At 47.9% G+C, this 71,537-nt stretch overlaps 3 protein-coding genes and 1 pseudogene across 3 annotated transcripts; all 4 read right to left on the bottom strand.

Annotated features, from left to right (window-relative positions):
• Positions 1-12,371: 12,371 nt before the first annotated feature.
• On the bottom strand, positions 12,372-13,328 carry LOC132575825 (olfactory receptor 1468-like). The gene has a single exon (XM_060244514.1). It carries the CDS (start codon positions 13,326-13,328, stop codon positions 12,372-12,374), a length of 957 nt encoding a protein of 318 aa, XP_060100497.1.
• An 8,705-nt stretch (positions 13,329-22,033) lies between these two features.
• On the bottom strand, positions 22,034-22,990 carry LOC132575826 (olfactory receptor 5I1-like). The gene has a single exon (XM_060244515.1). It carries the CDS (start codon positions 22,988-22,990, stop codon positions 22,034-22,036), a length of 957 nt encoding a protein of 318 aa, XP_060100498.1.
• A 20,616-nt stretch (positions 22,991-43,606) lies between these two features.
• LOC132575827 (olfactory receptor 5T7-like) lies at positions 43,607-44,562 on the bottom strand (annotated as a pseudogene).
• A 16,770-nt stretch (positions 44,563-61,332) lies between these two features.
• Positions 61,333-62,286, bottom strand: LOC132575828 (olfactory receptor-like protein DTMT). The gene has a single exon (XM_060244516.1). It carries the CDS (start codon positions 62,284-62,286, stop codon positions 61,333-61,335), a length of 954 nt encoding a protein of 317 aa, XP_060100499.1.
• Between the last annotated feature and the right edge of the window lie 9,251 nt (positions 62,287-71,537).

Here is a 71,537-nt window from a genome sequence, read left to right on the forward strand (position 1 = left end):
TCTGCTCCATATTTTTATCCAGTCCCCTCGTGAATCTGGCTATGCTTGTAACTGCCACCACCTCCTGTGGCAGTGAATTTCACATATTAATCACCCTTTGGGTGAAGAAGGACTTCCTTTTATCAGTTCTAACCCAACTGCTCAGCAATTTCATGGAGCGCCCACGAGTTCTCATATTGTGAGAAAGGGAGAAAATCACTCCTTTCTCTACCTTCTGTATCCTGTGCATAATCTTGTAAACCTCTATCATGTCACCCCGCAGTCAATGTTTCTCCAAGCTAAAGAGCCCCAAGCGTTTTCACCTTTCTTCATAGGGAAACTGTTTGTTGTGGGGAAAAAGATAAAGGAGATTGTGAGCCGCTCTGAGTCTCTGATTCAGAGAAAAGGGCGGGGTATAAATCTGCGATCTTCTTCTCCTTCTTCCTGAGGGCTGGCCCTGCCATGACTAGGCAAACTAGGTGACTGCCTAGTGCAGGGGTGGGGAACAGTGGCTCTCCAGATTTTTTTTTTGCCTACAACTCCCATCAGCCCCAGCCAGCATGGCCAATGGCTGGGGCTGAAGGGAGTTGTAGGCAAAAAGCACCTGGAGAACCACTGTTCCCCACCCCTGGCCTAGTGACTTGGGTATGTTATGTGTGTGTGTGTGGGGAGGGGGGGGGGGTGCCTGAAGTTAAGCCTTGACTAGGGTGCCAGAAATTCTTGGCCCGTCCCTGGGTCTCCCCCTTGCAAAAAGACTGTGTCTTTGTTCTCCCCATCCTGCATCTACCTGCTTCCTTTGAACAAAGTCTGAGTTCAACGGAACCTTTAAGACCAACAACATCTTATTCTGGGGATATGCTTTGTTGTGCATACACAAAAAAGGTTAACCTCAGAATAAAACGTTGTTGGTGTTAAAGGTGCCCCTTGACCCTCACTTTGTTCTGCTGCTTCAGACCAACACGGCAACAAGCAACACAGTACATTGCAGGGAAAAAAGCAACAGACAACTGTGTATATACCCAATAAAGAATTTAGAAACCAATTTAGAAAAGTCTCTGTTTGTTCTTCCATGATACCTCATAGACAGTGCAAAATCTATTTCCAAAGGGGATAGGATCCTCAATAGAAGTGTTTTCATCCAATTCTCTTAAGGTAATCCAATTCCTCTGCAGAAAAGTTTATTTGAGACATGCAGTCACAGTCTTTCACCATTTACTGTGTGGAATCAAAATATCGGCTCCAAAGGATTCTTTCTTCTCCTGATGTGCCAGTCGACTAATGGATCACGTTTCGCACAGAAATCCTTTTTCATAGAGCCATTCTCTTCTGTAATATCAGTCTATTGACATCAAGCTAAGACTTCTTCATGAAATTCATATTAGGCTCAAAGAGCTCTGTCACAGAGCCATGAACATATGAACATATACTGAATCAGACTCTCAGTCCATCCAAGTCAATCTTGTCTACTCAGACTGGCAGTGGCTCTCCAGGGTCTCAAGCTGAGGTTTTTCACACCTATTTGCCTGGACCCTTTTTAGTTGGAGATGCCGGGGATGGAACCTGGGACCTTCTGCTTCCCAAGCAGATGCTCTACCACTGAGCCACCATCCCTCCCCTGCTCTCCAGGGTCTCAAGCTGAGGTTTTTCACTCCTATTTGCCTGGACCCTTTTTAGTTGGAAATGCCGGGGATTGAACCTGGGACCTTCTGCTTACTGAGCAGATGCTCTACCACTGAGCTACCATCCCTCCCTCACTGAGTCAGTTTGGAGTAGTGGTTAAGAGTGCAGACTGTCATCTGGGAGAACCAGGGTTGATTCCCCACTCTTCCACATGCAACTGGCATTCCCTTGATTGCATTAATTTAAGCTGCCAAAGCAGGAAAAACACAATCTGTCATCCTTTGCTCTTGGTGTGTTCTGTAATCTCAGGGGAAACGCTATGTGGACTCCATTCCATTCTACTGAAAGTTTTTTTAAAAAAAAAACCTGAGCAAACCATTGCTCAGTATGACGATGTAGGAGTCAAGAAGTAACTTTAAGACCAACAAAGTTTTCTTCGGATTGTAAGCTTTCGTATGCCTGCACACTTCTTACAGTACAGACTGAGATAGCTCAGTATGGTTCACCTGGAGTGGCTGTTTTGCCAGCCAAGGGGCTCGAGAAGCCCACCCGTTTCTGCCTGCCCTTTGAGAGGAGAACTACTCAGCATCTAGACATACTGTTGGCTGGGGAAAGCTACTACTCACCTTTGCATGTAGATGACAAGTCAAGGTAGGAGTCCTCCTGCTTCTCTTCCGCCTCCTTCTCTGGGCTTTTGGTCCCTGCTCATCCTGTTTGCAAGATCAGTTTAGCCTAAAGTTGTCATGATGTTACTGCATGGTAGCCCCAAGATGTGGAACCTACACAGGGTCTCGAAAGCCTGTCTCCTCTGCCAGTGTGAAGTCTCTGGTGCCCTGGAGCAGTAAGAGGTATACCAAACTGATGCTGCCCAGGAGAGCAGAATTCTGTTCTTGGACGAGGGTCCTTTGGGGATGATCCTGGATTGGAGGCCTTCAGGGAGTGAAGTGCAGCGGCTGGATGCTCAGGGGGATTTATCTGGGTTGTGTCTCACATCGTCAGGGGAGAGAAATATAATTTATACCCAAAGGCACGTCCAGAACTTGTCAGCCTGCTGTGGGCTGGACTAGTTATTTTGTTCTCAGCTTTATCCCCCAATTTACTCCCTGGCCTGAATTTCTGTTCTGTGCCATTTAGCTGATGTGGGTTGTATTCAATGTTCCCTCTAAGTTGCCGAGTCTTGTGAGCAAAAACTCTACTTTGTGAGCTCCTGGCATTAAAGTTGTGAGCTCCTGCATACATTACTGTGCTCTGGGGTCATCCTTCCTGAGCTAAGACAAAAATGTGTGAGCTGGAAGTTAAAAATCTGTGAGGTAGCTCACGCTAACTGAGCTTAGAGGGAACACTGGTTGTATTCTGGACTTCTCAAATCTTGTGGCCAAGAGAACTGCTAACAGGAATTCAGACCTGCAAATGGAGTCTTTTTTTTTTAAAGAATGTTATAGAGGATGTGCCTTTCTCTCCAAGATGGCAGCCACATGGGAAGATGTGCACATTATCGGGCATGTCACTCCTGCCCTGTTAGATTTATTTATTTTTATTTATTTATTTATTTGTAATTTATATCCCGCCCTTCCCACCAGGTGGCTCAGGGCGGCTTACAACATATAAAATCTAACATGAGACATAAAAGTTTAACATTTCATACAATTTACATAATTAAAATTAAACAATTCAAACAATTTACATATAAAAATATTAAAACATTCTACAGTCTTATAAAACTACACTCGATTTCAAATTTCAGTGCCAGTTAGTTGTAAACCTGCCGGAAGAGGGTTGTCTTACAGGCCCTGCGGAATTGAGCATGATCAAGCAGGGCCCTTACCTCTTCTGGCAGCTGGTTCCACCAGGAAGGGGCCATTACAGAGAAGGCCCTATCACTCGTAGATTTCAAACGGGCTTCCTTTGGCCCCGGGACAACAAGGGACAATTTATGCCAGAGAATCCATGGTGTTTCAAAAAAGGACTTATTGTAAACATAAAACAGAACAGCTTTCTCCCTTGGAATTCCCTTTTCCCAGGTTTTTTTGTTGTTGTTGTTGGAAGGAAGAAATGGACAATGCAAGGTGTCCTAAAGCAAGCTTACAGAATTTGGAGGGAGCAATAGAACTAGAAGGTCAGTTTGGTGTAGTGGTTAAGAGCACGGACTCTAATCTGGGACAACTGGGAATCCAAGGCCTGCATAAAGTAACAGGAGTTTCAAGAAAGACATGAGGCCCTTTAAGTTCCACCATGTGGGTTTTAAGGCACAGTTAATACATTATACCATTTGAAATATATGTTAAAAACATTAAGATCATGCCAAAAACAAAAGATCTGTATGTTAACCGGTTTTTAGGAGCGGTGCCCCTATCCAATAACAATTACCAGGCGGAGACTTGTTGTTCAGAGAAAAGCAGCTTTATTTTCGCTTTCTGCAGACAGCGGAGAGAGACAAGCAAAGACAAGGCGTCTCTCTGCCTGATTTGGCCAAGCCCCTTGCCTTTTAAAAGGTTCCCGACGTCACTCCCTCTCTTGCTCTGAGGCTGATTGCCATTGGCGCAGAGCTCACAGTCTGACTTCAACGACCGTTAGGCTAGGGCTTTTAGCCATATAAGGTAAAAGTTACAAATATCCCCACCCAGCAACACTTCCTCTTGTCAGAACTTGTAACTTTATCTATATGCTTAGCTAGAATGGTACTCAGTTAGCACAACCGACTCCATATTGTGAACTTTACTAACCCTGTGATTCTGCATTTCAAACAAACACTAACCACTGAATGGTGACGGATAACCACTCACAAACATCTGCAGGTGCCCTTTGAAGCCGGCAGGCCAGAGAAAGACAGAGGGGCTTCTTCCTCCTTGAGGGGAAATAAGGAGCCTGGGAACAAACAACTGTCTCTCTGGGTGTGAGAAAGGAATAATGCGTTTTCTTTGAAGTTCCCAGTTCTGACACCTCTTATCTATGCAGTAACAGTGTGCATGACTCAACTGAGTATACAGCTCTAAAACTAATTTTGCCCTAGTGGCTAATTGTTTGTACCATATCTTACCCTACTCTTCATGCTAAATATCATAGATTTATAACAGTTTGGCTTGCTTAATTCATGAAAAACATTTCCCCTGAAAAAGGCTACTTATGCTGGCTAGAAAGGCAATGTATAAAAAACAGAAAACAAAAAAGGAAGTTTTAACTATAAACCTAAAACTAAAGGGTTGCTAAGAGACTGCAGTAGGAAATGGCATAAGCACAAAACCACATCAGGAAGCTAGCACACAAAAGTTCAACTGCCAAAAGCTGAGGAAGGGGTGGGGGCCTTCTGGCTTTTATACTTCTTCTTTTCATTGAATTAATGAACATTAACTATTTATTCTATCAACCCCCACTTTTCTTTATACCATATTCATTCATTCACTGTATATATGGTGTCTTGAAATCTACAGATAGTTATCTTTCCAGAACAATGAAATACAGTTTTGTAAATCAATGTTTGCATAATTTGTTGTCCCTTCTTGGTACTGACCAGACAAGGGCATTCATTGTCCTGGGTGACAATGGCATGGATTATGCCCACCAATGTTGAGACCAAGAAATATGTGGTAACCTGTGATTGGGGTCCCAGCATTTTGAAGGGTGTTCCCCACCTGGTCGCCAAACAGTTAGAGATTTACAATCTCTACAAGTATTACACAATCTTTCTCCCCACTGGCCAATATCGAAATATATCCAATTACTCGAGTCTCTACTTTTAGGTGGATTTAGACCTCTTGTGGTCTCCACTTCAGAGTCAAATAACGAGGTGTCTCCTTCGGGGTCCCAGTTACACGCCTCCCACTTTCTCCACTTCTGTGACTCCAAATCTATCTTTCTTTTTGCAAACACAAAAGCTTTCCTGTATATATTAGTAGTGGGGTTCGCACCCACACAGATCCTGATACGAAATTCCCGAGGCCAGGTGCAAAGGGTTCAAAAAATGTTTGTCCTAATAGCAAAAGATCTAAATGGGAGCACCACTTTCCTTTCCACAAAACGATTTCCTTTGTAGTTAAATTATCTGGCAAAGCCCCATGTACAGCCTCTAAACGCTGTAGCAGGGTCCACTCTGAAACATCGGGTTGACTCAAATTCCACATTTAACTATAATATTTTCTTACACAGTATTGATGGTGCCAAAACTCGGGGTCTACCACCTCCTTTCTTGCAGCTTCCCCGTTTCTTGCCCCTTCTGTAGTACTCCTTGTTTCATCCATCTCCCAAAATCGCACTTTTCGACCAAAACTCACAGCTTTAAACCTTAAACCCCAAATGGTTGGTGCAGTATCAATTAAATTTACCCAAACCTCCCACCTTTCCTTTTCACCCTTCTTTTCTGCAGGAAAGTACACAAGTTTAAACTGCCAATGATCTTCCACAGGACCCGGTCCACCCACAGGTTTACAAAACAATACTTGTCCGGGCATTTATTTATCTGCTCGCCGTTTGAAAGTAATTTTTAAGTCTTTTCCAGGTACTGGATTCGATTCCCACTCAGCCTCTGGGGAAACTACGTGCTTTGCCCAGGTGTGATGAGTCCACCCTGCTTCTTTCATCTGGATTGCTGTCTCCGTAGTTAGAAGGATTTGGTAGGGACCCAACCACTTTGGAACCAGGGACTCTGTCTTCCACGCCTTGATGTATGCCCACTGGCCTGGCAGATAAGAATGGACCGGGGTCTCAAGTGGAGTCCTTTGAACAGTCACACCAGCCACCCTATTTTGAGAAAGAATAGAAAACAGTGCCAGCAAATATTTTCTTAAATAGGCATCTTTCAGTAGGTGCAAGTCGGGATTTCCAGAGCCTGGGGTTACGTCCCAAACTCCCATGCCGTACAAGCACTCAAATGGTGAAAGGCCAGTAGACTGATGAGGCCTTGTCTGGATGTCAAATAATACTAAAGGTAACATTTCACACTCTGGTTCATACATTTGGTCTTTCCTGAACTCTGGGGTTGCCAGGGGGTGTGGAGCTTCCATTTTACTCCCAGAGCCTCCATAACCTGGTGCAGAACCTTCTGGGTAAAGTGCCCCTATCAGAGCTTAAACTTTAAAAAAGACCAAAACGTGGGATAATCTGTTCCAATAGTATTCTAAACAACCATATTAGCAGTTGCTCTGGTTGTGGGGAAAGCTTCTACTCACCCAGTCAATTGGTCAGTGAGGACCAGGCAATGTTTAACCCTTCCCACCTGAGGCAAATCAATGAAATCACACTGGATACATTCGAAGGGATGCACTGCCAACGGTCTCCCACCCATCTCGGTTTTCTGAGAGTTGTGTTTTGTTTGCCCGCTGGCAAGGAGTACATCTGGCCACCAGAGCGTTGGCCTGGGACTACACCCGTCGTCCCACAAATTTTTCTAGAAAGGTTTGGACCAATTCAGAATATCCTTCAATCCACTGTCTACAAAAACTCACTGTTCCCAAAAATCCTTTTATTTCCCTTTTTCATTTCTAACTTCTGGATTCCTTCAATCCTCTGGGGGTTTTAAGTCACCACCCACAATCCTCTTTGTCTCAAAAAAAAATTCAATAAGCTTATACTAGCTTTCTCAACCTAATTTTCCACCTCTCCACTTATCAACAAGTCATTTACATTTTCCATTCCTGCAATACAGAAGCCAATGCTTCCCCAAAAATTGTGGGGGATTCTGTGTATCCCTGGGGCAGTACTTTCCATTGAAAACCTGGTCAAATGGCCAGTGTCAGGGTGAGGCCACTGGAAGGCAAAAATAGACCTTGATTCACTGGCCAGGGGAACACAGAAAAAAGGCAGATTTCAAATCAATCACAGTATACACTTTATGACAACAGGGAATGCTCTGCAAAATTTGAGGGGGACAGGTACCATGGGGGCTCATGGAATCACAACCTTGTTTACTTCCTTAAGATCCTTATCTTTACTGGGGGGATCTGTAACAATCCTGGGTTACCCGGGCACGCCCAAATTTTGGGGTCAATTTTTTTTTCCATGCACTTCTTTCAGCGCAGCCATTCTGACTGCACAGACCCAATTTGCACATTAAATCTCTAGCTCCCAACAGGCAAGTGTCTGAAACAGGCATTCAAAAGAACCATGTAGCTCCACACCTGCCCTCCCCTTGCATTGAACTTGAAGGGGTTTTAAAATGGGCACTGAGCCCTCACAATTTTCTATTCCCACAATTTTACAATGCCTTCCCACACTACTTTCCAGAGTTTCAAATTTCCCTGCCCCCAACATTCCTTCTGACACAGCATTTGTATACATTCTCCACTCCTTGCTCCTGAATCCACCAAAAATTCCACATCTATACCTAACTCACCCATCCTTAAAGTTAACAAAGGCTCGGCTAAGGGGGGGCTAAATGCCAGACAGCCCTGACCCCCTATTCCTAATCCTCAGAACACCTTGCCTGCCTCACCAATTTTTCTGTTTCAAACCCCGTCCTTGCTCCCTCTTCACGATTCACCCCCTCTTCTCTGCTCTCGTCCTGTCTCTGCAAACCTGGGTTTTGTGACCCCTGTCTCACGACTACATTCAAAAAACCCTTCATACCAAACTCTGACACATCTTTAAACTATCTCATATCAAAACCCCTTTCAGACACTGAGAGTGTAAGCTCTAGTTTTTAATAACATTATTTCATATTGTGAGGACCTTTTGATACAGTTCTCTTGTACTTCAGAATGACAAAAGAGTTGGTGTACCTGGGCATTTGCTCTCCAGCACTAGTCAAACAGATGCTCCTAATACACAGTAGAAATCTACCTATTAACTAAATCGACCAAACAAAAAAAATTATCCTTCTTAGAATAGTAATCTAATTTACTAAGCATCCCCAACAGACCTTGGCAAACTCAAGTGAGGATGCCACAAGCATGACTCAGTAGCTACTGAGATATTTTAATTTTTTCTCTCCAAAATTTGCCTAATCCTTTTTAAGCATCCACTAATGTCAGTAAAAAATTACCTCTATATCATAAGTTAAATATTATAAAGCAATGTTTCTTGCAGCCTTTTAAAATCGATTTTCAGTCAGATTTTTATGCCTATAACACACTATTATATAATCCTTGCATTTCTGGATGCACTCTCCCAAAATAGCACCCTCACACCCACCGTTTAAGCTGTAAGAGGACTGTCCTCTCCACAAACTTTTATAATAATAATAATAATAATAATAATAATTAACTTTTTATTTGTATACTGCCCTCCCCGCAAGGGCAGACTAAGGCCGGCTTCCATACCCCTGCCATTCTCTCCTGTATTGCACTGCATCTTGCAGGGCAGTCCAATCCATTGCATTTTAAATCTCCTTTCCTTCCTAAATCTGCATGAAAACTTACAAGTATCCTCTCAATCATCTTCCTTTGTTCCAAACCTTGTTCCTTTCTCCTGCTCTTTCTCTCTCCTACTTTCTTTTCACCCCCCCCCCCTTCTCTTCCTCTGGGCTGTTATGGTCTGTTGTGAACCATAAGCCGCATTCCTTTTCTCTAGCCTTTTCCTCGCCCCATTTTCTTTCCTCCAAATTTCCTTTTGCTTTTATGTATGTGATCCCTGCCAGCTAATCTGAGCTGGTTAGTGGGACCTTACCCCAATTGGTCTCCCATAGACACTTACCTAAGGGGGGACATTTTTTAATTTTTCTTTTTCTCTGGCTTCAATAATTTGCCTGGGCTTTCTCTCCTTTTGTAAAAGAATAATTTTCAACTCTTTTCAGTCTCCGCCTCTTTGTAAGAGAGGAGATGACCCTGCCTTTCTCCACTTAAGGCGGCCACTATCTCGCCTACAGGAGAGCGGGGGGGGGCAGCCACAGCCACTTCGTCTCCCCGCCCCCTCCTTTCTCTTTACCTCCTTGAATGGGGAGCAGATGGGCTTATATTCTAAAGGGTCAAATGAAGACATTTTCTGATTGTTTTGTTTAGGCTTCTCCCAGGCCACCTTAAGGAGGCTGGGGAGCAATAGCCGTCTAATGAAGGCTATTCACAGCAAATGTACGGAGCTTCCTTTCCCACTCTGGGACTAGGCTCCTGTTCCAAATATAAACGATGATCTCATATGCCTGTGTTGTTTTACAGGAACCTCATTTGTGGCTACCTAAGTGGTCCAATGTAAAAAAATACAGCCATTCAATAATACACAGTCAGACCATTTACACACCAGGAAGGGGATCTAAACCTCGTGACTAATTTTATCTTTAGGTGCCTCAAACCCCAAATTCCTTTATCCCAATTGGAGAGTAGTCTTCTCAATGAACTATCTCCGGGAATTCCTGACTCTGGCCTCTCCAAAGTCTGGGCGTCCCCAACGGAATTCCCTTCCCCTTTGGCGCCTGTTTTCCTCATCCTTGATGCTCTATTATTAGGGGACTCAAAACCCCAATTCTCATTCCTCTTTACCTTAGACGTCTTATTTTACCGTCCCATTATAAAAAAAAGGACTCGCACACACAGCATTCACACCAACAAACAGACTCAACACCCAAAACTATTTTAGTTTTCCCCCACACTATTTTATATTCTACTCACCGGTTCCACACAGCAGACTCCTCCGGTGGGCTGTTTTCAACTGAATGTCCCCTTGTGGGTTCTTGGGGAGTAAGGTGCCACCCCTCAAACAGCGAGTTGGCAGCTGAACTCAGCTGGGGAGCCCTCCAAAATCGCAGGAGAGGAGCGTTCACGCTGCTCTCCAATGGACCAGGACCAAAGGCCCAACCCCAAAGGGGGCTTCTCTATCCCACTTCTGACACCAGAAATTGTTAACCGGTTTTTAGGAGCGATGCCCCTATCCAATAAAAATTACCAGGCGGAGACTTGTTGTTCAGAGAAAAGCAGCTTTATTTTCGCTTTCTGCAGACAGCGGAGAGAGACAAGCAAAGACTCTCTGCCTGATTTGGCCAAGCCCCTTGCCTTTTAAAAGGTTCCCAACGTCACTCCCTCTCTTGCTCTGAGGCTGATTGCCATTGGCGCAGAGCTTACAGTCTGACTTCAACGACCGTTAGGCTAGGGCTTTTAGCCATATAAGGTAAAAGTTACAAATATCCCCGCCCAGCAACACTTCCTCTTGTCAGAACTTGTAACTTTATCTATATGCTTAGCTAGAATGGTACTCAGTTAGCACAACCGACTCCATATTGTGAACTTTACTAACCCTGTGATTCTGCATTTCAAACAAACACTAACCACTGAAGGGTGACGGATAACCACTCACAAACATCTGCAGGTCCCCTTTGAAGCCGGCAGGCCAGAGAAAGACAGAGGGGCTTCTTCCTCCTTGAGGGGAAATAAGGAGCCTGGGAACAAACAACTGTCTCTCTGGGTGTGAGAAAGGAATAATGCGTTTTCTTTGAAGTTCCCAGTTCTGACACCTCTTATCTATGCAGTAACAGTGTGCATGACTCAACTGAGTATACAGCTCTAAAACTAATTTTGCCCTAGTGGCTAATTGTTTGTACCATATCTTAACCTACTCTTCATGCTAAATATCATAGATTTATAAGTTTGGCTTGCTTAATTCATGAAAAACATTTCCCCAGAAAAAGGTTACTTATGCTGGCTAGAAAGGCAATGTATAAAAAACAGAAAACAAAAAAGGAAGTTTTAACTCTAAACCTAAAACTAAAGGGTTGCTAAGAGACTGCAGTAGGAAATGGCATAAGCACAAAACCACATCAGGAAGCTAGCACACAAAAGTTCAACTGCCAAAAGCTGAGGAAGGGGTGGGGGCCTTCTGGCTTTTATACTTCTTCTTTTCATTGAATTAATGAACATTAACTATTTATTCTATCATGTATGTAAGTATGTATGCATACTAGTATGTATGTATGCATATAAGTATGTATATATGTATGCATGTCTGTAAGTATGTATGTATGTTAGTATGTATTTAAGTATGTATGTAAGTATGCACATAAGTAAGTATCTACCTTGAGCCCATTTATGGGAAAAGACGAAATATAAGCCTACTAAATAAATAAATAAATATGTATGTATGTGTGTGTGTATGTAAGTATGTATATTTGTATGTATGTATATATGTAAGTATATGTATAGCTCTGTTACTTAGTACAGAATTTTATCACATGAACACAAAACTTTGGGCATTTTCCTGGAGAGAGTTGGATTCTCGTCTGAAAAACGTTCCTCCAAGCAGACCTCATCCATGGAAAGTGTTGATCTATCAAAGAGGGAAGAAATATTCTTATCCCATAATTCTTTATAAAAAGGGCAATGGAAAAGACATGTCCCTGTGATTCTGCTTCACATGTAGTGCGGGGGGAAAGTCTTTCTGCATATGGGAGCTTTTTGTATTTCCCTTCTAGTGCAATTGACAGAATAGCCACGCATCTAGTCAGGGTAAATACTCTCCTATGAGAAGAAACATCTAACCAGCTAAGACATTGCGCCATAGTCATAACACATCTAAGCTTCACGGGAGCCAGAAAGTCTGGTAACTGGGAAATGCTTAGAACTAAGCATTTGGAAAATTGAGCATAGGCTGTGCTCTCTACCATGTCCATTTTTTTTCCCCATTCATTCTGTCCTTCTCCTTCCATATCCCCTTAATTCTTGGGCTTAGCTTATTTTGTATAGTGTGTGTTACTCATGTTCTAATACCCTATTTCATATGTTTCAATTCGCCTGTTGAACCTGTGTCTTTCTTACTGCCTCAACATGTCCACTATGGCAAAAACAAACAAACAAACCACCAGAATCCATATTGTCCCACAATTAGTAGCTGAAAAGGGAATACAAAACATCTCTGGTGCCTTAATTCATAGTATTGTGATGTTTCGCCTTTGCCTGGCTTTCTAGAACCTTCCGGAAGGCCTCTCTCATGTCCTTGTTCCGGAGGCTGTAGATGAGGGGGTTGACCATAGGGGGGATTATACAGAACATGATTGAGACCAGAGTGTCAATCTCTAAGGAATAACCAGCGCTTGGACGGTTATAGTTAAGCATTCCGTTTCCAAAATAAATGATGACAACAGTGACGTGAGAAGCACAGGTGGAGAAGGCTTTGCGCTTGGTGTTGGTGGAACGGATCTTCAAGATGGAAGACAGGATGAAGACATAGGAGAGAATGATGAAGAAGAAGGGACCCCCACCCACTAAAAAGCTTGAGATGTGGATTACAGAGTCATTGAAGTGTGCACTGTTGCAAGCAATTTTCAACAGTGGGGGGACATCACACAAGATGTGAGGAATCTGGTTGACTCCACAGAAGGACAACGTGGTGCTGAGCGCTGTATGGAGAGCGGAGTCTATGGTGCCCCAGATCCAAGTGGCCAAGGCTAGGATGGTGCACACCTTGGGGCTCATGAGGTGAGAGTAATGCAAAGGCTTGCAGATGGCAGCATAGCGATCATAGGCCATGACAGCCAACATGGCACCCTCTGTCCCTGAGAAAGTGAGTAAGAAGAATACCTGGGCCAGGCATTGGTTGTAGGTGATGGTTTGTTTCTGGCGCAAGAAGTTCACCAGAATCTTGGGGACTGTGACAGAGGACAGGCAAATGTCTAAGCTGGAGAGATGGCTGAGGAAGTAATACATGGGGGTACGGAGGCTGGGATCCAGTTGAATCAGAGTAAATATCATGAGGTTCCCCAGCACGGTGACCAAGTAAATGGTTAGGAATGGCAGGAAGAGATAGATGTGGCTGTTTGGAATGCCGGAGAAACCCAGGAAGATAAACTCCACCACTCGTGTCCGGTTCTTCTCTCCCATTAAGAGTTGAGGAGTCACCTGTAAGATGGGAGGGGAGAAACAAGTGAAAGAAGACCTCTTGGCATGGCAAGCATATTTGAGATGCCTCTAGGCAGCTTGAAGTTCACAGTAATGTGGAAGATGTAAGCTCCTCGGGAGGGGTCATTTTGTAGAAAAATCGGTGATGGAGCTCATCCAGAGATTGTTATGCAGCTGCGCCTACTATTCAATGGACAAGGAGGTGGAACTCTCAGAAGGAGGAGGTGGAATTCTCAGAAAGGTTCAGGAGCTGTGCTCCTGTTAGCTTCCACTGAATCTGAGGCCTGGTCCTTGGAATAGTGTCCCCCTGTGAGCCAGGAGCCGTGGTCTCCCAAAGATCCCCCATAACTTCCCACTTTGGACTGTCCGCTATGGGTGGTCATCTGCAATGGACTGCATTTCAAGTTCTAGCACTTAGCCAAATATTGCTAGGAATGGGGGCTTTCAGCCCAGAGACTAACACAGAGCCATGCATGAGACTCTGAATGCACATTTGAAATACACAGTAGTAGGCAGGAAGGCTACATTCCCAGTCACCCCCTCCAACTGACTAGGCTTCCCCACACTAAGAGGAAAACCCGGAGGCTGGGGGAAAAACCATTTTCCAAATGGAGGGTGGAAGAAGGACAACACAGTTCCTTCTTGGCCAGCATTACAAGATTCTGCATGGGATAGAAAAGGTAGAGAAAAAAGTACTTTTCTCCCTTTCTCATAATACGAGAACTTGTGGGCACTCCATGAAATTGCTGAGCAGTCGGGTTAGAACGGATAATAGTAAGTCCTTCTTCACTCAAAGGGTGATTAACACATACAATTCGCTGTCACAGGAGGTGGTGGCGGCTTCAAGCATAGACAGCTTCAAGAGAGGATTGGAGAAGCATATGGAGCAGAGGTCCATCAGTGGCTATTAGCCACAGCGTATTGTTGGAACTCTCTGTCTGGGGCAGTGATTCTTGGTGTTTGGGGTGGGGCACAGTGGGAGGGCTTCTAGCCCCACTGGTGGACCTTCTGATGGTGCTTGGGTTTTTTGGCCACGGTGTGACACAGAGTGTTGGACTGGATGGGCCATTGTCCTGATCCAACATGGCTTCTCTTATGCTCTTATGTGACAGAGAGTGTTGGACTGGATGTGCCATTGGACTGATCCAACATGGCTTCTCTGATGTTCTTATGTTCTTAGTACTGCAAAGCAGCCACAACACGTTCGCAGCTGCAACCACGCCTCTGCCTACAGACTACTGCTGGCTCAGATGAAAGGAGGCTGCACCAACGAAGCCAGGGACTCATCAACAAGTCAATACCCAACATCGAGACTAGCTGCCGACTGGCCACACCCATTGTTTTCCCTTCCCTCCTTTTTGTTCTGCTAAAGTTCCCTAGAGGTGTCACAGGCAGTTAGTCTCTGGACTCCAAATTGTCACGTGGTAACAGAATCCCGGCCTTCATTGGTCCTCAGTGGGAACCAATCAACAGGGCTAAGATCAAATGTCCACTCCAATGAGGGCTACTGCCCAGTGGTCACTGCCCCTTTTGACTTCAAGTTCTGAATCTGACTATTTAAGGTCAAGTAAGTGGGTGTTCTGGGCCCCTCCCGGACCCCCTTATTGCCAGCAAAGGTTGCCCCAAGGCCGGTTCTTGCTGCCCCCCTTCCCTCCTGCCATGGCTGTTGAGATCTTCTCTTCTCTTTGGACAGGTAGTCGTATCACCCCGTGATTGATGCCTCAATCCTGCTAATGCAAATGTCCCTATCCAATTTTTCACTGAATATTCCTAATTCTATTACGATGGTGTGAATGCTAGTGTAACTGTATGAGAACTTATTATTACTAAAAACACATTGAATTTTAGCAGCAATTCTCCTCAAATCGTTGGGTCTCTGGAGAATTTTGACACCCGCAGACTTAGGTCATTGATCCTGCTCTGGCTATTTGCCTATTAGTTTAATTCCCCAATTTGATGTCAGAGGCAATTTGGCTAACACCCCCCCTTCCCAAATGGATATTGGATGTGTTACTGATTCATGAGTTCTGGTTCCTCCCTCCCTCCACCAAAGCTTTCCACCTCAGCACCCCTCAATGATCTCTCTCAGCCCCACGCACATAAGAACATAAGAGAAGCCGTGTTGGATCAGGCCAATGGCCCATCCAGTCCAACACTGTGTCACACAGAGGCAAAAAAAAAAAAGTGCCATCTGGAGGTTCACAAGTGGGGCTAGAATCGCTTCCGCTCCTCCCACCCAAAAGCACGAAGAATACAGAGCATCACTGCCCCAGACAGTTCCAACAATATGCTGCGGCTAAGAGCCACTGATGGACCTCTGCTCCATATTTTTATCCAGTCCCCTCGTGAAACTGGCTATGCTTGTAGCTGCCACACCTCCTGTGGCCGTGAATTCCACATGTTAATCACCCTTTGGGTGAAGAAGGACTTTCTTTTATCAGTTCTAACCCGACTGCTCAGCAATTTCATGGAGCGCCCACGAGTTCTCATATTGTGAGAAAGGGAGAAAATCACTCCTTTCTCTACCTTCTGTATCCTGTGCATAATCTTGTAAACCTTTATCATGTCACCCCGCAGTCAACGTTTCTCCAAGCTAAAGAGCCCGAAGCGTTTTCACCTTTCTTCATAGGAAAAGTGTTTGTTGTGGGGAAAAAGATAAAGGAGATTGTAAGCCGCTCTGAGTCTCTGATTCAGATAAAAGGGAGGGGTATAAATCTGCGGTCTTCTTCTCCTTCTTCCTCAGGGCTGGCCCTGCCATGAGTAGGCAAACTAGGTGACTGCCTAGTGCAGGGGTGGGGAACAGTGGCTCTCCAGATTTTTTTTGCCTACAACTCCCATCAGCCCCAGCCAGCATGGCCAATGGCTGGGGCTGACGGGAGTTGTAGGCAAAAAGCACCTGGAGAACCACTATTCCCCACCCATGGGCTAGTGACTTGGTTATGTTATCAGTGTGTGTGTGGGGGGGGGGCGTGCCAGAAGTTAAGCCTTGACTAGGGTGCCAGATATTCTTGGCCCATCCCTGGGTCTCCCCCTTGCAAAAAGACTGTGTCTTTGTTCTCCCCATCCTGCATCTACCTGCTTCCTTTGAACAAAGTCTGAGTTCAGCGGAACCTTTAAGACCAAGAACATCTTATTCTGGGGATATGCTTTGTTGTGCATACACAAAAAAGGTTAACCTCAGAATAAAACGTTGTTGGTCTTAAAGGTGCCCCTCGACCCTCACTTTGTTCTGCTGCTTCAGACCAACACGGCAACAAGCAACACAGTACATTGCAGGGAAAAAAGCAACAGACAACTGTGTATATACCCAATAAAGAATTTAGAAACCAATTTAGAAAAGTCTCTGTTTGTTCTTCCAGGATACCTCATAGACAGTGCAAAATCTATTTCCAAAGGGGATAGGTTCCTCAATAGAAGTGTGTTCATCCAATTCTCTTAAGGTATTCCAATTCCAATTCCTATACAGAAAAGTTCATTTGAGACATGCAGTCACAGTCTTTCAGCATTTACTGTGTGGAATCAAAATATTGGCACCAAAGGATTCTTTCTTCTCCTGATGTGCCAGTCGCCTAATGGATCATGTTTCGCACAGAAATGCTTTTTCATAGAGCCATTCTCTTCTGTAATATCAGTCTATTGACATCAAGCTAAGACTTCTTCATGAAATTCATATTAGGCTCAAAGAGCTCTGTCACAGAGCCATGAACATATGAACATATACTGAATCAGACTCTCAGTCCATCCAAGTCAGTCTTGTCTCCTCAGACTGGCAGTGGCTCTCCAGGGTCTCAAGCTGAGGTTTTTCACTCCTATTTGCCTGGACCCTTTTTAGTTGGAGATGCTGGGGATTGAACCTGGGACCTTCTGCTTACTGAGCAGATGCTCTACCCCTGAGCCACCATCCCTCCCTCACTGAGCCAGTTTGGAGTAGTGGTTAAGTGTGCAGACTCTCATCAGGGAGAACCAGGTTTGATTCCCCACTCTTCCACGTGCAACTTGATTGCATTAATTTAAGCTGCCAAAGCCGCAAAACCACAATCTGTCACCCTTTGCTCTTGGTGTGTTCTGTAATCTCAGGGGAAACGCTATGTGGACTCCATTCCATTCTACTGAATGTTTTTTTAAGAAAAACCTGAACAAACCATTGCTCAGTATGACGAAGTAGGAGTCAAGTAGAACCTTTAAGACCAACAAAGTTTTATTTGGATTTTAAGCTTTCGTATGCCTGCACACTTTTCAGAAAAGGGAATGGGGTACAGACTGAGATAGCTCAGTATGGTTCACCTGGAGTGGCTGTTTTGTCAGCCAAGGGGCTCGAGAAGCCCACCCGTTTCTGCCTGCCCTTTGAGAAGGGAACTACTCAGCATCTAGAAATACTGTTGGCTGGGGAAAGCTGCTACTCACCTTTGCACGCAGACGACAAGTCAAGGTAGGAGTCCTCCTGCTTCTCTTCCGCCTCCTTCTCTGGGCTTTTGGTCCCTGCTTCTCCTGTTTGCAAGATCAGTTTAGCCTAAAGTTGTCATGATGTTACTGCATGGGAGCCCCAAGATGTGGAACCTACACAGGGTCTCGAAAGCCTGTCTCCTCTGCCAGTGTGAAGTCTCTGGTGCTGTGGAGCAGTCAGAGCTATACCAAACTGATGCTGCCCGGGAGAGCAGAATTCTGTTCTTGGACGAGGGTCCTTTGGGGATGATCCTGGATTGGAGGCCTTCAGGGAATGACGTGTAGTGGCTGGGAGCTCAGGGGATTTGCCTGGGTCGTGTCTCACATTGTCAGGGGAGAGAAAGATAATTTATACCCAGAGGCACGTCCAGAACATGGCATCATGCTGTGGGCTGGAGTAGTGATTTTGTCCTCAGCTTTATCACCCAACCTATTCCCTGGTCTGAATTTCTGGTCTGTGCAATTTGCCTGGTCCTAGTAAAATGTATGATATGGGGTTCTATTCTGGGCTTCTGAATTCTTGTGGCCAGGTGAACTGCTAACAGGGATTCAGACCTGCAAATGGAGTCTCTTTTAAAAAGTGTTGCAGGAGATGTGCCTTTCTTTCCAGCCATCCTTGCATGTATCCAAGATGGCAGCCGCATGGGAAGATGTGCACATTTTCTGGCGTGTCACTCCAGGCCCTGTTAGATTTATGCCAGAGAATCCGTGGTGTTTCCAAAAAGGACTTATTTTAAACATAAAGCAGAGCAACTTTCTCCCTTGGAGTTCCCTTTCCCCAGGGATTTTTTTGTTGGATGGAAGGTATGGACAATGCAAGATGTCTTAAAGCAAGCTTGCAGAATTTGGAGGGAGTAATAGAACTAGAAGGTCAGTTTGGTGTAGTGATTAAGAGCATGGACTCTGATCTGGGAGAACTGGGTTTGATTCCCGACTCCTCCACATGCACCTGCTGAGTGACTCTGAGTTAGCCACAGTCCTTGAAAGAGCTCTCTCAGCCTCACAGCGTGTGTGTTGTGGGGAGTGGAAGGGAAAGCAGAGGTGCAGTGAGGTGCAGAGTATAAATCCAATATCCTCCAATCCAATATCCAATATCCTCCAATCCAATATAAATCCAATATCCTCCTCCTCCTCTTCTTCATCAGACTGGTCTTGGCAGTAGGATCTACGGGTCTTAGTGGACCATACGCTGAGCATGAGTCAGCAGTGTGATGCAGTTTGATGGAGTGGCTAAAAAGGCCAGTGCGATTCTGGGCTGTATCGACAGAAGTCTAGTGTCCAGATCACGTGAAGGGATGGTGTCGCTTTACTGGTAAGACCTCAGCTGGAGTCTCATGTTCAGTTTTGGGCACCACATTTTAAGAAGGATCTAGACAAGCTGGAAGGGGTCCAGAGGAGGGCAACGGAGATGGTGAGGGGTCTGGAGACCAAGTCCTATGAGGCAAGGTTGAAGGAGCTGGGCCTGTTTAGCCTGGAGAGGAAGCGGCTGAGAGGTGATAGGATCACCATTTTCAAGGACTTGAAGGGCTGTCATCTAGAGGATGGGGTGGAATTTTCTGCAGCCCCAGAAGGAATTAGGTACTGTGCTAACACGACCCCTCTTCACACAGGCATCTTGTTTAGGAGACGGACTTTGGGGAAAGAAATGCGTCATTTTTCCTCGGATCGCTATGACTTTTCTATTGTAGCGTAGGGGAGCGGGGGTTTATAAGTTTACAAATAAATAGATAATGATAATGGCTGGAAAACCAGTTCTCAGCCAGCCGGGGCATCAATTGGAGCGGCAAAGGCTCTGTTAAAACAGCATCTTTCTGAGACTGTGGGGAGTCCTGCCATACAGGGTGGCCCTCAAAAAATGCTGCCTTTGCCTAGTACAGAAGCTCCTTTGGGATTTCTTCTGCCCCTGGCGATGGGAGATATTCTGTGCCACCTCTTCCAGAGAGAGCGAGCTCTGTGTGTGCGCGAGTCAGTGGAAGCAGAAGCAGACAAGAGTCTCTGAGCGTCCTAAAGACAAGTTTTTATCACACCATCAGCTATTTCATCTCCCTCTGTTGTGTTTCTGGAGCGTATTTACAGCCAATGACTGTTAACAACCCCTTTACATACAGTCCGGGGTCGTTTTGTAGAAAAAGAGGTGGTGGAGCTCATCCAGGGATTGTGATGCAGCTGCACCTCCTATTCAATGGACAAGGTGGGAAGGAGGAGGCGGAAGCCTCAGAAAGGTTCACGAGCTCCGGCGGAACCCAAGGCCTGCATAGAGTAACAGGAGATTCAAGAAAGACGTGAGGCCCTTTCAGTTCCACCATGTGGGTTTTAAGGCACAGTAAATACATTATACCATTTGAAATATATGTTAAACACATTAAGATCATGCCAAAAAGAAAAGATCCGTATGTAAGTATGTATGCATACTAATATATGTATGTATGCATGAAAGTATGTATTTAAGTATGTATATAAGTATGTACATAATAAGTATCTGCCTTGAGCCCATTTATGGGAAAAGGTGAAATATAAGTCTACTAAATAAATAAATATGTATGTGTGTATGTAAGTATATAAGTATGTATGCATGTATGTATGTATAGCTCTGTTACTTAATACATAATTTTATCACATGAACACAAAACTTTGGGAATTTTCCTGGAGAGAGTTGGATTCTCATCTGCAAAAGTTCCTCCAAGCAGACTTTATCCATGGAAAGTGTTGCTCTGTCAGAGAGGGAAGAAGTAATTTTATCCCGTAAATCCTTATAAAAAGGGCAATGGAAAAGACATGTCCCAGTGATTCCGCTTCACATGTAGTGCAGGGGAAAACTTTTTCTGCATTTCGGAGCTTTTTGTATTTCCCTTCCAGTGCCATTGACAGGATAGCCACGCTTCTAGTCAGGGTAAATACTCTCCTATGAGAAGAAACACCTAAACAGCTAAGGCATTGTGCCATAGTCATAACACATCTAAGCTTCACGAGAGCCAGAAAGTCTAGTGATGGGAAGATGCTTAGAAATGGACATTTGGCAAATGATATATAGGCTGTGCTCTCTACCATGTCCATTTTTTTTCACTCTTTCTGTCCTTCGCCTTCCATATCGCCTTCTGTGGAGGAACGCCATCTTTGTTAATGTTGGTGCTTCGTTGGAAGGGAACATTAAACTACTAAGGCAGGCTTTGGCCTGGCCTCCCTTCATCCCTCCTCCCTTCCAGAGTTAAACCAGCGCCTCCAGGGGGAAAGCCTCCTACAGGGGCAGGAAGTTCTTTAGCCTTCCCCTCATTGCCTCCCCCCTTCTGGAGTTAAACCAGCAACTCTAGGGGGAAAACCTCCTAGAGGGGCAGGAAGTTCTTTTGTTTTATTTATTTGAGTTAGGCGGGAAAAGGGCAGTTCTCAGCTGGCGCTCAAAGGAAGAGGTGGCCAGTGTGGGGGCTCCTGCCTGTGGGAGAGGCCTACTCAAGGGGAAAAGGACCCCAGGCAGGCAGACCGAGTAAGTCATCCACAAGGCAGGGCAAGTTTAGACCAGGGACAGTAGGATGCGTTTAAATCCACCTTTTATTTGTCATGCTGGTTGCTGTGCGGGTGCTGTGCTGTGCTAAACTTTTACATGCAACTGTTTTTGTTTTGTTTTGTTTGTCTTTTCTTTTCTTTTTCTCTTTTAATTAAATATTTTTACTGTTTTGAATGCTGGCAGTCAAACTCTGTCCCACATAGATCCCCAACCGCTTTAGACCACACTTTATGAAGGGGGCCCCGGGGAAAGGGGGAAGGCCTGTGGTTGGATAAGGTCCCAATCTTCCAGGGGTTCCCCGAAGAAGTGCTGTGGTCTCTGTGAATCCAAAGTACAGGGTGGCAGAGGACCTTGAGGCCTGGCCTCAGAGCTGGAGAGGGGGATTGGGAGTCCTGTTCCTCCCAATCCGAACCCCTAAACTGAGCAGGTGGTGGCAGCGAGCCCAAGTGGCCGGAGGAGAAATAGCTCCCTCCAGGAGTTGGCAACTCAATACGGAGTTGACGGGACCGGGTCTGAAGGTAGAATCGGGCTGGTTCCGTCACACCTTCATTCTTGAGCTTAGCTTATTTTGTATAGTGTGTGTTACTCATGTTCTAATACCCCATTTCATATGTTTCAATTCGCCTGTTGAACCTGTGTCTTTCTTATTGCTTCAACATGTCCACTACAGCAAAAACAAACCACTAGAGTCCATATTGTCCCACAATTAGTAGCTCTAAAGGGAATACAAAATATCTCTGGTGCCTTAATTCATAGTATTGTGATGTTTCGCCTTTGTCTGGCTTTCTAGAACCTTCCAGAAGGCCTCTCTCACGTCCTTGTTCCGGAGGCTGTAGATGAGGGGGTTGACCATAGGGGGGATTATACAGAACATGGTTGAGACCAGAGTGTCAATCTCTAAGGAATAACCAGCGCTTGGACGGTTATAGTTAAGCATTCCATTTCCAAAATAAATGATGACAACAGTGAGGTGAGAAGCACAGGTGGAGAAGGCTTTGCGCTTGGTGTTGGCGGAACGGATCTTCAAGATGGAAGACAGGATGAAGACATAGGAGAGAATGATGAAGAAGAAGGGACCCCCACCCACTAAAAAGCTTGAGATGTGGATTACAGAGTCATTGAAGTGTGCACTGTTGCAAGCAATTTTCAACAGTGGGGGGACATCACACAAGATGTGAGGAATCTGGTTGACTCCACAAAAGGACAACGTGGTGCTGAGCGCTGTATGGAGAGCGGAGTCTAGGGCGCCCCAGATCCAAGTGGCCAAGGCTAGGATGGTGCACACCGTGGGGCTCATGAGGCGGGAGTAATGCAAAGGCTTGCAGATGGCAGCATAGCGGTCATAGGCCATGACAGCCAACATGGCACCCTCTGTCCCTGAGAAAGTGAGTAAGAAGAATACCTGGGCCAGGCATTGGTTGTAGGTGATGGTTTGTTTCTGGCGCAAGAAGTTCACCAGAATCTTGGGGACTGTGACAGAGGACAGGCAAATGTCTAAGCTGGAGAGATGGCTGAGGAAGTAATACATGGGGGTACGGAGGCTGGGATCCAGTTGAATCAGAGTAAATATCATGAGGTTCCCCAGCACGGTGACCAAGTAAATGGTTAGGAATGGCAGGAAGAGGTAGATGTGGCTGTTTGGAATGCCGGAGAAACCCAGGAAGATAAACTCCACCACTCGTGTCCGGTTCTTCTCTCCCATTAAGAGTTGAGGAGTCACCTGTAAGATGGGAGGGGGGGAACAAGTGAAAGAAGACCTCTTGGCATGGCAAGCATATTTGAGATGCCTCTAGGCAGCTTGAAGTTCACAGTAATGTGGAAGATGTAGGGTCCTCGGGAGGGGTCATTTTGTAGAAAAATAGGTGATGGAGCTCATCCAGAGATTGTTATGCAGCTGCACCTACTATTCAATGGACAAGGAGGTGGAACTCTCAGAAGGAGGAGGTGGAATTCTCAGAAAGGTTCAGGAGCTGTGCTCCTGTTAGCTTCCACTGAATCTGAGGCCTGGTCCTTGGAATAGTGTCCCCCTGTGAGCCAGGAGCCGTGGTCTCCCAAAGATCCCCCATAACTACCCACTTTGGACTGTCCGCTATGGGTGGTCATCTGCAGTGGACTGCATTTCAAGTTCTAGCACTTAGCCAAATATTGCTAGGAATGGGGACTTTCATCCCAGAGACTAACACAGAGCCATGCATGAGACTCTGAATGCACATTTGAAATACACAGTAGCAGGCAGGAAGGCTACATTCCCAGTCACCCCCTCCAACTGACTAGGCTTCCCCACACTAAGAGGAAAACCCGGAGGCTGGGGGAAAAACCATTTTCCAAATGGAGGGTGGAAGAAGGACAACACAGTTCCTTCTTGGCCAGCATTACAAGATTCTGCATGGGATAGAAAAGGTAGAGAAAAAAGTACTTTTCTCCCTTTCTCACAATATGAGAACTTGTGGGCACTCCGTGAAATTGCTGAGCAGTCGGGTTAGAAAGGACAATAGGAAGTCCTTCTTCACTCAAAGGGTGATTAACACATATAATTCACTGTCACAGGAGGTGGTGGTGGCTTCAAGCACAGACAGCTTCAAGAGAGGATCGGAGAAGCATATGGAGCAGAGGTCCATCAGTGGCTATTAGCCACAGCGTATTGTTGGAACTCTCTGTCTGGGGCAGTGATAGTTTGTATTCTTGGTGTTTGGGGTGTGGCACAGTGGAAGGGCTTCTAGCCCCACTAGTGGACCTTCTGATGGTGCTTGGGTTTTTTGGCCACGGTGTGACACAGAGTGTTGGACTGGATGGGCCATTGTCCTGATCCAACATGGCTTCTCTTATGCTCTTATGTGACAGAGAGTGTTGGACTGGATGTGCCATTGGACTTATCCAACATGGCTTCTCTTATGTTCTTATGTGACACAGAGTGTTGGACTGGATGGGCCACTGGCCTGATCCAACATGGCTTCTCTTATGTTCTTATGTGACACAGAGTGTTGGACTGGATGGGCCACTGGCCTGATCCAACATGGCTTCTCTTATGTTCTTATGTGACACAGAGTGTTGGACTGGATGGGCCACTGGCCTGATCCAACATGGCTTCTCTTATGTTCTTATGTGACACAGAGTGTTGGACTGGATGGGCCACTGGCCTGATCCAACATGGCTTCTCTTATGCTCTTATGTGACAGAGAGTGTTGGACTGGATGGGCCACTGGCCTGATCCAACATGGCTTCTCTTATGCTCTTATGTGACAGAGAGTGTAGGACTGAATGGGCCACTGGCCTGATCCAACATGGCTTCTCTTATGCTCTTATGTGACAGAGAGTGTTGGACTGGATGTGCCATTGGACTGATCCAACATGGCTTCTCTGATGTTCTTATGTTCTTAGTACTGCAAAGCAGCCACAACACGTTCGCAGCTGCAACCACGCCTCTGCCTACAGACTACTGCTGGCTCAGATGAAAGGAGGCTGCACCAACGGAGCCAGGGACTCATCAACAAGTCAATACCCAACATCGAGACTAGCTGCCGACTGGCCACACCCATTGTTTTCCCTTCCCTCCTTTTTGTTCTGCTAAAGTTCCCTAGAGGTGTCACAGGCAGTTAGTTTCTGAACTCCAAATTGTCACGTGGTAACAGAATCCCGGCCTTCATTGGTCCTCAGTGGGAACCAATCAACAGGGCTAAGATCAAATGTTCACTCCAATGAGGGCTACTGCCCAGTGGTTGTCAAGTCTGATGTTTCAATAACGAGACCTTCTTGATAAAGGAAGTTTCTAGCTTATTGTAACATGTTGCAAGACTGTAGAAGCAGATTGAGAGACTGGCGAGCATGCACAAAGAGCAAACATTTAAGGTACACATCAAAGGGATTCCTGTGGGTGGAGACACTCTATGCAGGGTACATTCACACATTGTTATTATTTTATCGTTCTCAAGCACCGGCTGGCCTTGAAGTGCTTTCTTAGCACCGGCTATCTCTGAGAAGGCACCACAATCTTGTTCCCATATTACCATTTCCAAGCGTTGCTAAATAACAAAGGATGGGAGGGGGGGAGGAAAGTCCTGGCTAGCAGCATCTGAATACAGAATGGTTTTACCCAGGATCCTTTTCCTGAACCAAAGTTACAGCTGAATTGCTCAGACATTATAGCAGACTTTACATACTGCCCCCCCTAAGCCCCCTCCACCGCAGGGGGGAGGAGTTTGGTTGTTTTACACTCCAGGGCGGCTGATGCGGTGCAGCAGCGGTCGACCATGGCAGGGTTGGGCCCCATGGGTGGAGGGTGCCAACTGGACGGCCTGGGGTCCCGACGAATCAAACTGCAATGAAACACAGGGTGGATTTTACCCAGGGAGGCCAGCAGGTCTAACTCCACAGTCACAGGGTTAATCACTCTCTTGATTCTGAATGGTCCCACAAACTTGTAAGCCAGTTTCCGGGAGGGCTGGCTGAGGGGAAGGTTTTTGGTTGATAGATACACTGAATCCCCCACCTTATACTCTCCCGCCAGGGTGTGGGATTTATCGTATTGCCTCTTGTAGGATTCCTTGGCTGCCTCCAGATTTTCTTTTATGACCAGCCAGTTGTTGCTACCCCCCCCCATTGTTCAAAAGCTGTCTTTGCTTTTGAACAATGCTGCCCCCACCAGGCAGTAACGGGAAAGGCTTCCCTTCATAACCAAAGACTGTGGAGAAGGGGGAAGCTTTGGTGGAACTTTGCATGCTATTGTTGTAGCAGTACTCGGCAAAGGGGAGCAAGTCCACCCAGTCTGATTGTCGTTGATTTATAAAGCATCTTAAGTACTGCTCCAGCACCCCGTTTACCCTCTCCGTCTGGCCGTCCGTCTGGGGGTGATAGGCGGAACTCAGAGTCTGCTCCATCCCCACCAACTTGCAAAACTCCCGCCAGAAGGTGGCAACGAACTGCGGCCCGCGGTCGCTAATGACCTTATCTGGGAATGAGTGTAATTTTATCACGTGGTCAAAGAACAGGGCCGCTAGTTTCTTAGCTGTGGGCAGCTGGGCGCAGGGGATGAAGTGGGCTTGCTTGGAAAATGTGTCCACTACCACTAAGATGACCGTTTTGCCTCGGGAGGGGGGTAACTCCACTATAAAGTCCATGGAAACTATCGCCCAGGGCCGTTTGGCTGTCTCGAGGGGTTGTAAGAGCCCTGGCGGCTCCCCCCCCCCGCGCCGCTTGGCCATTATGCACATTGGACAACCTGTAACAAATTCGGACACATTTTTACACAGGGAGGGCCACCAGAACTGGCGGTTCACTAAGTGCAATGTCTTTACATAGCCGAAGTGCCCCGCCAGTTTGGATGAGTGGCAGAGCTGCAATATCTCCCTCCTCAGACAGTTTGGAATGTACAGTTTGCTTCCTTTGTACCACAGCCCGTCCTTTCCCTTCTGTAATGTAATGTAATGTAATGTAAAATTTTATTTGTATCCCGCCCTCCCCCACCGGAGCAGGCTCAGGGCGGCTAACAACATTTAAAAGTGAAGCAGTACAATAATAAAACATTCAGTTCACATTAAAACCAACCAATCAATAATCAAAACATTCCTAAAACTAACATTGGCGGTAAACATTATTAATTTAGCAGCACCCCCTCGGGTCGCTCCTTCCCCTCCCTTTCGGTTTCCAAGGCGATGCGCTCTCGGCTAATTCCGTCCAGCTCTCGTTTCTTTTGGGAGCGGGTGGTGACCATGGCGGCCACTTGGGACGGGGAGATTAACGAGTCCACCACCTCCTCCCTCTGGCTCTTGTGCTGCGGGAGCCTCGAGAGCGCATCGGCCAAGAAATTCTTCGTCCCGGGGATGTGCTTTAGGGTGAAGTCGAATTTGGAGAAAAACCCGGCCCACCTGATTTGTTTTTCGCTCAATTTGCGCTTGCCAGTCAGCGCTTCCAGATTTTTATGGTCAGTCCACACTTCGAAGGGAAGCCTCACCCCCTCCAGCCAAGATCTCCAGGTTTTCAGAGCGAACATGATGGCAAAAGCCTCCTTGTCCCAAACTGACCAGTTGCGTTGTTCGTCTGAAAACTTTCGGGAAATGAAGGCACAGGGTCGCAGTTTCCCCTCCCCATCCCTCTGCATGAGTATTGCTCCTACGGCCACATCGGAAGCGTCGCACTGGGCCATGAAGGCCCTCTGCTCATCCAAGTGGATTAGGACAGGCTCACTCGTGAACAGGCGCTTCAGGTGATCGAACGCGTTCTGGCACTCGGGCGTCCATTTTAGCCCGGCCCCTGGCCGTTTGGCCTCCAGACCCTTGCCTTTGGTCTTTAGGAGATCTGTCAAGGGCAGGGCGATCTGGGCGAACCCCTCTATGAATTGTCTGTAAAAATTTGCGAACCTGAAGAACGATTGGAGGTGTCTACGTGTCCTCGAGGGAGCCCATTCTAGCACTGCTTGGACCTTTGCTGGGTCCATGGCCAGGCCGCGTTCGGACACCCTAAACCCCAGGTAATCTAGCTCCGTTTGATGGAACTCACATTTGGACAGTTTGGCATACAGCTGGTGTTCCAGCAGGGTGCTGAGAACCTCCCTCACCAATTTTACATGCGACTGCTCGTCTTGTGAATAAATAATGATGTCATCCAGGTACACCACCACCCCCTTGTACAGATATTTTCTCAACACATCATTGATAAAGTTCATGAACACCCCAGGGGCCCCTTGCAGTCCAAACGGCATCACCAAGTATTCAAATTGTCCCATCGGTGTATTGAAAGCCGTTTTCCACTCATCCCGCTCTTTGATGCACACCCGGAAGTACGCGTCTCGTAAGTACAGCTTGGTGAAAATTCCCCCCCCCCCGCCACCGTGCTCAACAAGTCTCGGATGAGGGGGATGGGGTAGGCATTTGGCATGGAGATCACGTTAATCCCGCGAAAATCGGTGCAAAGTCTAAGTGAATTGTCCTTTTTCTTCCTAAACAGGACGGGGGCGGCGTGGGGGGCCGTAGCGGGTCGGATGAACCCTCTCGCCAAGTTCTTGTCTAGGAACTTGCGGAGTTCCTTCTTTTCTGCCCACCCCATCTGGTATAGTTTGGCTCGGGGTAAAGCCTCCCCCGGTATTAGTTCTATCGCGCAATCCGTGCTTCGGTGGGGGGGCAATTGGTCGGCTTCTTTTTCACTAAACACCTCCATTAAGTCCCGGTAGGCTTCCAGGATCGGGTGTACCTCCTCCACCGTCACGCATGCCCTCTCCTTCACGGCGGGGGCTTTCGGTCCCCACGCCGTGTTCCAGAGGTGGGCCTTGCATCCCGGGTCCCAAAATATGATAGTCTGTGTCCTCCACCGGATCAGGGGCTCGTGCTTCTCCAGCCAACCCACCCCCAAAACCACCGGGTACAAGCACGAGGGGGCTATCACAAAGAACTCCTGATCCCAGTGTTCCTCGATCCCCATGGGGCATGGTTGCGTCTCATGTGTGCAGGGCTCCTCGCACATCATGGACCCATCCATTTGCTCAAACAGCATCGGGTGGGGCAGCTGCGAGCTTTCTAGTCCCAAGGCCTCCACCACTTTGGGGGAGATCAGTTCTCTGTTGCACCCTGAGTCTATGAGGGCTCTTATCTGCAGGAACCTCCACAGCTTGGGGTTCAGCAGTTTCACAGTCACAAAATATAATTTCCCCGTCACTCTCACCGTCAGCGGCGCCTCGTCTTGATCGACCTGCTGGTGGGCACCCTTCAGAGCAGCAGGTCGGGCTCGTTTCCCGCCGGCTCTTCCAGCCACGCTAGGTCGGCCAGCTCCGCTGACAGGAGCACCTCCTCCTCCAGGAGTTCCTCTTGCACCGCCACCGTGCTGCTTTTCGCCGCATCCTTAGGGCGGCTGAGGGCTTTCTTCGGGACCGGCGTGGTGGGCTTGGGGGGCCCAGTTGGCACACGCGCTGGCGGGGGTTGTGGGCAGTTGGAGGCCAGGTGGTTTGGGTCCCCGCATCTGAAGCTCCGGCGGGGCCCCACCGGTACTGCGGTAGCTGGTTTCTTGCCCTTCGGGGGTTCAGCCTTCGCGGGGCTTCCCCTCGCTTGGGCTTTCCCAGACTGGTGCTGGCGCAGCATGGCCACTCGCTTGAGGTTGTTTTCCACCTCCCTGGCCAGCTGGATCCACCCCACCAGGGTAGTAGGGCGAGCCTGGGTTAGGCCCCGATCCAGGATGCTCGCGTTCAGCCCATTCGTGAACTTGTCTATCTTCATCACCTCGTTCCACCCTCGCACCTGGGCCACGTTGGCCTGGAAGTCAGTTGCGTACTCGCGGATTGACCTGGCCCCTTGTTGCATGTCGCGTAGGGCCACCAACGCCCGTGACTCCTGCAGCGGATCTTCATACTGAGTCAGCAGGGCTTGCAGGAAGGTGTGCATGTCGTCCAGGATCAGGCTCCTGGTCTCGCACAAGCTTACGTACCACCTTTTTGCGGCTCCTCTCAGTTTCGAGCCCAAGTAGTTGACCCGGCTGAACTCATGAGGGAAGGAGTGGCCCCAGTAGTGCATGTAACTGTTTGCCTGGATACCGAAGTAGTTTACTTCCTCCGGGTCCCCATCGAAGGTAGCGTCCAGCTCTCTCCCCACGTGGCGCGGCCCGGCTAGTGGGGCCGGTGGCTGGGGGGCAGGAGCTGGCGCGGCTCCTGCCCTGGCGGGGGCCGGCGCCACCACTGGTGGGCTTGGCTGGCTCCGGGCTCCCGCCTGGGTCACCGTGGGCCTCCGGGAGGTTGCCCCCCCAGAGCCCTCCCCAGCTGGACCGTCAGGTCGCGGACCTCGTCCTTCAGAGCCCCGAGGGCCCCGTCGATCTCTTTGCGGACCATCGATTGGAACATCTGGTAGTCCTCCTCGTATGGGTCCTTGGGCTTCGGCTCCCCGCTGTCCGCCCCCCGGCTTCCCGCTCCGCAATCCTCGTCTTCCCCGACTCGCACAACGAGGATGCTGTCCGCCTCGCCCGTCTCCTCTGATCTTGGGGTGGCGGTCTCCATCCCTGCCCCCTGGGTCAGCCTGGTGTGGCAGTTCAGGATGGCTTCCCGGCATAGAGGGGCCTGATCCATGATGGTGGTCGAGGTCCTCGTTTGATACTGCCAGGGGGATAACACTAGCTGGAACTCTGGGGGAGATTCCGCGGCTCTCCTTGGATCTAGGACGTGCCACGGGGTTGCTCCCTCCAGATTAGTGTTGGGTGGGAGTTCTCCGTTGTCCGGAATCTGGTCGGCCATCTGGCTTTTCAAGTTGCCAAAAAGGTTGAACTCCAAAAAGGGAGTCTCTCAAAATGTCAAGTCTGATGTTTCAATAACGAGACCTTCTGGATAAAAAAGTTTCTAGTTTATTGTAACATGTTGCAAGACTGTAGAAGCAGATTGAGAGACTGGCAAGCATGCACAAAGAGCAAACATTTAAGGTACACATCAAAGGGATTCCTGAGGGTGGGGACACTCTATGCAGGGTACATTCACACATTGTTATTATTTTATCGTTCTCAAGCACCGGCTGGCCTTGAGGCGCGTTCTTAGCACCGGCTATCTCTGAGAAGGCACCACAATCTTGTTCCCATATTCCCGTTTCCAAGCGTTGCTAAATAACAAAGGATGGGAGGGGGGGAGGAGAGTCCTGGCTAGCAGCATCTGAATACAGAATGGTTTTACCCAGGATCCTTTTCCTGAACCAAAGTTACAGCTGAATTGCTCAGACATTATAGCAGACTTGACAGTGGTCACTGCCCCTTTTGACTTCAAGTTATGAATCTGACTATTTAAGGTCAAGTAAGTGGGTGTTCTGGGCCCCTCCCGGACCCCCTTATTGCCAGCAAAGGTTGCCCCAAGGCCGGTTCTTGCTGCCCCCCTTCCCTCCTGCCATGGCTGTTGAGATCTTCTCTTCTCTTTGGACAGGTAGTCGTATCACCCCGTGATCGATGCCTCAATCCTGCTAATGCAAATGTCCCTATCCAATTTTTCACTGAATATTCCTAATTCTATTACGATGGTGTGAATGCTAGTGTAACTGTATGAGAACTTATTATTACTAAAAACACCTTGAATTTTAGCAGCAATTCTCCTCAATTCGTTGGGTCTCTGGAGAATTTTGACACCCGTAGGCATAGGTCATCGATCCTGCTCTGGCCATTTGCCTATTAGTTTAATTCCCCAATTTGACCTCAGAGGCAATTTGGCTAACACCCCCCCCCCCCCAAATGGATATTGGATGTGTTACTGATTCATGAGTTCTGGTTCCTCCCTCCCTCCACCAAAGCTTTCCACCTCAGCACCCCTCAATGATCTCTCTCAGCCCCACCCACATAAGAACATAAGGTCAAGTAAGTGGGTGTTCTGGGCCCCACCCGGACCCCCTTATTGCCAGCAAAGGTTGCCTCCAGCCTCTGATCTGGCCGGTTCTTGCTGCCCCCCTTCCCTTCTGCCATGGCTATTGAGATCTTCTCTTCTCTTTGGACAGGTAGTCGTATCACCCTGTGATCGATGCCTCAATCCTGCTAATGCAAATGTGCCTATCCAATTTTTCACCACTGAATATTCCTAGTTCAATTACGATGGTGTGAATGCTAGTGTAACTATATGAGAACTTATTATTAATAAACACCTTGAATTTTAGCAGCAATTCTCCTCAATTCGTTGGGTCTCTGGAGAATTTTGACACCCGTAGACTTAGGTCATTGATCCTGCTCTGGCCATTTGCCTATTAGTTTAATTCCCCAATTTGATCTCAGAGGCAATTTGGCTAACAACCCCCCTTCCCAAATGGATATTGGATGTGTTACTGATTCATGAGTTCTGGTTCCTCCCTCCCTCCACCAAAGCTTTCCACCTCAGCACCCCTCAATGATCTCTCTCAGCCCATGCACATAAGAACATAAGAGAAGCCCTGTTGGATCAGGCCAATGGCCCATCCAGTCCAACACTGTGTCACACAGAGGCAAAAAAAAAAAAAGTGCCATCTGGAGGTTCACAAGTGGGGCTAGAATCGCTTCCGCTCCCCCCCCCCCCCAAAAGCACCAAGAATACAGAGCATCACTGCCCCAGACAGTTCCAACAATATGCTGCGGCTAAGAGCCACTGATGGACCTCTGCTCCATATTTTTATCCAGTCCCCTCGTGAAACTGGCTATGCTTGTAGCTGCCACCACCTCCTGTGGCCGTGAATTCCACATGTTAATCACCCTTTGGGTGAAGAAGGACTTCCTTTTATCAGTTCTAACCCGACTGCTCAGCAATTTCATGGAGCGCCCATGAGTTCTCATATTGTGAGAAAGGGAGAAAATCACTCCTTTCTCTACCTTCTGTATCCTGTGCATAATCTTGTAAACCTTTATCATGTCACCCCGCAGTCAACGTTTCTCCAAGCTAAAGAGCCCCAAGCGTTTTCACCTTTCTTCATAGGAAAAGTGTTTGTTGTGGGGAAAAAGATAAAGGAGATTGTAATCTGCTCTGAGTCTCTGATTCAGAGAAAAGGGAGGGGTATAAATCTGCGGTCTTCTTCTCCTTCTTCCTCAGGGCTGGCCCTGCCATGAGTAGGCAAACTAGGTGACTACCTAGTGCAGGGGTGGGGAACAGTGGCTCTCCAGATGTTTTTTGCCTACAACTCCCATCAGCCCCAGCCAGCATGGCCAATGGCTGGGGCTGACGGGAGTTGTAGGCAAAAAGCACCTGGAGAACCACTGTTCCCCACCCCTGGGCTAGTGACTTGGTTATGTTATCAGTGTGTGTGTGGGGGGGGGGGGTCGTGCCAGAAGTTAAGCCTTGACTAGGGTGCCAGATATTCCTGGCCCATCCCTGGGTCTCCCCCTTGCAAAAAGACTGTGTCTTTGTTCTCCCCATCCTACATCTACCTGCTTCCTTTGAACAAAGTCTGAGTTCAGCGGAACCTTTAAGACCAAGAAAATCTTATTCTGGGGATATGCTTTGTTGTGCATACACAAAAAAGGTTAACCTCAGAATAAAACGTTGTTGGTCTTATAGGTGCCCCTCGACTCTCACTTTGTTCTGCTGCTTCAGACCAACACGGTAACAAGCAACACAGTACATTACAGGGAAAAAAGCAACAGACAACTGTGTATATACCCAATAAAGAATTTATAAACCAATTTAGAAAAGTCTCTGTTTGTTCTTCCATGATACCTCATAGACAGTGCAAAATCTATTTCCAAAGGGGATAGGTTCCTCAATAGAAGTGTGTTCATCCAATTCTCTTATGGTATTCCAATTCCAATTCCTATGCAGAAAAGTTCATTTGAGACATGCAGTCACAGTCTTTCACCATTTACTGTGTGGCATCAAAATATTGGCACCAAAGGATTCTTTCTTCTCCTGATGTGCCAGTCGACTAATGGATCATGTTTCGCACAGAAATGCTTTTTCATAGAGCCATTCTCTTCTGTAATATCAGTCTATTGACACCAAGCTAAGACTTCTTCATGAAATTCATATTAGGCTCAAAGAGCTCTGTCACAGAGCCATGAACATATGAACATATACTGAATCAGACTCTCAGTCCATCCAAGTCAATCTTGTCTCCTCAGACTGGCAGTGGCTCTCCAGGGTCTCAAGCTGAGGTTTTTCACTCCTATTTGCCTGGACCCTTTTTAGTTGGAGATGCCAGGGATTGAACCTGGGACCTTCTGCTTACTGAGCAGATGCTCTACCCCTGAGCCACCATCCCTCCCTCACTGAGCCAGTTTGGAGTAGTGGTTAAGTGTGCAGACTCTCATCAGGGAGAACCAGGTTTGATTCCCCACTCTTCCACGTGCAACTTGATTGCATTAATTTAAGCTGCCAAAGCAGCAAAACCACAATCTGTCACCCTTTGCTCTTGGTGTGTTCTGTAATCTCAGGGGAAACGCTATGTGGACTCCATTCCATTCTACTGAACGTTTCTTTAAGAAAAACCTGAACAAACCATTGCTCAGTATGACGAAGTAGGAGTCAAGTAGAACCTTTAAGACCAACAAAGTTTTATTCGGATTTTAAGCTTTTGTATGCCTGCACACTTCTTCAGACAAGGGAATGGGGTACAGACTGAGATAGCTCAGTATGGTTCACCTGGAGTGGCTGTTTTGTCAGCCAAGGGGCTTGAGAAGCCCACCCTTTTCTGCCTGCCCTTTGAGAAGGGAACTACTCAGCATCTAGAAATACTGTTGGCTGGGGAAAGCTACTACTCACCTTTGCACGCAGACAACAAGTCAAGGTAGGAGTCCTCCTGCTTCTCTTCCGCCTCCTTCTCTGGGCTTTTGGTCCCTGCTCATCCTGTTTGCAAGATCAGTTTAGCCTAAAGTTGTCATGATGTTACTGCATGGGAGCCCCAAGATGTGGAACCTACACAGGGTCTCGAAAGCCTGTCTCCTCTGCCATGTGAAGTCTCTGGTGCCCTGGAGCAGTCAGAGGTATACCCAACTGATGCTGCCCGGGAGAGCAGAATTCTGTTCTTGGACGAGGGTCCTTTGGGGATGATCCTGGATTGGAGGCCTTCAGGGAATGAAGTGCAGCGGCTGGAAGCTCAGGGGATTTGTCTGGGTCATGTCTCACATCGTCAGGGGAGAGAAAGATAATTTATACCCAAAGGCACGTCCAGAACTTGTCAACCTGCTGTGGGCTGGACTAGTTATGTTGTCCTCAGCTTTATCCCCCAAGTTACTCCCTGGCCTGAATTTCTGTTCTGTGCCATTTAGCTGCTGTGGGTTGTATTCAATGTTCCCTCTAAGTTGCAGAGTCTTGTGAGCAAAAACTCTACTTTGTGAGCTCCTGGCATTAAAGTTGTGAGCTCCTGCATACATTACTGTGCTCTGGGGTCATCCTTCCTGAGCTAAGACAAAAATGTGTGATCTGGAAGTTAAAAATCTGTGAGGTAGCTCACGCTAACTGAGCTTAGAGGGAACACTGGTTGTATTCTGGATTTCTCAAATCTTGTGGCCAAGAGAACTGCTAACAGGAATTCAGACCTGCAAATGGAATCTTTTTTTTTTTAAAAGAATGTTGTAGAGGATGTGCCTTTCTCTCCAAGATGACAGCCACATGGGAAGATGTGCACATTATCGGGCATGTCACTCCTGCCCTGTTAGATTTATTTTTATTTATTTATTTATGTATTTGTAATTTATATCCCGCCCTTCCCACCAGGTGGCTCAGGGCGGCTTACAACATATAAAATCTAACATGAGACATAAAAGTTTAACATTTCATACAATTTACATAATCAAAATTAAACAATTCAAACAATTTACATATAAAAATATTAAAACATTCTACAGTCTTATAAAACTACACTCGATTTCAAATTTCAGTGCCAGTTAGTTGTAAGCCTGCCGGAAGAGGGTTGTCTTACAGGCCCTGCGGAATTGAGCAAGATCCCGCAGGGCCCTTACCTCTTCCGGCAGCTGGTTCCACCAGGAAGGGGCCATTACGGAGAAGGCCCTATCACTCGTAGATTTCAAACGGGCTTCCTTTGGCCGGGGACATCAAGGGACAATTTATGCCAGAGAATCCGTGGTGTTTCAAAAAAGGACTTATTGTAAACATAAAACAGAACAGCTTTCTCCCTTGGAATTCCCTTTCCCCAGGTTTTTTGTTGTTGTTGTTGGAAGGAAGAAATGGACAATGCAAGGTGTCCTAAAGCAAGCTTACAGAATTTGGAGGGAGCAATAGAACTAGAAGGTCAGTTTGGTGTAGTGGTTAAGAGCACGGACTCTGATCTGGGACAACTGGGAATCCAAGGCCTGCATAGAGTAACAGGCGTTTCAAGAAAGACATGAGGCCCTTTAAGTTCCACCATGTGGGTTTTAAGGCACAGTAAATACATTATACCATTTGAAATATATGTTAAACACATTAAGATCATGCCAAAAACAAAAGATCTGCATGTAAGTATGTATGCATACTAGTATGTATGTATGCATGTAAGTATGTATATATGTATGCATGTCTGTAAGTATGTATGTATGTTAGTATGTATTTAAGTATGTATGTAAGTATGCATATAAGTATCTACCTTGAGCCCTTTTACGGGAAAAGATGAAATATAAGCCTGTTAACCTGTTTTGGGACAATGCCCCACCCAACCAACAATCACCAGGCAGTAGGCTTTGTTGTTCAGAGAAAACCGCTTTATTTTCACTTTTGCAAAAGAGGAGAGGAAGAAACAGGTAACAAGGCTGTCTCCCTCTGGTTTGTTTTTGCCATGCCCTTGCCTTTTATAGGTTGCCCGACGTCACAGATCCCTATCTTGCTCTGAGGCTAACTGCCCATCGACGCAGAGCGCACAGTCTAGGTTCCACGTCCGTTTAGGCTTGGGCTATGACCATATTAGGTACAAACATCCTATGACCATATAAGACAAAGGTACAAACATCCTCTCAACAACATTTTCCTCTTCTCAGAACTTGTAACTTTATCTATATGCTTAGCTAGAATGGTATTCAGTTAGCACAACCGACTCCATATTGTGAACTTTACTAACCTTGTGATTTTGCATTTCAAACAAACACTAACCACTGAAGGGTGACAGATAACCACTCACAAACATCTGCAGGTGCCCTTTGAAGTACCTCTTATCTATGCAATAACAGTGCACATGACTCAACTGAGTATACCGCTCTAAAACTAAATCTTGCCCTAGTGGTTGATTAATTCTTTGTTGTGCACTCTACTCACTATTTATGCTGAATATTGACTAACTATATATATATAAAAAACCTGTATTTAACAAACCTTAAAGAAAGCAAAAGGTCCTTGTTTGGAAGGGCTTAGGTCTGAAAAGAAACAATGAGGGGGAGTGGGTTGGAAAAGTGGGTCAGAAACTAACAAGCTGCTTGAGATGCTGCAATAGGAAATGGCTTACCCGCAAACCACATCAGGAAGCTACCACTCAGAAATAACTCAACTGTCAGACAGGTGCTGGAGAGTGTGGGGGCTCTTTCTAAGCCTTCTCTTGTGTTGAATAAATGAACTAATTATTTTCCTAACAATCCCCCCTTTTATTTTTATACCTTCTTCATTTATTCACTCCCCATTCCTACACTCGGGTTGTGTGTATTACTTCATAATCTGTCAGTGGTTGGCAATCTGTTCTTACTAGGAGGAAGTGCAGCCTGCACTGCAGAATTTACTAGCCCTCTGATGAGTGGTATTATGCAAGGGAGTGTTATCAAACCCAGTAGTAGTATCCCCAGGAAGAACAGACCCTGCTTCCAACTGGAGAATACACCTCCCGGCCATCCTTCTGTCTGCAATAAATGGTTCTGGGGATGCCTGTCCAATAAGAAGCAAGTCTAAATGTGTACACCACTTCTTTTTCCACAGCGTTATTTCTTTTACCTGCTCTGGACTGATCCAGGCCTGTACTACGGCTTCTAGTCGTTGTTGTTGGGTCCAGGATAGGGGTTTGGGATCACCCAGAGCCCACATAAATGTTCGTCCGGCTTGATAATGTAGACAGATCCCGGACTCCAGGGGCACCTTCTACACCTATACCTTCCCCAAAAATTCGGCTGCCAGGCCCACTTCCCCGGGACCTGATCCTTCAATCCAAATGGGCTGGGGATTCCTTCTATGTCTGTTTGATGAAATAATAGTTTTCCTTTAAAGTCCGCAGAGCCCCATCTGCCCCACAAATATTCATCAGTTATTCCCCAAAAGTAAGGTTTCCACTCGTCACTTCCCTTTTTTCTAAATTCTATATTCCACTCAATTTTTCCACATGTGCCCCTTCCTCTAAATTGGCGAATTTTTATATCATTATGTACACACACATTTCCTGTAAATAAAACCCTTCCCCGCATTTATTTTAACTCCTTCGTTTTAGGGTTGTTTTCAGTGCTTCTCCAGGAACAGGGATGGCTTCCCATTCGGCATCTGGGGTTACAGCGTGTTTTGCCCTGGTGTGATGATTCCACCCTACTACTTTCGTCCGGATTGCTGTCTCCGTAGTTAGAAGGATTTGGTGGGACCCAACCACTTTGGAGCCAGGGACTCTGTCTTCCACGCTTTGATGTATGCCCACTGGCCTGGCACATAGGAATGGACCGGGGTCTCGAGGGGTGCCCTCTGAACAGTCACTCCAGCCACCCTATTGCAAGAGAGAATGAAAAACAGGTGCCAGCAAATATTTTCTTAAATAGGCATCTTTCAGTAGGTGCAAGTCGGGAATTCCAGAGCCTGGGATTACGTCCCAAACTCCCATGCCGTACAAGCACTCAAATAGTGAAAGGCCAGTAAACTGATGAGGCCTTGTCTGGATGTCAAATAATACTAGAGGTAACACTTCACACTCTGGTTAGTCTGTTCCAATAGTATTCTAGTCACCATATTAGCAGTTGCTCTGGTTGTGGGGAAAGCTTCTATTCACCCAGTCAATTGGTCAGTGAGGACCAGGCAGTGTTTAACCCTTCCCACCTGAGGCAAATCAATGAAATCACACTGGATACATTCGAAGGGATGCACTGCCAACGGTTCTCCCACCCATCTCAGTTTTCTGAGAGTTGTGTTTTGTTTGCCCACTGGCAAGGAATACATCTGGCCACCAGAGCGTTTGGCCTGGGACCACACCCATCATCCCACAAATTTTTCTAGAAAGGTCTGGACCAAAATTCATGTTTCCCAATGTCTTTCCTCATGCAAAGCTTTTAAAACCTCTCTGACAAGTCCTTCTAACAACCATTGCCAGCCGTCTGGCAGAGTTAACACTCCCTGTTTTAACTCTGCCCCCCTACTTTTTGCTATTTTCATTTCCTTTTCCCGATAAGTAAACGGAGGGGAGGGCCCCTATGCCCAGGGGGTCTTCTTAACCAGATTATGGTGGGCAAGGTTCTTTTCCTGGGATGTTAGCAGACCTTTTTCACACATAGTTCCCCAAACACATGTACAATTCTACTTATCAACAAGTCATCTACATTTTCCATTCTTGTAATACAGAAGCCAAATGCTTCCCCCAAATTGTGGGGGATTCTGTGTACCCCTGGGGCAGTACTTTCCATTGAAACCTGGTCAAATGGCCAGTGTCAGTGTGAGGCCACTCACTGGCCAGGGGAACACAGAAAAAAAGATTTCAAATCAATCACAGTATACACTTATATTACTGGGGGGGTTCTGTAACAGTCCTGGGTTGCCTGGGCACGCCAAAACTTTGGGGTCAATTTTTTTGTTTCATGCACTTCTTTCAGCGCAGTCATACAGACCCAATTTGAACATTAAATCTCTAACTCCCAACAGGCAAATACCTGTTTTAGGCATCCAAAGGAACTCATACAGCTCCACACCTGCTCTCCCCTTGTATTGAACTTTAAGGGGTTTTAAAATGGGCACTGAGCCCTCACAATTTCTATTTTCACAATTTTACAATGCCTTCCCACACAACTTTCCAGAGTTTCAAATTTCCCTGCCCCAACATTCCTTCTGACACAACATTTGTATACATTCTCCACTCCTTGCTCCTGAATCCACCAAAAATTCCACATCTATACCTAACTCGCCCATCCTTAAAGTTAACAAAGGCTCGGCTAAGGGAGGGACTAAATGCCAGACAGCCCTGAACCCCCTCCATGTCAAATCCTCATAACACCTTGCTGCCTTACCAATTCTTCTGTTTCAACCCCGTCCTTGCTCCCCCTTCACAATTCACCCCCTCTTCTCTGCTCTCGTCCTGTCTCTGCAAACCTGGGTTTTGTGACCCCTGTCTCATGACTACATTCAAAAGCCCTTCATATCAAACTCTGACACATATCTAAACCTCCTCATACGAAGACCTCTTTTAGACACTGAGAGTATCAGCTCTAGTTTTCAATAACGTTATTTAATGGCAAGAGAGTTGGTTTATCCGGGCATCTGTTTTCCAACACTAGTCAAACAGATGCTCCTAATACACAATAGAAATCTACCTATTAACTAAACCCAACAAACCTTGGCTTTGATCCAGCAAAGCACATGATCATAATAACCAGAAATTGATTGTACAAAACCCTGTGCAATCAAAAACTCAAGTGAGGATGCCACAAACATGACTCAGTAACTACTAAGATATATATATTTTTAAGTTCACCTTTACACAGTGGAAGCCAATGTAATCAATAAAAGACACAGAGACCCAGTGCAGCTGAAATTCCGCACTGAATCCAAGCCGTAAATATAATTATCCTCCCAAATTTTGTCTAATCCTTCTAAGCAACCATTAGTGCCAATAAAAAATTACCTCTATATAAAATAATGATTCTTGCAGCCTTTTTTTTTTTAATCTATCTCCAGTCAGGTTTTATGCCAAGATAGCATTTGCATTCCTGAATGTACTCTCACACCCACCGTTTACAAACTGCAAACTGTAAGAGGGCTGTCTTTTCACCCCTCTTCTTCCTCCTGAATTGCAGTTTCTACATCACTATCAGTCTTCTGCTTCACTTCTGATTTTTCTTCACTAATTTCTTCCTCATCTTCCTCTAAATTTCCTTTAGCTTTTATGTATATGATCCCTGCCAGCTAATCTGAACTGGTTAGTGGGACCTTACCCCAATTGGTCTCCCATAGACACTTACCTAAGGGGGGGCATTCTTTAATTTTTCTTTTTCTCTGGCTTCAATAATTTGCCGGGGCTTTCTCTCCTTTTGTAAAAAATAATTTTCAACTCTTTTCAGTTTCGCCTCTTTGTAAGGGAGGAGATGACCCTGCCTTTCTCCACTTAAGGCGGCCACTATCTCGCCCACAGGAGAGTGAAGGGGGGAGGGGCAGCCACAACCACTTCATCTTTTCCCCCCCACTCTTTTCTATTTCCCTCCTTCCATGGGGAACAGATGGGCTTATATTCTAAAGGGTCAAATGAAAAACATTTTCTGATTGTTTTGTTTAGACTCCTCCCAGGCCACCTTAAGTGAAGCCGGGGAGGAACAGCCGTGTCTAATGAAACCTATTCACAGCTAAATGTACGGATCTTCCTTTCCCACTCTGGGACCAGGCTCTGTTCCAAATATTGTGGCCACCTTAAGTGACCCAATATCAAAGTATGGCCAGACGGTTCTACCACAGACGAACCATCTCCTCTTTTGTCTCATGTCCTGTAGAGACCCTATCCCAGTGGGAGATCAGCCTTCCTAATGGCTGTCTCCGGGAATTCCTGACCTCGGCCCGGGCTTCCTCTGCCCTCCTGAAGTCTGGGCATCTCCAACGGAATTCCCTTTCCCTTTGGTACCTGTCCTCTTTACCTTTGACTTCTGATTTCCCATCCCAAATACCAGACAACAAGACAAAGGAGGGGTTTTAGGCAAGAAGGTAAGGGATCCTTCAAGCCAAGGAAACACAAGGGTTTGGACAGTTTCTCACGACTCTGACCCTTGGTCCCGGATGATCACGGCCACCAAGGGAACTGCAGAGTCCACAAATACACCAATCACACCAACAACAGCCTCAAACACCCAACACTACTTTAATTTCCCCAACTATTTGTGTTTTACTCACCGGTTCCGTACGACAGGGTCCTCCCCGGTGGTTGGTTTTCAACTGAACGCCTCCTTGGTGGATTCTTGGGGAGCAGAGAGCCGCGCTTCAAGCAGTGAGATGGCAGCCGAACTCGGCTGGGGATCCCTCCAATTCACAGGAGAGGAGCGTTCGCCCTGCCCTCCAATGGACCAGAGGCCCAACCCCAAAAAGGGGCTTTTTATCCCACTTCTGACACCAGAAATTGTTAACCGGTTTTGGGACAATGCCCCACCCAACCAACAATCACCAGGCAGTAGGCTTTGTTGTTCAGAGAAAACCGCTTTATTTCACTTTTGCAAAAGAGGAGAGGAAGAAACAGGTAACAAGGCTGTCTCCCTCTGGTTTGTTTTTGCCATGCCCTTGCCTTTTATAGGTTGCCCGACGTCACAAATCCCTATCTTGCTCTGAGGCTAACTGCCCATTGACGCAGAGCGCACAGTCTAGGTTCCACGTCCGTTTAGGCTTGGGCTATGACCATATTAGGTACAAACATCCTATGACCATATAAGGCAAAGGTACAAATATCCTCTCAACAACATTTTCCTCTTCTCAGAACTTGTAACTTTATCTATATGCTTAGCTAGAATGGTATTCAGTTAGCACAACCGACTCCATATTGTGAACTTTACTAACCTTGTGATTTTGCATTTCAAACAAACACTAACCACTGAAGGGTGACAGATAACCACTCACAAACATCTGCAGGTGCCCTTTGAAGTACCTCTTATCTATGCAATAACAGTGCACATGACTCAACTGAGTATACCGCTCTAAAACTAAATCTTGCCCTAGTGGTTGATTAATTCTTTGTTGTGCACTCTACTCACTATTTATGCTGAATATTGACTAACTATATATATAAAAAAACCTGTATTTAACAAACCTTAAAGAAAGCAAAAGGTCCTTGTTTGGAAGGGCTTAGGTCTGAAAAGAAACAATGAGGGGGAGTGGGTTGGAAAAGTGGGTCAGAAACTAACAAGCTGCTTGAGATGCTGCAATAGGAAATGGCTTACCCGCAAACCACATCAGGAAGCTACCACTCAGAAATAACTCAACTGTCAGACAGGTGCTGGAGAGTGTGGGGGGTCTTTCTAAGCCTTCTCTTGTGTTGAATAAATGAACTAATTATTTTTCCTAACAAGCCTAATAAATAAATAAATAAATATGTTTGTATGTGTGTGTGTATGAAAGTATATGTATAGCTCTGTTACTTAGTACAGAATTTTGTCACATGAACACAAAACTTTGGGCACTTTCCTAGAGAGAGTTGGATTCTCGTCTGAAAAACGTTCCTCCAAGCAGACCTCATCCATGGAAAGTGTTGATGTATCAAAGAGGGAAGAAATATTCTTATCCCATAAATCTTTATAAAAAGGGCAATGGAAAAGACATGTCCCTGTGATTCCGCTTCATGGGAGCTTTTTGTATTTCCCTTCAAGTGCCATTGACAGAATAGCCACTCATCTAGTCATGGTAAATACTCTCCTATGAGAAGAAACATCTAACTAGCTAAGACATTGTGCCATAGTCATAACACATCTAAGCTTCACGGGAGCCAGAAAGTCTGGTAACTGGGAAATGCTTAGAACTGAGCATTTGGAAATTGAGCATAGGCTGTGCTCTCTACCATGACCATTTTTTTTTCATTCATTCTGTCCTTCCATATCCCCTAATTCTTGGGCTTAGCTTATTTTGTATAGTGTGTGTTACTCATGTTCTAATACCCTATTTCATATGTTTCAATTCGCCTGTTGAACCTGTGTCTTTCTTACTGCCACAACATGTCCACTACGGAAAAAACAAACAAACAAACCACCGAATCCATATTGTCCCACAATTAGTAGCTCTAAAGGGAATACAAACATCTCTGGTGCCTTAATTCATAGTATTGTGATGTTTCACCTTTGCCTGGCTTTCTAGAACCTTCCGGAAGGCCTCTCTCATGTCCTTGTTCCGGAGGCTGTAGATGAGGGGGTTGACCATAGGGGGGATTATACAGAACATGATTGAGACCAGAGTGTCAATCTCTAAGGAATAACCAGCGCTTGGACGGTTATAGTTAAGCATTCCGTTTCCAAAATAAATGATGACAACAGTGACGTGAGAAGCACAGGTGGAGAAGGCTTTGCGCTTGGTGTTGGTGGAACGGATCTTCAAGATGGAAGACAGGATGAAGACATAGGAGAGAATGATGAAGAAGAAGGGACCCCCACCCACTAAAAAGCTTGAGATGTGGATTACAGAGTCATTGAAGTGTGCACTGTTGCAAGCAATTTTCAACAGTGGGGGGACATCACACAAGATGTGAGGAATCTGGTTGACTCCACAGAAGGACAACGTGGTGCTGAGCGCTGTATGGAGAGCGGAGTCTATGGTGCCCCCAGATCCAAGTGGCCAAGGCTAGGATGGTGCACACCTTGGGGCTCATGAGGTGAGAGTAATGCAAAGGCTTGCAGATGGCAGCATAGCGATCATAGGCCATGACAGCCAACATGGCACCCTCTGTCCCTGAGAAAGTGAGTAAGAAGAATACCTGGGCCAGGCATTGGTTGTAGGTGATGGTTTGTTTCTGGCGCAAGAAGTTCACCAGAATCTTGGGACTGTGACAGAGGACAGGCAAATGTCTAAGCTGGAGAGATGGCTGAGGAAGTAATACATGGGGGTACGGAGGCTGGGATCCAGTTGAATCAGAGTAAATATCATGAGGTTCCCCAGCACGGTGACCAAGTAAATGGTTAGGAACGCAGGAAGAGGTAGATGTGGCTGTTTGGAATGCCGGAGAAACCCAGGAAGATAAACTCCACCACTCGTGTCCGGTTCTTCTCTCCCATTAAGAGTTGAGGAGTCACCTGTAAGATGGAGGGGGGAAACAAGTGAAAGAAGACCTCTTGGAATGGCAAGCATATTTGAGATGCCTCCTAGGCAGCTTGAAGTTCACAGTAATGTGGAAGATGTAGGGTCCTCGGGAGGGGTCATTTTGTAGAAAAATAGGTGATGGAGCTCATCCAGAGATTGTTATGCAGCTGCGCCTACTATTCAATGGACAAGGAGGTGGAACTCTCAGAAGGAGGAGGTGGAATTCTCAGAAAGGTTCAGGAGCTGTGCTCCTGTTAGCTTCCACTGAATCTGAGGCCTGGTCCTTGGAATAGTGTCCCCCTGTGAGCCAGGAGCCGTGGTCTCCCAAAGATCCCCCATAACTTCCCACTTTGGACTGTCCGCTATGGGTGGTCATCTGCAATGGACTGCATTTCACGTTCTAGCACTTAGCCAAATATTGCTAGGAAAGGGGACTTTCAGCCCAGAGACTAACACAGAGCCATGCATGAGACTCTGAATGCACATTTGAAATACACAGTAGTAGGCAGGAAGGCTACGTTCCCAGTCACCCCCTCCAACTGACTAGGCTTCCCCACACTAAGAGGAAAACCCGGAGGCTGGGGGAAAAACCATTTTCCAAATGGAGGGTGGAAGAAGGACAACACAGTTCCTTCTTGGCCAGCATTACAAGATTCTGCATGGGATAGAAAAGGTAGAGAAAAAAGTACTTTTCTCCCTTTCTCATATTACGAGAACTTGTGGGCACTCCGTGAAATTGCTGAGCAGTCGGGTTAGAACGGATAATAGGAAGTCCTTCTTCACTCAAAGGGTGATTAACACATACAATTCGCTGTCACAGGAGGTGGTGGCGGCTTCAAGCATAGACAGCTTCAAGAGAGGATTGGAGAAGCATATGGAGCAGAGGTCCATCAGTGGCTATTAGCCACAGCGTATTGTTGGAACTCTCTGTCTGGGGCAGTGATTCCTGGTGTTTGGGGTGGGGCACAGTGGGAGGGCTTCTAGCCCCACTGGTGGACCTTCTGATGGTGCTTGGGTTTTTTGGCCACGGTGTGACACAGAGTGTTGGACTGGATGGGCCATTGTCCTGATCCAACATGGCTTCTCTTATACTCTTATGTGACAGAGAGTGTTGGACTGGATGTGCTATTGGACTGATCCAACATGGATTCTCTGATGTTCTTATGTTCTTAGTACTGCAAAGCAGCCACAACACGTTCGCAGCTGCAACCACGCCTCTGCCTACAGACTACTGCTGGCTCAGATGAAAGGAGGCTGCACCAACGAAGCCAGGGACTCATCAACAAGTCAATACCCAACATCGAGACTAGCTGCCGACTGGCCACACCCATTGTTTTCCCTTCCCTCCTTTTTGTTCTGCTAAAGTTCCCTAGAGGTGTCACAGGCAGTTAGTCTCTGGACTCCAAATTGTCACGTGGTAACAGAATCCCGGCCTTCATTGGTCCTCAGTGGGAACCAATCAACAGGGCTAAGATCAAATGTCCACTCCAATGAGGGCTACTGCCACGTGGTCACTGCCCCTTTTGACTTCAAGTTCTGAATCTGACTATTTAAGGTCAAGTAAGTGGGTGTTCTGGGCCCCTCCCGGACCCCCTTATTGCCAGCAAAGGTTGCCTCCAGCCTCTGATCTGGCCGGTTCTTGCTGCCCCCCTTTCCTCCTGCCATGGCTATTGAGAGCTTCTCTTCTCTTTGGACAGGTAGTCGTATCACCCCGTGATCGATGCCTCAATCCTGCTAATGCAAATGTCCCTATCCAATTTTTCACTGAATATTCCTAGTTCTATTACGATGGTGTGAATGCTAGTGTAACTGTATGAGAACTTATTATTAATAAACACCTTGAATTTTAGCAGCAATTCTCCTCATTTCGTTGGGTCTCTGGAGAATTTTGACACCCGTAGGCATAGGTCATCGATCCTGCTCTGGCCATTTGCCTATTAGTTTAATTCCCCAATTTGATCTCAGAGGCAATTTGGCTAACACCGCCCCCCCCCCCCCCAAATGGATATTGGATGTGTTACTGATTCATGAGTTCTGGTTCCTCCCTCCCTCCACCAAAGCTTTCCACCTCAGCACCCCTCAATGATCTCTCTCAGCCCCACGCACATAAGAACATAAGAGAAGCCCTGTTGGATCAGGCCAATGGCCCATCCAGTCCAACACTGTGTCACACAGAGGCAAAAAAAAAAAAAAAGTGCCATCTGGAGGTTCACAAGTGGGGCTAGAATCGCTTCCGCTCCCCCCCCAAAAAAGCACCAAGAATACAGAGCATCACTGCCCCAGACAGTTCCAACAATATGCTGCGGCTAAGAGCCACTGATGGACCTCTGCTCCATATTTTTATCCAGTCCCCTCGTGAATCTGGCTATGCTTGTAGCTGCCACCACCTCCTGTGGCTGTGAATTCCACATGTTAATCACCCTTTGGGTGAAGAAGGACTTCCTTTTATCAGTTCTAACCCGACTGCTCAGCAATTTCATGGAGCGCCCACGCGTTCTCATATTGTGAGAAAGGGAGAAAATCACTCCTTTCTCTACCTTCTGTATCCTGTGCATAATCTTGTAAACCTTTATCATGTCACCCCGCAGTCAACGTTTCTGCAAGCTAAAGAGCCCCAAGCGTTTTCACCTTTCTTCATAGGAAAAGTGTTTGTTGTGGGGAAAAAGATAAAGGAGATTGTAAGCCGCTCTGAGTCTCTGATTCAAAGAAAAGGGAGGGGTATAAATCTGCGGTCTTCTTCTCCTTCTTCCTCAGGGCTGGCCCTGCCATGAGTAGGCAAACTAGGTGACTGCCTAGTGCAGGGGTGGGGAACAGTGGCTCTCCAGATGTTTTTTTGCCTACAACTCCCATCAGCCCCAGCCAGCATGGCCAATGGCTGGGGCTGACGGGAGTTGTAGGCAAAAAGCACCTGGAGAACCACTGTTCCACACCCCTGGGCTAGTGACTTGGTTATGTTATCAGTGTGTGGGGGGGGGGGCGTGCCAGAAGTTAAGCCTTGACTAGGGTGCCAGATATTCTTGGCCCATCCCTGGGTCTCCCCCTTGCAAAAAGACTGTGTCTTTGTTTTCCCCATCCTGCATCTACCTGCTTCCTTTGAACAAAGTCTGAGTTCAGCGGAACCTTTAAGACCAAGAACATCTTATTCTGGGGATATGCTTTGTTGTGCATACACAAAAAAGGTTAACCTCAGAATAAAACGTTGTTGGTCTTAAAGGTGCCCCTCGACCCTCACTTTGTTCTGCTGCTTCAGACCAACACGGCAACAAGCAACACAGAACATTGCAGGGAAAAAAGCAACAGACAACTGTGTATATACCCAATAAAGAATTTATAAACCAATTTAGAAAAGTCTCTGTTTGTTCTTCCATGATACCTCATAGACAGTGCAAAATCTATTTCCAAAGGGGATAGGTTCCTCAATAGAAGTGTGTTCATCCAATTCTCTTAAGGTATCCCAATTCCTATACAGAAAAGTTCATTTGAGACATGCAGTCACAGTCTTTCAGCATTTACTGTGTGGAATCAAAATATTGGCACCAAAGGATTCTTTCTTCTCCTGATGTGCCAGTCGACTAATGGATCATGTTTCGCACAGAAATGCTTTTTCATAGAGCCATTCTCTTCTGTAATATCAGTCTATTGACACCAAGCTAAGACTTCTTCATGAAATTCATATTAGGCTCAAAGAGCTCTGTCACAGAGCCATGAACATATGAACATATACTGAATCAGACTCTCAGTCCATCCAAGTCAGTCTTGTCTCCTCAGACTGGCAGCGGCTCTCCAGGGTCTCAAGCTGAGGTTTTTCACTCCTATTTGCCTGGACCCTTTTGAGTTGGAGATGCCGGGGATTGAACCTGGGACCTTCTGCTTACTGAGCAGATGCTCTACCCCTGAGCCACCATCCCTCCCTCACTGAGCCAGTTTGGAGTAGTGGTTAAGTGTGCAGACTCTCATCAGGGAGAACCAGGTTTGATTCCCCACTCTTCCATGTGCAACTTGATTGCATTAATTTAAGCTGCCAAAGCAGCAAAACCACAATCTGTCACCCTTTGCTCTTGGTGTGTTCTGTAATCTCAGGGAAAACGCTATGTGGACTCCATTCCATTCTACTGAACGTTTTTTTTAAGAGAAACCTGAACAAACCATTGCTCAGTATGACGAAGTAGGAGTCAAGTAGAACCTTTAAGACCAACAAAGTTTTATTTGGATTTTAAGCTTTCGTATGCCTGCACACTTTTCAGAAAAGGGAATGGGGTACAGACTGAGATAGCTCAGTATGGTTCACCTGGAGTGGCTGTTTTGTCAGCCAAGGGGCTCGAGAAGCCCACCCGTTTCTGCCTGCCCTTTGAGAAGGGAACTACTCAGCATCTAGAAATACTGTTGGCTGGGGAAAGCTGCTACTCACCTTTGCACGCAGACGACAAGTCAAGGTAGGAGTCCTCCTGCTTCTCTTCCGCCTCCTTCTCTGGGCTTTTGGTCCCTGCTTCTCCTGTTTGCAAGATCAGTTTAGCCTAAAGTTGTCATGATGTTACTGCATGGGAGCCCCAAGATGTGGAACCTACACAGGGTCTCGAAAGCCTGTCTCCTCTGCCAGTGTGAAGTCTCTGGTGCTGTGGAGCAGTCAGAGCTATACCAAACTGATGCTACCCGGGAGAGCAGAATTCTGTTCTTGGACGAGGGTCCTTTGGGGATGATCCTGGATTGGAGGCCTTCAGGGAATGACGTGTAGTGGCTGGGAGCTCAGGGGATTTGCCTGGGTCGTGTCTCACATCGTCAGGGGAGAGAAAGATAATTTATACCCAGAGGCACATCCAGAACATGGCATCATGCTGTGGGCTGGAGTAGTGATTTTGTCCTCAGCTTTATCACCCAACCTCTTCCCTGGTCTGATTTTATGGTCTGTGCAATTTGCCTGGTCCTAATAAAATGCATGAGATGGGGTTGTATTCTGGGCTTCTGAATTCTTGTGGCCAGGTGAACTGCTAACAGGGATTCAGACCTGCAAATGGAGTCTCTTTTAAAAAGTGTTGCAGGAGATGTGCCTTTCTTTCCAGCCATCCTTGCATGTATCCAAGATGGCAGCCGCATGGGAAGATGTGCACATTTTCTGGCGTGTCACTCCAGGCCCTGTTAGATTTACGCCAGAGAATCTGTGGTGTTTCAAAAAAGGACTTATTGTAAACATAAAACAGAGCAACTTTCTCCCTTTGAGTTCCCTTTCCCCAGGGATTTTTTTTGTTGGAAGGAAGGTATGGATAATGCAAGATGTCTTAAAGCAAGCTTGCAGAATTTGGAGGGAGCAATAGAACTAGGAGGTCAGTTTGGTGTAGTGATTAAGAGCATGGACTCCAATCTGGGAGAACTGGGTTTGATTCCCGACTCCTCCACATGCACCTGCTGAGTGACTCTGAGTTAGCCACAGTCCTTGAAAGAGCTCTCTCAGCCTCGCCTACATCACAGCGTGTGTGTTGTGGGGAGAGGAAGGGAAAGCAGACTGTAAGCTGCTCTGAGTCTCCAAGTGAGGTGCAGAGTATAAATCCAATATCCTCCTCCTCCTCCTCCTCTTCTTCTTCATCAGACTGGTCTTGGCAGTAGGATCTACGGGTCTTAGTGGATCATACGCTGAGCATGAGTCAGCAGTGTGGTGCAGTTTGATGGAGTGGCTAAAAAGGCCAGTGCGATTATGGGCTGTATCAACAGAAGTCTAGTGTCCAGATCACGTGAAGGGATGGTGTCGCTTTACTGGTAAGACCTCACCTGGAGTCTCGTGTTCAGTTTTGGGCACCACATTTTAAGAAGGATCTAGACAAGCTGGAACGGGTCCAGAGGAGGGCGACAAAGATGGTGAGGCATCTGGAGACCAAATTCTATGAAGAAAGGTTGAAGGAGCGGGGCCTGTTTAGCCTGGAGAGGAGGCGGCTGAGAGGTGATAGGATCACCATCTTCAAGTCCTTGAAGGCTGTCTTATAGAGGATGGTGTGGAATTGTTTTCTGTGGCCCTGGAAGGTAGGACCAGAACCAAGGGGTTAAAATTAAATCAGAAGAGTTTCCAGCTCAACATTAGGAAGAACTTCCTGAGCAGTTCCTTAGTGGACTTCCTCGGGAGGTCGTGAAGCCTCCTTCCTTGGAGGTTTTTAAACAGAAGCTGGATGGCCATCTGACAGCAATGAGGATCCTGTGAATTTAAGGGGAGGGGATTGTGAGTTTAGAGGGGTTCCTCAGTGGAACAGGCTTCCTCCTCAGGAGGTGGTGGGCTCTCCTTCCTTGGAGGTTTTTCAACAGAGGCTAGATGGCCTTCTGACAGCAATGAGGATCCTGTGAATTTAGGGGGAGGGGTTTGTGAGTTTAGAGCGGTTCCTCAGTGGAACAGGCTTCCTCCTCGGGAGGTGGTGGGCTCTCCTTCCTTGGAGGTTTTTCAACAGAGGCTAGATGGCCATCTGACAGCAATGAGGATCCTGTGAATTTAGGGGGAGGGGTTTGTGAGTTTAGAGGGGTTCATCAATGGAACAGGCTTCCTCCTCGGGAGGTGGTGGGCTCTCCTTCCTTGGAGGTTTTTAAACAGAAGCTGGATGGCCATCTGACAGCATTGAGGATCCTGTGAATTTAGGGGGAAGTATCCGTGAGTTTCCTGCATTGTGGAGGGGGTTGGACTAGATGACCCTGGAGGTCCTTTCCAACTCTATGATTTTAAGGGTAGATCTAATTCAGAATCATAGAATCATAGAGTTGGAAGGGACCTCCAGGGTCATCTAGTCCAATCACCTGCACAATGCAGGAAACTCATAAATACCTCCCCCCTAAATTCACAGGATCCTCATTGCTGTCAGATGACCATCTTTTGTTGTTGTTCAGTTGTACAGTCAAGTAATAATAATAATATTAATAATAATTTTATATCCCGCCCTCCCCCGCAAAAGGCAGGCTCAGGGCGGCTCACAAGACATGGTATAACCATGATTCCCATAAAAACAATCATTACAATAAAACAGATTAAAATACTGTTAAATTACATTTATAGATTAAGTTAAATTAGATAAAACAGTTAGCTATTATAGATTAATAATTAAGGTGCTACAATTCAGGAACATGTATAGGTTGGCTAGAAGTCAGTTTGGCCAATTTAGCCGGGTTCTATCTTAAAAGCGAGCTGAAAAAGGGCTGTTTTGCAAGCCAATCCAACATGGCTTCTCTTACGTTCTTAAGAGAGTGAGGAAGGCAGTAAAGGGATACAATCTCAAAAATGACAGAATGATCTCGGTCCGTATACAAGGCAAACCATTCAATATCACAGTAACCCCCTCTTGAAGCTGGCTATGCTTGTAGACGCCACCACCACTTGTTAACTATAAAGGCCACACCATTTCTTCTACTGGACTCTTGCCCACAATAATAGATGTAGTGATCCTCTGAGTTAAATTCACCCATTCCTGTCCATTTTAGTTCACTGATTCCCAAGATGTTGATGTTCAATCTTGCCATCTCTTGTTTGACTACATCCAGCTTACCTTATATGCGATACATAAAGTACTCATACATTTGTGCCAGGGGATACACAACTTGTACCCACAGAGGTGTCCAACACATGTGAAGCATGGCCTACCCTGCTGGCTTTCAGAAAGCACCAACGTGCTGTGAACTTTCTCCCATGGAGCACAGCCTGACGAAATCTTCTTACCAGTTCAGTCTGCAAACTCACGTGTTCCCAGGAACTGAGATGAGCAAACTGGCCCTCTCATAGTCTGTCTGAAGTCTGTTCCTGTGTCTTTCTGGCTTCAGCTGCCTGCCCTGATATTCCAGAAGCAACCCTGCCTTATCCATCACACCTTGCTCTTGGATCAGGATGTGATCCAATGTTGGTCTAATCCTCTTGTTTTCACCCTCCCTAACAAATTGGGAGAGAGTTGCACAGAAATGGTCCCACTACAAAGACAACTCCCTTGAACTTATTTATTTGTTGAGGGTGGGTCAAGCCACAAGGCTTCCTGACGCGGACACACATGAAATGGCCCAATAGCGAATCAGACCTTTGGCCCATCCTGGTCAGTACTGGCAGCAGCTCTCCAGGGTCTCAGGCAGGGGTCTTTCCTATCACCATCACCTTTTTGGTGTTGGCCCCGACTTGGTGGAATCAGCTCCCTATGGAGAACCGGGCCCTACCTAGCCCATTAGCCTTTTGTAGGGCCTGTAAAACGGAGCTGTTCCACCAGGCTTTCGGATGAGGCTGCAGGCGTCTATCCATTAGATCGGTTGGCCTCCCCTACTGTACTATCCTACTGCGCTGATCTGCTGTACCGTCCTGCCATACCATTTTATCATCCCGTCTTGCTGGAGCATCCTGTTATAGAATCATAGAATTGGAACGGACCTCTAGGATCATCTAGTCCAACCTCCTGCACAATGCAGGAAACTAACAAACACCTCCCCCTAAATTCACAGGATCTTCATTGCTGTCAGATGGCCATCTAGCCTCTGTTTAAAAATCTCCAAGGAAGGAGAGCCCATCACCTCCCAAGGGGGAAGCCTGTTACACTAAGGAATCGCTCTAAAGGTCAGGAAGTTCTTGACCGTTGAGCTGGAAACTCTTTTGATTTAATTTCAACCCAGTGTCTGGGGCAGTGATGCTTTGGCTTGTGCTTGGGGGGGATAGTGGGAGGGCTTCTGGTGTCCTGGCCCCACTGATGGACCTCCTGATGGCATCTGGGTTTTTTGGCCACTGTGTGACACAGAGTGTTGGACTGGAGGGGCCATTGGCCTGATCCAAAAGGGCTTCGCTTACGTTCTTATGTCATAGAATCATAGAATCCTAGAGTTGGAAGGGACCTCCAGGGTCATCTAGTCCAACCCCCTGCATAATGCAGGAAACTCACAAACGTCTCCCCCTAAATTCACGGGAAATTCATTGCTGCCAGATTGCCATCTAGCCTGTTGTACTGTTACTGAATATTGTAACCGGTTTTTATTGTGATGTTATTGTGATTTTATTATTTATGATGTACTCCTCTCTGAGCCCCCATGGAGGAATGGGCAGAATATAAATAAACTAATAACAACAATAATAACAACAACAACAACAACAACAGCAACTGGAGATGCTGGGGATTGAACCTGGGACCTTCTGCATGCTGAGCAGAGGCTCTACCACTGAGCCACAGCCCCACTTCATGCCTCTCCAGGGTCTCAAGCAGAGATCTTTCCCATCCCCTACTGCCTGGTCCTTTTAACTGGAGATGCCGGGGATTGAACCTGGCACCTTCTGCATGTCGAGCAGAGGGTCTACCACTGAGCCACAGCCCCACTTCATGGCTCTCCAGGGTCTCAGGCAGAGGTCTTTCCTATCCCCTCCTGCCTGGTCCTTTTAACTGGAGATGCTGGGGATTGAACCTGGGAACTTCTGCATGCTGAGCAGAGGCTCTACCACTGAGCCACAGCCCCACTTCATGGCTCCATAGGATCTCAGGCAGAGGTCTTTCCCTTCACCCACTAACTAGTTCTTTCAACTGGAGATGCTGGGGATTGAACCTGGGACCTTCTGCATCCCATGCAGATACTCTGCCACTGAGCCATGGATCTTACCTCATGATTGTAGGAGAGGCTCTTATTGTGCTGGTATCATGGAGCCTTGTGATTTGAGAACCGTACTTAACAAGAGGTTTTATTTATTTATTTATTTATTTATTTATTTATTTATTTATTTATTTATTTATTTATTTATTTATTTATTATTTGTATCCCGCCCTTCCCACAAGTGGCTCAGGGCGGCTTCCAACAATTAGTCAACATAAAATTAAACAATATTTAAATATATAAACAGTTGAACATTTAAAACAGTTAAAACCTTAAAAACCAGTAAACATTCCAAATATATATATAAAACAGGAGTCTGGCGAGCTACATTGAGTTTCTCATCTCAGCTAGGTGTAGGCTAGCCGGAAGAGGGTCGTCTTACAGGCCCTGCGGAACTGAGCAAGGTCCCGCAGGGCCCTCACCTCCTCCGGCAGCTGATTCCACCATGTAGGGGCCATAACAGAGAAAGCCCTATCTCTAGTGGATTTTAAACGGGCTTCTTTTGGCCCAGGGATAGTGAGAAGATTTTGGGTTCCCGACCTCAGTACTCTCTGGGGAACATGTGGGGAGAGACGGTCCTTCAGGTAGGCAGGTCCCAGGCCATATAGGGCTTTAATGGTAATAACCAGCACCTTGTACCGAACTCGGTATATCACTGGAAGCCAGTGCAGGGTCCGAAGACCCGGCCGAATGTGTCCCCATTTTGGGAGACCCAGTGCTGCATAGCATGCCAGGTTACCACGTGGCATGCTATGCAGCACCCCGACCTCTCCCTGGGCTCCAGTAAACAAATGACCAGAAAGCACTGGACAAATTATGCAACTTTAAATGCATATTGTGTTCTCTGCTACAACTTCTTCCAAGTGTCTTCCTCTGGAACCCAAAGATGATCCCACAGCCACGACAGGGAAGATCAGAGACAGAAACAGCGGGAGAACAAGCTTCATGGCTCAAAAGAGGTAGGGCTGCTGGCAGCACCGAGTGAAGAACCAGCCCCGCAATCCTTCTAAACATCCCTAGAAGTCTGACTTCCTTGGAGAAGGCAGGCAAGGGCCACAATGGGTAGCCCAGGTCTCAGTGGATGGAGGCACCTGGCCAGGGTGACCGGCAATGGTTCCAGATGGGGTTGGCAGTTGCAGAACAGCAAATGCCTGAAGATTTTGGAAGTGGAGCCTGAGGAGAGTGGGGATTGGAGAGGGGAGGGACCTCGATGGGTTGTGATGACAGAGTCTGTCTTCCAAAGCAGCTGTGATGGATGGATGGATGGATGGATGGATGGGTAGATGGGTGGATGGGTAGATATGTGGGTAAATAGGTGGGTGGATGGATGGATGGTAGATAGATAAATGGGTAGATAGGTGGGTAGATAACATAAGAACACAAGGGAAGCCATGTTGGATCAGGCCAGTGGCCCCTCCAGTCCAGCACTCTGTGTCACATAGGAACACAAGAGAAGTCATGTTGGATCAGTCCAGTGGCCCATCCAGTCCAACACTCTGTGTCACATAAGAACATAAGAGAAGCCATGTTGGATCAGGCCAGTGGCCCATCAAGTCCAACACAGTGTGTCACAGAAGAACATAAGAGAAACCATGTTGGATCAGGCCAATGACCCCTCCAGTCCAACACTCTGTGTCACATAAGAGAAGCCAAGTTGAATCAGGACAATGGCCCAACCAGTCCAACACTCTGTGTCACACAGTGACACATATATACACACATATATACACACACTGTGGCTAATAGCCACTGATGGACCTCTGCTCCATATTTTTATCCAATCCCTTCTTGAAGCTGTCTATGCTTGTAGTGGCCACCACCTCCTATGGCAGTGAATTCCACATGTTAATCACCCTTTGGGTGAAGAAGTACTTCCTTTTATTCGTTCTAACCCGACTGCTCAGCAATTTCATCGAATGCCCACAAGTTCTTGTATTGTGAGAAAGGGAGAAAAGTACTTCTTTCTTTGCCTTCTCCATCCCATGCATAATCTTATAAACCTCTATCATGTCACCCCGCAGTCGACGTTTCTCCAAGCTAAAGAGCCCCAAGCGTTTTAACCTTTCTTTATAGGGATAGCGTTCCGGACCTTTAATCATTCTAGTTGCCCTTTTCTGCACTTTTTCCAATGCTATAATATCCTTTTTGAGGTGCAGTGACTGGAATTGTACACCGTACTCCAAATGAGACCGCACCATCGATTTATAAGGGGCATTATGATACTGGCTGATTTGTTTTCAATTCCCTTCCTAATAATTCCCAGCATCAATCAATCATTTTATTTTTATTTATATCCCGCCCTCCCCGCCGAAGCAGGCTCAGCATGGCGTTGGCCTTTTTTATTGCAATCACACACTGTCTTGACATTTTCATTGAGTTATCTACCACAACCTATGGGATCTATGGAATCCCTGTCTTTCTTTTCGCTTCTGTAGAGTATCGGACTCAGCGCAAGCGCCGTGCGACCTGAGGGCGCACGCAGGTCGCCGTGCGCTGCGCGGGAAAAGCCCCGCCAATCCAGACCAAGGGCGGGAAGTTTAACTGGCCAGGATTGGGCTGGCCAGCGAAGGGGATGTTCCGGGATGCATGTATAAATTAGCGGACCCGGCCGCGTCTGCCTCGTTCTGTAATGTACCAGCGAATAAAGAATAAGCTTCCACCACGACTCGTCTCCCAGTACATTACACTGGCGACGAAGGTGGGATCTAGCTAGGTCCGGCCGCCCGAGGGGAACCAGACCTGGCCGGAGACGAGGAAGGTGGGGACCGCAGGACCGCACAGCCCGCCGCCACCATGGCGAACCCGAGTGTAACGACGGGCCATCTTGCGGAATTCAACCCGGAGCACCCCGAGAGATGGGAGACCTATACGGAACGAGTCGCGTGCTACCTGCGGGCGAACCTGATCGACGACGACGACCGAAAGAGAGACGTCCTGCTGAGCGTCTGTGGAGAAGAAACTTTCGAGATCGCACGCGGTCTCTCCGCTCCGGCGAAGCTGACCGAGAGGACCTACGGAGAGGTCGTGAGGCTCCTCACGGGCCACTTTTCGCCCCAACCGTCCATCGTCGCCCGCCGGTTCCTCTTCCACAAGAGGGACCAGAAGGCGGGGGAGACAGCGGCGGTCTACCTGGCGGCCCTTCGGCAGATCGCCGGAAACTGCAGTTTCGACAAGAGGGACGAAGCCCTGAGGGACCGATTTGTCTGGGGCCTCCGGGACGAGCGACTGCAGCAGAAGCTCTTCGCAAAAGAGGAGCTCACCCTACAACAAGCCTTCAACGAGGCGACGGCGTTCGAAAGGGCCACCAAGGCGTACGGCCAGCCACGTGGGGAGGCAGTCCACCAGGGAGAAACGGAGCCGGAGGACCGAGCAGAGGAAGAAGCGTTCCAGCTCCGGCGGCCTCAAAGAGCGGACACACGGGCCCCCGCGAGACAACGAGCGACGGAGAGGGCCACCGCCACCACCGGTTCCCGGTGCGCCAGCTGCGGCGACCCCCACGAGCGGAGGGACTGCCCGTACCGAAACCTGGACTGCCGCAGCTGCGGGAAGACAGGCCACATCGCCCGGGCTTGCCGGGCCAAGAACAGCCGCCGCCAACCGTCAGCGCATCACGACTCCATGGACACACACACGACGGCATCCACCAGTCTGCAGGTATTGAGCTTGCCCCTCTCGGCCCCAGACAAGGTCAAAATGTCAGTCCTAATCGAGGGCGCCCCCTGCATCATGGAAGTAGACTCGGGGTCCTCCATCTCTATCATTTCGGAGGAAACCCTCAAGAGACTATGTCCCAGCCGCCGCCTCCAAACGAGGCCAGTGGACTTCGTACTGAGGGACTTTCAGAAGAACCCAGTACACATCGTGGGGTGGGCCCGGGTGCATGTAGAAAGAGGGGGTTTTAAGGGGCCCCTAGACATCCTAGTGGTCAAGCGCCAACTGACCACACTCCTCGGGTTGGCTTGGTTCAAACCACTGGGGATCCAGCTGGTGGGGGTGGACCACGTGCAGACCAGCCATTTCGACGGGGTCTGCCGGGAGTTCCCAGAGGTTTTCGACGGGTCCTTGGGGAGCTACAAGGGCCCGCCCATCACCCTACCGATCGACCCTATGGTCAGGCCCATAAGGCTCAAAGCGAGGCGCGTTCCGTTCGCCCTCAAACAAAAAATAGAGGCAGAGCTGGACCGCCTCACAGCCCAGGGCGTCCTAGAGCCGGTAACGTATGCAGAATGGGAGACCCCCATAGTAACGCCGGTCAAGCCCAACGGGGAAGTAAGGATCTGCGCTGACTACAAGTGCACGATAAATAAGGCACTGCAAGACAACCCCTATCCAGTCCCGGTAGTCAGCCATGTCCTGGCAGCACTAGCCGGGGCGAGGGTTTTTGGGAAGTTGGACTTAGCACAAGCATACCAGCAACTGCCGGTCGACGCTAAGACAGCGGAGGCACAGACGATAGTGACCCACAGGGGTGCGTTCAGGGTTAAACGGCTGCAGTTCGGGGTTAGCGTAGCTCCGGGGATATTCCAGAGCATAATGGACTCTCTTCTCAAAGGGATCCCCGGAGTTCAACCCTTCTTTGACGACGTTTTAATCGCCGCCCCCACCGATGGAGAGTTCGGCTGCCGCCTGCGAGAGGTCCTCAGACGGTTCCAAGCGGCGGGGCTGAAAGTCAAAAAGGAGAAATGTTTGTTGGGAGTTCCGCGGGTGGAGTTCCTGGGGTTCGCCGTGGACGCGGCTGGAATTCACCCAACGGCAGACAAGACCAGGGCCATAGTTCAAGCCCCTGCCCCCAAATGCAAAGCAGAACTACAGAGTTTTTTAGGTTTATTGAACTTTTACCACGCATTCTTGCCCCACAAGGCCGCCGTGGCGGAGCCGTTACACCGTTTGTTAGATAAACAAGCCCCGTGGGTCTGGGGTAAACGCCAAGCAGCGGCGTTCCAGGCGGTGAAAGACCTCCTGGTCTCTAACGCGGTACTTCATCACTACGATGAAAACTTACCCCTGATCCTGGCTTGCGACGCCTCTCCCTACGGAGTAGGAGCGGTCTTAGGGCACCAACTCCCGGGCGGGGGAGAGGTGCCAATCGCTTACTACTCCAGGACTCTGTCCCCGACAGAGAGGAACTACGCCCAGATCGATAAGGAGGCCCTGGCGATCGTGGCGGGGGTACATAAGTTCAACGACTACCTCTACGGTAGGCGCTTCACCATCGCTACTGACCACAAGCCGCTCCTCGGCCTCCTAGCCCCCAATCGTCAGACCCCCCAAATTCTGTCTCAAAGGGTTTTAAGGTGGAACCTGTTCCTGAATTCTTACACGTATACGCTGATACACCGCCCCGGTAAAGCTATGGGTCACGCAGACGCCCTCAGCCGCCTCCCGCTACCCGCGACGGACCCAGATCCCGCCCCGGCACACGGAGTGATGCTCATAGAGTCGCTCCCCGAGCGCCCCCTGCACGCGAGCGAGGTGGCTCGGGCGACCGGGAGAGACCGCGTCCTCGCACGGGTCAGGGACTGGGTGGGAAGGGGGTGGCCCTCGGGCAAAGCGGAAGAAGCCTTCCGGCCGTTCGCGTCCAGGAAGGACGAGCTATCGACACACAAGGGGTGCATACTCTGGGGTAGCAGGGTGGTGGTTCCCCCCCCCCTTGCGCAGGCAGGTATTGGAGGATCTCCACGAGACCCACCCGGGCATCGTGAGAATGAAAGCCCTGGCACGGAGCTACGTGTGGTGGCCAGGCATGGATGAGGAAATAGAAGGGTGGGTAAGAAGGTGCCAACCATGCCAGGAGTCCAGACCCAACCCGCCGTCCGCCCCGACCCACAGGTGGGAATCGAACGGGCGGCCATGGTCCCACCTCCATGTGGATTTCGCGGGGCCGCATCAGGGCCAGATCTTCTTTATACTGGTGGACGCATACACGAAATGGTTGGAGGTAATCCCGGTGGCCTCGACCTCCACCGCAGCAGCAGTCCGGGCGCTCAGAAGGGTCCTCTGCACACACGGGATCCCCGACACACTAGTAACGGACAATGGCACAGCATTCACCTCCCGGGAATTCCGGGAGTTCACCGACAGATACCTTATAAGGCACATAAGGTCCGCCCCATTCCATCCAGCCACCAACGGCCAGGCGGAGAGGATGGTGCGGACCACCAAGGAAGCCCTGGGCCGTATAGTACAAGGGGAATGGGACTACCGCCTCTCAGCCTTCCTGTTCCACAACAGGATCACCCCAAACCCCATAACCGGTTTCAGCCCCGCAGAACTGCTCATGGGGAGGAAACTGACCACTCGTTTAGATAGGCTACACCCGGACAGGGCGCCAGAGGTCCGCGGGACCCCCGAGGTCAGGGAGGCAGTGAGAGGGTTCTTCCCGGGCGATCCAGTATATGCGAAAAACTTTTCAAGCGGCCCCGAGTGGTTAGCGGGAAGGGTTTTGAGGGTGACAGGCTCCCGGTCCTACGAGGTAACCACCGCCGGAGGCCAGGTGCTGAGACGGCACATCGACCAGCTGCGCCGCCGCACCCCACCCGAGGAGTCAGCAGAGGGAGAAAGCAGGGAACCGCCGGTCACGGTACCGCCAGAAGAGGCGCCGCCAATACAGGAGCTACCAACGTATGATGCCCCCGGAGCCGCGGAACCAGAACCGGAGCCAGTACCCGACGCGGGCGGGCAACAGCCAGAAACGGCGCCTCCCACATCGGGATCGGGCCCCCCACCAACGGCAACCCCGAGGAGATCAACACGGGAGCGCCGAACACCAGGGTACCTAAAGGACTATGTCGTTTAAACTAGGAGGGGAGGAGTGTAGAGTATCGGACTCAGCGCAAGCGCCGCGCGACCTGAGGGCGCACGCAGGTCGCCGTGCGCTGCGCGGGAAAAGCCCCGCCAATCCAGACCAAGGGCGGGAAGTTTAACTGGCCAGGATTGGGCTGGCCAGCGAAGGGGATGTTCCGGGATGCATGTATAAATTAGCGGACCCGGCCGCGTCTGCCTCGTTCTGTAATGTACCAGCGAATAAAGAATAAGCTTCCACCACGACTCGTCTCCCAGTACATTACAGCTTCGCTATATCCAACAATAGCAAAATAACAGCCCAGGTAACAGCACAGTTCACAGAGCTCTAAAGCTACATAGCTCTCAAGGGGAACACAAAACATCTCTCTCTTTCCCTAACTTGTGGCGTGGTGATGTGTAGACGTCTTCTGGCTTCTCACAACCTTCTTCAGGGCCCCTTTGACCTCCTTGTTGCGGAGGCTGTAGATGAGGGGGTTCAGCATTGGCGCGACTATGCAATACATGATGGAGACCCACGTAGAATTCTCTGGGGAGTCCCCTGCGCTGGAACGGTTGTAGTTAACTAGCGCATTTCCATAGTAAATGACAACAACAATCAGGTGAGAAGCACAGGTGGAAAAAGCTTTGCGCTTCCCAGCACTTGCCATCTTCAAGACGGAGGACAGAATTAAGGAGTAGGAGAGAATAATGAAAAGGAAAGGTCCCCCAGCCACAAAGTAGCTGGCTATGCTGACTGTCATTTCATTAATGTGTGCATCATTGCAAGCAATTCTTATCAGTGGGGGGACGTCGCACAAGATGTGAGGGATCTGGTTGACTCCACAGAAGGACAACGTGGTGCTGAGCGCTGTATGGAGAGCGGAGTCTAGGGCGCCCCAGATCCAACTGGCCAAGGCTAGGATGGTGCACACCTTCGGGCTCATGAGGCGGGAGTAATGCAAAGGTTTACAGATGGCAGCATAGCGATCGTAGGCCATGATAGCCAGTACCCCAGCCTCTGTCCCCGTGAAAGAGATCAGGAAGAACATCTGGGCCATGCACTGGTTGTAGGAGATGGTCTGACGCTGGCGCAAGAAGTTCACCAGGATCTTGGGGACTGTGACGGAGGAGATGCAGATATCTAGGAAGGAGAGATGGCTGAGGAAGTAATACATGGGGGTCCGGAGGCTGGAATCCAGTTGAATCAGAGTAAATATCATGAGGTTCCCCAGCACGGTGACCAAGTAAATGGTTAGGAATGGCAGGAAGAAGTAGATGTGGCTGTTTGGAATGCTGGAGAAACCCAGGAAGACGAACTCCACCACTTGCGTCTGGTTCCTCCCTCCCATTGAGAGTTCAGAACTCACCTGCAAGGAGAGAAAAACGGATGGAGAAAACACACCTTAGGTACCATGATGAGCCACGACTCTAAGCATCCTCTCACTCTCTCCACAAGATGATGTCTCCGTTTATTCGCTCATGCATTTGAACACCTTTGAAGAAGAACAAAACTGCAGGCTGATATTTATCCATCAAAAAATCATCGTGTTCTCTGCATCATCTGTCATGTCCCTGGTTATGCAAAACTTCCAATTTAACCCCAACTCACCATCTGAAGGGAACTGTTTTCCAGCTCTCATGATATAGAAGAAGTAGAAGATTGCAGATTTATACCCTGCCCTTCTCTCTGAATCAGCAAGCGGATTACAATCTCCTATATCTTCTTCCCCCGCAACAGACACCTTGTGAGGTGGGTGGGGCTGAGAGAGCTCTGACAGAAGTTGCGCTTTCAAGGACAACTCCTACAAGAGCGATGGCTGACCCAGCAGCTGCAAGTGGAGGAGTGGGGAATGAAACCCGGTTCTCCCGGCTAAGAGTCCACACACTTAAATACTACACCAAACTGATAGTCAGTCATGCCCTGATGCACACTCCCTAGCTGTCCCAAAAAGTATCCATACTTTCCTCCCCCATACTTGGATTTCCACCTAAATGCATTTATGTATTCTGCTGTTTCAAGTCCTAGGTTTCCATGACTCTGCACTTAGCTACTTCTTTTCCTACCTGCGAATTCTCGTTCATTCCCCTCAACCATTGATGGGGTGGGGTGAAGTGTATCCTTTCCCCTCTTCTGTGGCATCTCACTTCCTTATAATCAAAGCACGCTTGTCCTTGAGTGTCTTCATCCACTCTCATAGTGTTCATGACCATCTTCACACTGATGATATCTCTGAGCTTTCCCCTCCTTCCAGCCCCACAGCTCCGATGGTCAGACTGGGATTTCCATTTGGATGTCTGCATGACCATTGCAAGCTCTCATTCTCTCAGGATATTTCCTGGACTCAACCTTCTCTTTCCTCTCGAGCCTTCCTCTCTGCCCCATCTGCAAGGTGAGGGTCACCTTCCTTCCTTCAGAACAGGCATGACGCATTAGCTCCATCCATGACTCTTGCTCTTTCTCTCATTTCGTGTCTCCAAGGAAGACTGCTTCCTTATGCATGTGATGCATGGGATGGAGAAAGTAGAGAAAGAAGTCCTTTTCTCCCTTTCTCACAATGCAAGAACTCGTGGGCATTCAATGAAATTACTGAGCAGTCAGGTTAGAACAGATAAAAGGAAGCACTTCTTCACCCAAAGGGTGATTAACATGTGGAATTCACTGGCACAAGAGGTGGTGGCGGCTACAAGCATAGCCTGTTTTAAGAGGGGATTGGATAAAAGTATGGAGCAGAGGTCCATCAGTAGCTATTAGCTACAGTGTGTGTGTATATATATATATGTTGTATATATATTTTGGCCACTGTGTGATACAGAGTGTTGGACTGGATGGGCCATTGGCCTGATTCAACATGGCTTCTCTTACGTTCTTACGTGACACAGAGTGTTGGAGTGGATGGCCCACTGGCCTGATCCAGCATGGCTTCTCTTATGTTCTTATGTGACACAGAGTGTTGGACTGAATGGGCTATTGGCCTGATCCAACATGGCTTCTATTATGTTCTTATGTGACACAGAGTGTTGGACTGGATGGGCCACTGGCCTGATCCAACATGGCTTCTCTTATGTTCTTATGTGACACAGAGTGTTGGACTGGAGGGGCCATTGGCCTGATCCAACATGGCTCCTCTTATGTTCTTATATGACACAGAGTGTTGGACTGGATGGGCCACTGGCCTGATCCAACATGGCTCCTCTTATGTTCTTATGAGACACAGAGAGTTGGACTGGATGGCCCACTGGCCTGATCCAACATGGCTCCTCTTATGTTCTTATGTTCTTTATTTTCCTGCTGTCTCTCAGGCTTGGAGGTTTCTCTGGTATGCCTCCACCAATGTTCCCTGTAATCTACAGAGTCTTGTGAGCAAAATGTCGACTTTGTGAGCTGCTGGCATTATCGCTGCGGGCTACTGCATCAATCAGTGTGCTCTGGGGTCATCCTTCCTGAGCTAAGACAAAAAATGTGTGAGCTGGAGGCTAAAAATCTGTGAGCTAGCTCACGCTAACTCCGCTTAGAGGGAATGCTGGTCTCTACCTCTCTTGAAACTGGAAGCCATCTACATTTCCCCCCATCCCACGTGTCTCCCTCTTTGCTTTTTGCCTTCCTTCTTTCATCTTTAGATGGGAGACTCTTTGGTGAAGTGACCTTCCGTCTTCTGCTCTGTTATGGGCTATAGTATTATCATAGGCAGTGGGGATGATGGTAAAGGATGAAGGTCAACTTCAGGTTGGTCGCCCAAGGATCAGTGGGTTTTACAGAATATTACAAGAGGAGAAGAAGAAAATGACAATGTTTTTATATCCTGCTTTTGCCTACCTCACAGCGGCCCCGTGGCGCAGAGTGGTAAAGCAGCAGTACTGCAGTACTGTGATCTGAACTCTCTGCTCACAACCTGAGTTCTATTCCAGCGAAAGCTGGTTCAGGTAGCCGGCCCAAGGTTGACTCAGCCTTCCATCCTTCCGAGGTCGGTAAAATGAGGACCCAGCTTGCTGGGGGGAAAGTGTAGGTGACTGGGGAAGGCAATGGCAAACCACCCCGTAAAAAGTCTGCTGTGAAAACATTGTGAAAGCAACGTCACCTCAGAGTTGAAAATGACTGGTGCTTGCACAGGGGACCTTTCCTTTCCTTTCCTTTCCTTTCCTTTCCTTTCCTTTCCTTTCCTTTCCTTTCCTTTCCTTTCCTTTCCTTTCCTTTCCTTTCCTTTCCTTTCCTTTCCTTTCCCTACCTCAAGGAGTCTCAAAGTGGCGTATAGTTTACCTTCCCTTCCAGTTTGGTGTAGTGGTCGAGTGGGCAGACTGTTATCTGGGAGAACCAGGTTTTATTCCCCACTCCTCCACTTGCAGCTGCTGGTATGGCCTTGAGTTAGCCATAGCCTCTTGTAGGAGTTGTCCTTGAAAGGGCAGTTTCTGGGAGAGCTCTCTCAGCCCCACCCACCTCACAGGGTATCTGTTGTGGCGGGAGAAGATAGAGGAGATTGTAGGCTGCTCTGAGACTCTGTCCTTGGAAGGGCAGCTTCTAAGAGAGCTCTCTCAGCTCCAGCCACCTCACAGGGTATCTGTTGTGACAGGAGAAGATATAGGAAATTCTATGCCCTTCTGAGACTGATTCAGAGAGAAGGGTGGGGTATAAGTGTGCAGACTCTTATCTGGGAGAACCGGGTTTGATTCCTCACTCCTCCACTTGCAGCTGCTGGAATGGCCTTGGGTCAGCTATAGCTCTTGTAGGAGCTTTGGGAATGGCCTTGGGTCAGCTATAGCTCTTGTAGGAGCTTTGAAGTTGTCCTTCAAAGGGCAGTTTCTGGGAGAGCTCTCTCAGCCTCACCCACCTCACAGGGTATCTGTTGTGACAGGAGAACATACAGGAGATTCTATGCCCTTCTGAGACTGATTCAGAGAGAAGGGTGGGGTATAAGTGTGGAGACTCTTATCTGGGAGAACCGGGTTTGATTCCCCACTCCTCCACTTGCAGCTGCTGGAATGGCCTTGGGTCAGCCATTGCTCTCTTATCTGGGAGAACCGGATTTGATTCCCCACTCCTCCACTCGCACCTGCTGGAATGGCTTTGGGTCAGCCATAGCTCCCTTATCTGGGAGAACCGGGTTGGTTCCCCACTCCTCCACTTGCAGCTGCTGGAATGGCCTTGGGTCAGCTATAGCTCTCATTGGTGTTGTCCTTGAAAGGGCAGCTTCTGGGAGAGCTCTCTCAGCTCCTCTCACCTCACAGGGTGTCTCTTGTGGGGGAGGAAGGAAATTGTGAGCCTCTCTGATGTTGTCGTCTTCTTTTCCCTCCCTCCACAACAGTTGCCTTGTGAGGGAGGTGGGACTGAGAGAGTCCTGAGAGAACTGGGGCTGGCCCAGCAGGTTTTCTGTGGAGTGGGGAAGTAGACCCGATTCTCCAGGTTAGATTCTGCCGTTCTCAACTATCACACTATGCTGGTTCTCATTACAAAAGTCAAGAAAGCACTCGATAGCTGAGAATTGATCTGCAGTAGACCTCCCTTAATCATGACAAAACCTAAGCTTGGATTGTGACTGACAGTCTTCAAGGGGACAAAGAGAACAAGTGAAGTGAATAGGGAGTCATGACAATAACAGTGGGTAGAAGTAGGCACCCAAAGGAGTCCTTCCACAGGGCGGTAACAACCCAGGCACACAGCAGAATGACAGGAGCTAAGGAGCCATAACATATGAATTTTGAAGCTGCTTTCTACTGAATCAGACCCCCCTGGGTCCACCCAAGTCAGTCTTGTCTACTCAGACTGGCAGCGGCTCTCCAGGGTCCCAAGCTGAGGTTTTTCACGCCTACTTGCCTGGACCCTTTTAAGTTGGAGATGCCGGGAATGGAACCTGGGATCTCCTGCTTACCAAGCAGATGCTCTACCACTGAGCCACCGTCCCTCCCCTAAAGCAAAATAAATTGAACATATGAAGCTGCCTTCTACTGAATCAGACCCCCCTGGGTCCATCCAAGTCAGTCTTGTCTCCTCAGACTGGCAGCAGCTCTCCAGGGTCTCAAGTTGAGGTCTTTCACGCCAACTTGCCTGGACCCTTTTGAGTTGGAGATGCCGGAGATTGAACCTGGGACCTTCTGCTTACCAAGCAGATGCTCTACCACTGAGCCACCATCCCTCTCAATCTGATCAAGCCAATTCTGTGCTCTGAATACAACATCCATTGTCCCTTTGCATCCCTTACAACACCCCTCCCATTTTGGTCTCTATAATGTTCCAGGGCTTGAATGGAACGGCCCTTTTGCAGACCAAGAACCTGAGAAAGGGGGGTTTGACTCTTGCAAGCTCATATCCCCGAAAGCCTTGTTGGTCTCTAAGATCCTACTGACTCAAATCTTTCAAATTCTTCATCTGGGAATCCTTCTTCTAGTTGACCTCAGCAAGGTCCAAAATGCGACTGCTGAGGTCAGTGTAAAAATGCAGTGGACAAATTCAGCATCCAGAATGGTTTAGTTGACCTCTTGCTTATAGAGGCATGGCATTGATAGCATTAATTCAGCCTGTCAGAGGGGCGAAGATCACATCTGTTCTCCATTCTTGTTTGTCTTTCTGTCTAAGAAAAAATATGAGCAGTTTCTGCTAGAAAGCTACTCACCTTTGGCATGGATGGGTGGACGGATGGATGCATGCGTTCTCCTCCAGTTCAGCTCCAGTTCATGTTGGCAAGGGAAACCACGTGGACTTTCACTGCCCCTGCTTCCAGATGGCAAAGTCAGAGCACTGCTTAGCCTGAAGACAACAGCATGATAGAGTTTGGTAGTTCCCAAATGTGGATCCTACTGTAAGTCTGGAAGGTCTCTCTCCATCTTCAACAGGAAGAGCATCTCCCTGTAATTACTTTGTACGAGACTGAGGTTGATTGGAAGCGAGAATACTTTTCTTGGCCTTGGGGCCTTGGGGATGAACCTCAGTTGGAAACCCACAGGGAACGGTGTGTAATTCCTGGAACTATCAAGACTTGGTGGTTCATTAGGGGCTTTTTAGCAGACTCAAGTTATACACAAAGGATATTGCCTCTTAGTGTGAGGGGATAAATAACTTGTACCCACAGAAGTGTCCAGAACATGTGAAGCATAGTCTACCCTGATGGCTTTGGGAAAGCACCAATGAGTTGTGGACTTTCTTCCATGGAGCATACCCTGACTTGAAATCTTCTTACCAGTTTAGACTGCAAACTCACATACTCCCAAGAACTGAGACGAGAAATCTAACCATCTCATAGTCTGTCTGAGGTCTATTGCTGCGTCTTTCTGTCTTCAACGGCCTGCCCTGATATTCCAGAAGCAACCTTGCCTTATCTATCATGCCTTGCTTTCAGATCAAGATTTGAACCATTGTTGGTCTAATCCTATTGTTCTAATCTTTCCAAACAAATTGGGAGAGAGTTGCACAGAAATGGTCCAACAGGGGCTATTAGACAACGGGTATTATCGGAACTCTTTGTCTGGGGCAATGATGCTCTGTATTCTTGGTGCTTGGTGGGGGCACAGTGGGAGGGCTTCTAGTGTCCTGGCTCCACTAGAATCGTAGAATCATAGAGTTGGAAGGGACCTCCAGGGTCTTCTAGTCCAAGCCCTGCACAATGCAGGAAACTCACAAACCCCTCCCCCTAAATTCACAGGATCTTCATTGCTGTCAGATGATCGTGTAGCCTCTGTTTAAAAACCTCTAAGGAAGGAGAGCCCACCACCTCCCCAGGAGGAAGCCTGTTCCAATGAGGAACCGCTCTAAACTTACAAACACCTCCCCCTAAATTCACAGGCTCTTCCTTGCTGTCAGATGGCCCTCTAGCCTCTGTTTAAAAACCTCTAAGGAAGGAGAGCCCACCACCTCACGAGGAAGCCTGTTCCACTGAGGAATCGCTCTACTGGTCAGGAAGTTCTTCCTAATGTTGAGCCGGAAACTCTTCTGATTTAATTTCAACCCACTGGCTCTGGTCCTACCTTCTTGGGCCACAGAAAACAATTCCACACCATCCTTTATATGACAGCCTTTCAAGTACTTGATGATGGTGATCATATCACCTCTCAGCCACATCTTCTCCAGGCTAAGCATCCCCAGCTCCTTCAACCTTTCCTCATAGGACTTGGTCTCCAGACCCCTCCCCATTTTCATCGCTCTCCTCTGGACCCATTCCAGCTTGTCTATATCCTTCTTAAAATGTGGTGCCCCAAACTGAACACAATACTCCAGGTGAGGTCTTACCAGAGCAGAGTAAAGCGAAACCATCACTTCACGTGATCTGGACACTATACTTTTACCAACTTGTCAACAAGGATAGTATGTGGAACCTTCTCAAAAGCCTTACTGAAATCAAGATAAACAATGTCTTCAGCATTCTCCTGATCCAGCTAGCTAGTCACTTTCTCTAAAAAGAGATCAGCTTAGTCTGACATGACTTGTTCTTGAGAAAACCATGCTGGCTCTTAGAAATCACATCCATTCTTTCTAAATGTTCCAGGATCGACTGTTTGATGGCTCTCCTGACGGCACCTGGTTTTTTGACCACTGTGTGACACAGAGTGTTGGACTGGATTGGCCATTGGCCTGATCCAACACGGCTAGTCTTATGTTCTTAAGTCTGGGGCAGTGATGCTCTGTATTCTTGGTGTTTGGGGGAGAAGAGCAGTGGGAGGGCTTCTAGTGCCTTGGCCCTACTGATGGACCTTCTGATGGCACCTGGTTGTTTTTGGCCCCTGTGTGACATAGAGTGTTGGACTGTATTGGCCATTGGCCTGATACAACATGGCTTCTCTTATGTTCTTAAGTCTGGGGTAGTGATGCTCTGTATTCTTGGTGCTTGGGGGGGCGGGGGGTACAGTGGAAGGGCTTCTAGTGTCCTGGCCCCACTGATGGACCTCCTGATGGCATTTGGTGTGGATTTTTTTGGCCACTGTATAACACAAAGTGTTGAACAGGATGGGCCACTGGCTTGATCCAACATGGCTTCTCTTATGTTCTTATGGTTCCACTACAAAGACAGCTCATCTGAAGCTATTTATTTGTTGAAGGAGGTCCATGTCATAAGTGATGTTATTTATTCCTGGTGCTAGGCGGGGCCCACAATGGGAGGGCTTCTAGTGTCCTGGCTCCACTGGTGGACCTCCTAGTGGCACCTGTTTTTTTTTTGTCCACTCTGTGACACAGAGTGTTGGGCTGGATGGGCCATTGGCCTGATCCAACATGGCTTCTCTTATGCTCTTATGTGACACAGAATGTTGGACTGGAGGGGCCATAGGCCTGTTCCAACATGGCTTCTCTTATGTTCTTATGTGACACAGAGTGTTGGACTGGATGGGTCACTGGCCTGATCCAACAGGGCTTCTGTTATGTTCTTATGTGACATAGAGTGTTGGACTGGATGGGCCATTGGCCTGATCCAACATGGCTTCTCTTATGTTCTTATGTGACACAGAGTGTTGGACTGGATGGGCCATTGGCCTGATCCAACATGGCTTCTCTTATGTTCTTATGTGACACAGAGTGTTGGACTGGATGGGCCATTGGCCTGATCCAACAGGGCTTCTGTTATGTTCTTATGTGACACAGAATGTTGGACTGGAGGGGCCATTGGCCTGATGCAACAGGGCTTCTGTTATGTTCTTATGTGACACAGAGTGTTGGACTGGATGGGCCATTGGCCTGATCCAACATGGCTTCTCTTATGTTCTTATGTGACACAGAGTTGGACTGGATGGGCCATTGGCCTGATCCAACAGGGCTTCTGTTATGTTCTTATGTGACACAGAATGTTGGACTGGATGGGCCATTGGCCTGATCCAACAGGGCTTCCCTTCTGTTCTTATGTGACTCAGAGTGGTATGGCCCAATGGGTGAAACTGGTGCAAGCGTGCTTACCTGCCGCACACAAACAGTGGCCTTGGCTCAGCGGCAGAGCATCTGCTTGGCATGCAGAAAGTCCCATGTTCAATCCCTGGCATCTCCAGTTGAAAGGTGGTAAGTGACGTGGAAAACTCCATATGAGACCTTGGAGAGGAGCTCTCACTAGAATCCCCTCTGTATTCTGTGCTCATCATGGCACAGCTTGGTGGTGGTGCCGGGCCCATGAGTGGTCCGCTTGGCTACACCGAGGATAAGGGCCATCTGCATCTTGGCCACATCCTGTTAGAATGCCTCAATGGATGATGTTAAGAACATAAGAATATAAGATAAGCCATGTTGGATCAGGCAATGACCCATCCAGTCCAACACTGTCACACTGTGGCCAAACTCCCCCCCCCTCCCCCAAAAAACCCCAGGTGCCATCAGGAGGTCCATCAGTGGGTCCAGGACACCAGAAGCCCTCCCACTGTTGCCCCCCTCCCTCCAAGCACCAAGAATACAGAGCATCACTGCCCCAGACAGAGAGTTCCAACAATACGCTGTGGCTAACAGTAACTGATGGACCTCTGCTCCAGATGTTTATCCAATCCCCTCTTGAAACTGTCTATGCTTGTACCCGCCACCACCTCCTGTGGCAGTGAATTCCACATGTTAATCACCCTTTGTGTGAAGAAGGACTTCCTTTTATCCGTTCTAACCTGACTGCTCAGCAATTTCATGGAGTGCCCACAAGTTCTCGTATTGTGAGAA

Source organism: Heteronotia binoei, chromosome 8 (genome assembly GCF_032191835.1).
Source record: "Heteronotia binoei isolate CCM8104 ecotype False Entrance Well chromosome 8, APGP_CSIRO_Hbin_v1, whole genome shotgun sequence".
NCBI lineage: Eukaryota > Metazoa > Chordata > Lepidosauria > Squamata > Gekkonidae > Heteronotia > Heteronotia binoei.

Bases quoted from the DNA above. Each gene is read 5' to 3' on its own strand.
- LOC132575826 (XM_060244515.1), bottom strand. From the start codon at position 22,990: ATGGGAGAGAAGAACCGGACACGAGTGGTGGAGTTTATCTTCCTGGGT.
- LOC132575825 (XM_060244514.1), bottom strand. From the start codon at position 13,328: ATGGGAGAGAAGAACCGGACACGAGTGGTGGAGTTTATCTTCCTGGGT.
- LOC132575828 (XM_060244516.1), bottom strand. From the start codon at position 62,286: ATGGGAGGGAGGAACCAGACGCAAGTGGTGGAGTTCGTCTTCCTGGGT.